Source organism: Setaria italica, chromosome III (genome assembly GCF_000263155.2).
Source record: "Setaria italica strain Yugu1 chromosome III, Setaria_italica_v2.0, whole genome shotgun sequence".
NCBI lineage: Eukaryota > Viridiplantae > Streptophyta > Magnoliopsida > Poales > Poaceae > Setaria > Setaria italica.
The window spans coordinates 8,752,817-8,821,579 of NC_028452.1; the positions used below are offsets into that span (position 1 = coordinate 8,752,817).

The 68,763-nt window shown below is 48.5% G+C and overlaps 7 protein-coding genes across 8 annotated transcripts; 3 read left to right on the top strand and 4 right to left on the bottom strand.

The window, feature by feature from the left end:
* Positions 1–2,303: 2,303 nt before the first annotated feature.
* LOC101783198 (mitochondrial adenine nucleotide transporter ADNT1) lies at positions 2,304–7,104 on the top strand. Its single transcript, XM_004961010.4, has 8 exons — positions 2,304–2,674; positions 3,988–4,036; positions 4,592–4,755; positions 4,942–4,979; positions 5,853–5,965; positions 6,045–6,158; positions 6,242–6,580; positions 6,696–7,104. Exons 1-8 carry the CDS (start codon positions 2,508–2,510, stop codon positions 6,777–6,779), a joined length of 1,068 nt encoding a protein of 355 aa, XP_004961067.1. The 5' UTR covers positions 2,304–2,507; the 3' UTR covers positions 6,780–7,104.
* Positions 7,105–7,400: 296 nt separating this feature from the next.
* LOC101774845 lies at positions 7,401–10,266 on the bottom strand. The gene is made up of 2 exons (XM_004963498.3): positions 7,761–10,266; positions 7,401–7,669 (listed from the first exon to the last, which is right to left on the bottom strand). The coding sequence occupies exons 1-2, from the start codon at positions 10,042–10,044 to the stop codon at positions 7,491–7,493; spliced, it is 2,463 nt and encodes an 820-aa protein (XP_004963555.3). The 5' UTR covers positions 10,045–10,266; the 3' UTR covers positions 7,401–7,490.
* A 5,615-nt stretch (positions 10,267–15,881) lies between these two features.
* LOC101783602 lies at positions 15,882–20,217 on the top strand. Of its 2 annotated transcripts, XR_002676939.1 has the most exons (3): positions 15,882–16,035; positions 17,314–19,671; positions 20,020–20,217. XR_002676939.1 is itself a non-coding variant. In XM_004961012.3 (2 exons), exon 2 carries the CDS (start codon positions 17,551–17,553, stop codon positions 19,603–19,605), a length of 2,055 nt encoding a protein of 684 aa, XP_004961069.1. In that variant the 5' UTR covers positions 15,884–16,035; positions 17,311–17,550; the 3' UTR covers positions 19,606–19,805. The 2 variants fall into 2 exon arrangements, 1 of the variants encoding a protein (XP_004961069.1); XM_004961012.3 differs by lacking the exon at positions 20,020–20,217 and having other exon boundaries at positions 15,884–16,035; positions 17,311–19,805.
* A 2,945-nt stretch (positions 20,218–23,162) lies between these two features.
* LOC101784676 (calcium-dependent protein kinase 15) lies at positions 23,163–26,834 on the top strand. The gene is made up of 8 exons (XM_004961014.4): positions 23,163–24,080; positions 24,437–24,580; positions 24,680–24,832; positions 25,033–25,148; positions 25,248–25,415; positions 25,663–25,790; positions 25,883–25,982; positions 26,355–26,834. The coding sequence occupies exons 1-8, from the start codon at positions 23,336–23,338 to the stop codon at positions 26,439–26,441; spliced, it is 1,641 nt and encodes a 546-aa protein (XP_004961071.1). The 5' UTR covers positions 23,163–23,335; the 3' UTR covers positions 26,442–26,834.
* Positions 26,835–27,178: 344 nt separating this feature from the next.
* On the bottom strand, positions 27,179–30,054 carry LOC101784282 (probable protein ABIL4). Its single transcript, XM_004961013.4, has 9 exons — positions 29,692–30,054; positions 29,438–29,520; positions 28,706–28,856; positions 28,522–28,621; positions 28,342–28,425; positions 28,157–28,229; positions 28,006–28,040; positions 27,747–27,835; positions 27,179–27,626 (listed from the first exon to the last, which is right to left on the bottom strand). The coding sequence occupies exons 1-9, from the start codon at positions 29,812–29,814 to the stop codon at positions 27,471–27,473; spliced, it is 894 nt and encodes a 297-aa protein (XP_004961070.1). The 5' UTR covers positions 29,815–30,054; the 3' UTR covers positions 27,179–27,470.
* An 810-nt stretch (positions 30,055–30,864) lies between these two features.
* LOC101775653 (S-type anion channel SLAH2) lies at positions 30,865–32,627 on the bottom strand. Its single transcript, XM_004963499.2, has one exon. The coding sequence runs from the start codon at positions 32,625–32,627 to the stop codon at positions 30,999–31,001; it is 1,629 nt and encodes a 542-aa protein (XP_004963556.1). The 3' UTR covers positions 30,865–30,998.
* A 13,048-nt stretch (positions 32,628–45,675) lies between these two features.
* Positions 45,676–47,849, bottom strand: LOC101785069 (S-type anion channel SLAH2). The gene is made up of 2 exons (XM_004961015.3): positions 46,346–47,849; positions 45,676–46,239 (listed from the first exon to the last, which is right to left on the bottom strand). The coding sequence occupies exons 1-2, from the start codon at positions 47,768–47,770 to the stop codon at positions 45,826–45,828; spliced, it is 1,839 nt and encodes a 612-aa protein (XP_004961072.1). The 5' UTR covers positions 47,771–47,849; the 3' UTR covers positions 45,676–45,825.
* Between the last annotated feature and the right edge of the window lie 20,914 nt (positions 47,850–68,763).

Consider the following 68,763-nt stretch of genomic DNA (forward strand, 5'->3'; position numbering starts at 1 on the left):
TTATTTTGGAGCAGCATGGCAGCATCCATAAGTTTTCAAAAAAAATAAGAAGAAATAATGCCAGCATCCATATACACACGACAAGCCTGGATGCTGTAATGTAGCCTTACTTTCAAACAGAAAACAAGTGGCTAGGTTGCTGCCTTGCTGGTGACTAGCGAGTGTTCTGACGAGAGTACAAGGCATTTGGTTTCGTCCTGATGCTTCGTCGTTCAGGCCCAAACTTTCAATCCTCAGGCAATGGAATGGACGGATGGACCACGGCCGGACCTTTGCTCGGTCTCGGTCATCACGTGAGCCTTATGTTGCAGAGTCAAAAGTGGCTACGGCGGCAGGCGGCGGAGAACAAGACCGGCCGAAGAGGTACGTGATCGGAGAACAAGCTGATTGCTGCAGCCGCCGCCGCTGCTTTTTGAGTGGATCCCAAAGTGCTCTTGGGCCAACTAGCAGTACTGTGATAAGCCCATCGAACCTTTACTGTGGTATAAGCCCGTCGAACCCACCAACAAAATCGATGCGTTCTTTGTTTTCCCCATGGGCTGTCTCAGCCCACTATATCACGAAAAGTGCAGGTTACTATCGTTGGTGGGCATATCCGTTCCCTTATCCGCAGCCCAAAATATACGGTCCCCGCCGCTGCCACTTGCTTCCCGGCCTTGTGGCCTTTTTCTGGCCTTCTGGAGAAGGCGGAAAGCGACGGCCCTCGATCCCCCTCCTACTACTCCGGCCGCCACGCCCCACGACGCTGGCCAAGTGGCCAGCGACCGACCGGCCACTTCACCATCCCCGGAAGAAAGAGAACCCTGCGCGTTGCGTTGCGTCGCGTCACATGCCAGCACCCCCTCCCTCTCCCTCCCGTCCACGAATATCACAGCCACCACCGCGACGTCGACCATTTTCCCGCTCGGCGGCGAGAGGAGGAGCACTCCCGTCCCGATTTTTCGTGATCCAGGACGCGTCCCGCGTCCATGTTTTTTCCCGGGGGCGCGCGGGCCCCGCGGCGTTTATTTGGAACGCCGCTGCCTGCGCGCGTGTCTGGCTGCAGTTGCGCTTCAGAGCGTGGGCGTTGTGGTCCATGCAAAGATTGTTGAACGGCAAGCGTGACCGTGATCAGTGAACGCAAAGAGCTTGGCCCAACCGGGCGAGAAAGGCCAAATTCCAGTCCGCATCTATCTACTGCCTCCGATCAAAGTCCAAATTCCGGAAAGAGATGCATCGATTTAGCTTTTCCCAGCTGCCATAATTGCGCATAATTTGGCGACTCAACAACAGAAACCTCTGCAGCAGCAGCAGCAACAAAAAAAAGTATATGAGGTTGGTAATGATGGTATATATCAGCCCAAAAATGTCTGGAACGAAACTGGAAAAAAGAAGGTCACGAGAAGCAATTTTCAGCAGCTTGGTTGCACGTAATTTCTAGGACGGAACCAAAGCATTTGAAGAAGGAACACTCGTTCAAAGTTAGGTTTCGTACGTTTCCCAGTACACTGGTGTAGACGTGCAGTGTTGCGTGGTCGAAGGCAACAGGAGTGTGTGTGTGTGTCCACGGCGCGAGACATGATGCCCACCAACCATCTGGGCACCAAACTCCCCGAGTCTTACGAACCAAGCAATGCTCTGTCTCTTATAACCCCACAAAAAAGTAAGGCGAAAAGAACAACTTGTAGTACTCCCTCTAAATTGTAGGTCTACAATTTAGATATCACAAAACTTAAGTGCAAATCACAATTCGCAATGCTAGGTCTGGTAAACAAACAGAAAACGCTTGGATCTGACATGCACAGATATCCAACACCTAAGACACAAACATTTTTTTCGTAATTCTTTACAAAATCCAGTTACATTTTTCATATGCTTCCAGTAACGTGAAGAGGGCCGCCATTGATGGGAAGAGCCCAGCAGGCCGGGCGGGAGCACGCCGTCGCGGACGGATCTAGGTTTCCGTTAAGCTCCTGACGCACTAATCCACTGCTCACGGCCCACTGACCTGTGGGTCCCCCTCGTCCATCCCAATGATGATCCCCGCGGCCAGATGAGCACGGACGGTGAGTTCTTTCCGTCCGCGACCCCCCACAGTTTGCCGAGCCGCGTAAATGCTCCACGCACTCACCCCACCCCGGTCCTGTATCCCTGCCAGGTGGTCCCCATCTCACCAACATTCCTTCGATGGCCCTACACGCACGAACAGTCTAGGCCTCACCCGCGTGCACGTAGCATTTCCGCCCCAAAGCGGGGAGGGCTAATCGCGGCTCCAACCAGACGGCCAACAGCTTAATACCCATCGCCTATTCTGTTCATCGGCCCCCTCACGCCCCTCACTGCACACGCACGCACCCTCGCTCCACACCCCCCCCCCCTCCACCGCCGCCGCCGCCGCCGCCGCCAAAACCCCAGCCCGTGCCGAGCCCGTCTCGGCCACCACCTCCTCCCCACCCTCCTCCTCGGCAGCGCGGCGAGCTGCGGGCGATCCGGGCGGTGAGGGGGGCGCGCGCGGGGCGGGGGCAGAGATGGCATCGGAGGACGTGGTGGGGAAGAGCAGGGGCGACACGGCCGTCACCACCATCGTCAACCTGGCGGAGGAGGCCAAGCTCGCGCGCGAGGGGGTCAAGGGGCCCGGCCACCAGGTCCTCACCATCTGCAAGTCGCTCGTCGCCGGCGGCGTCGCGGGGGGAGTGTGAGTTCCCTCAATTCCTCCTCCGCTCTTCCTCGCACCACTTCCCTGTTCCCTCTCGTCGTCGTCTCGGGGTTGGATTTGTCCTCATGCGTGCCATTCAGTCGGTCTAGGTGCCTCCATGATTGGATTCTGTTGTCTAAGATTTTGTTGTTATTAGATCAGTGTTTGATCCGTGTAGGGTGTCGAGTGGCAAGGTTTAGGGAATTTAGGATTTCCGTGCTGCTTGCCTACGAGATGTGTGCGTGATTGGCGTGGCATGCGTTATTGTTGGTGCCGCACGTGTGATCTGTGTTGGATTCGCGCGGGGCTTAAACCCTACACGCGAGCCACTCAGATCTCGTTTCCTTGACTCGTCACTTGTTCTGATTCACTGAGATACCACGCGGGGAAACGCATTTTCCGTCAGTATCATGCCACGGAGTAGACTGGTTCTCCAGATTTTAATTTTCACTTTTTTATGTGCTATTTTTCCCTACGATCTAATCCATTTGCTGATGGATCATTTTGGTTAATTAGTCAAATATTTAATTGCCCAGACAAATTCTATTGTTAAAAAAATTCAGATGCATATTTGTCAATTTGCCGTAGTTGGTGTACAACCAAATATTGGCTTGTTTAACCTTAAATTCAGTGCTTGTCACTTCCTTTTCATTGTTATTAAATTCTTAGTGATGCATCTAGTGTTATACATTAAGTTTGCCCAACTGGAGTCGTTATTTTTATTGAATATTTGTTAAACTTGTCTTCTAGATATAGTGATGTGTCTGTTTGGTTTGGTCAGTAGCCTGCAAATCCATCTGGAAAGGAATGATTCGCCTACATCAAAATTTTCCAGTTGATGTCTGTATCCTGTTACTTTTCATTTCTTTTGGAATTAGTTTTGATGCATTCAGCATTTTAAGTATTTTGGTTCTTCATATTGTCATCTGGTCACCTGTCGGTTATTGTTATCATCTACATCTGAACCCCTTAAGGCCTACTAGTGCTTACTTTTATGTGATATATGTTTGGTTGGTAGAAGACTATACCGACTTGATCTTGTCTTCCTTTGTTAGGAATAGTTAAATTATTGTGTTATAGTCAGCTGATGTCAGAGCTTAAACTGTTTTGCTATGTTATTATTTGTCTAGGTCATTAACACTGCATACTCAAAACGCACATGTAAACTAAGAATATCTTAAGGATATATTGATGAATTAATCCTTTGCATATGTTGTGCTACATTTTGGATTTTTCATGAAACAGACTATTTGCCTGCTTCTATTGATGGCATCTATGTGTGCTCTAAGTTACTTTATTTACATTTTACGCAGGTCACGTACTGCTGTTGCTCCGCTCGAACGATTGAAAATCTTGCTCCAGGTGAATTTCTTCTGTAAACTTAATTGTTAGTGTCATGAATGCTAAATAATGCGGTCAATTGGTTTTCCTATGTTATTTTTACTGTCTCAAAATCAATCGTATACTGCGCCGGGTTATAAGCCTGCTTTGTACGTTTGGAGTTGAAGGAGCTAAAAACTTGGGTTATAAGGAAGTTGCGTAAATGGGTTGTCCATGAAATAGTTTCCTGGTTAATGTGGTAACAGCATTTTAGATTTGTTAATACTAGAATAAATGGAGACAAGATGCAAACTGAATCTCTGCCATGCAATTTATCTATTTTGCTCTGTCGGTTGCAATGCAAGACCCTGTTTTAATTTTATTGTAACACAAGGGCATTAGCTTTGGTTGCACATAAATTGCTACTGTTGTGAAAGCTGAAGCATTGTGATTTGTTAGATGCAATGTTAAGTTACAAATATTGCACCTGTTGCTCAATCCTAGTTCAACAGTTGATAAAGTTAACACCGTTTTTATGCAATTTGCATGGAAATTATGTCCACTTTACATGGATTTGACCTCTCACTTAACTTGCAGGTTCAAAATCCACACAGTATCAAGTACAACGGTACAATTCAAGGTCTCAAGTATATATGGAGAACCGAGGGCCTCCGTGGACTTTTCAAGGGCAATGGTACCAATTGTGCAAGGATCGTTCCAAACTCTGCTGTGAAGTTTTTTAGCTACGAGCAGGCATCAAAGTATGTATCCTTTTTGCAGTTACTCTTAAGTTGTCATGTTCTGGTGCCAATTACGTACTGTTTGTAATTTTCAGACTGATCACTGTTCTGTCCTGAAATTGGCTACTAGATTTCTCTTTTTACTCACCATTCATATGTATCAAAGTAGTAATTGAATGCTGTTGCCTTCCTCTATTTGTTTTACAGGGGAATTTTGTGGGCTTATCGTCAGCGGACCGGGGATGGTATGCTTTTGTGCTATTATCTTAATGCTCAAAAAAAGTTTTCCTGCATACTCATTTATCCACTACAGTTCTATTGGCTTTCCTGTATTGTGGAACAAGTTGAAAGGAATCTCAACTTTGTAAAAAATTTGCTAATGCATATCTCATAGGTTCTTTCAGTTTTTTACCCTGAGAACAAGTACTGTCATTAAAGTCTCCTTTTCCTTTTAATTTTTTATACCCAAATATTTTGCTAGAATTGATGATAATAGCCTAGGAATCTTATTTTTCAAATATATGCATTTTGTTAGTTTTGGTCAGCAGTCAGCTCCCAGTTTTTGATATTCCCATTTCATAGAAGCTTGGTTTGCCAAGCCCTACTTTTAGTCACTGTTCGTGCCAGTTTTAAATGTCTTGCAAGCATCTAGAAAATTTCTCCTTTAAGTTGTACCCTTCAATGTGCCTTTTATGTGTTGCCCAACTGGTGTCACCCTTGATGGCTTAAGGCTGAAAACATTATGTAGCTTATATTTACTCACCAACTTTAGCCTGAAGATGTGTCACACCATCATGCTCTTTCTTGAGCGACTTGTCATATAGGTAACTAACATTCAGTTAGCTTAACATTTTCCAGTATTGCATATATAGTGTGGAAACAGGTAAAAAGTAGCATGTCTTTTGTGAGTCTTGGTAGTTTGCTCTGTCTACATCCTCTATGCATCCATGAGGTGCCCAAAACATGGCATTGAATGTTCAGTTCTGTGAGATGGTGATACCATTTGCTGCTCCCTGAGACACAGTATGCTTGCTCTTTGTGATGTTTTAGCGTTTAGAGATTACACACAGTTCAAAAGTTTCTGCTCAGATTCTGAATCCAACATTTATTTGTTGCAGAGGATGCTCAGCTTAGTCCACTCTTGCGCCTTGGAGCTGGAGCCTGTGCTGGTATCATAGCCATGTCTGCTACTTACCCGATGGATATGGTTAGGGGTAGGATCACCGTTCAGGTATTGTATGGTTTTTAGTGGTACTTTGAACTTGTATTCTTCATTTGCTATTTTTCTGATTCTGACCTCACATCTGCAGACAGACAAGTCTCCCTACCAGTACCGTGGTATGTTCCATGCACTGGGCACAGTCTACCGTGAGGAAGGCTTCCGTGCTTTATATAGAGGGTGGCTTCCATCTGTAATCGGAGTTGTAAGTTCCTTGTAACTATTAGTCTCTCCAGTTATGCATTCGTCGCTTAGTGCTAACCACTTTATGCTCTGTGATCGTCATAGGTTCCTTACGTTGGCCTCAACTTTGCTGTTTATGAGTCTCTCAAGGACTGGCTGCTCCAGACAAATCCTTTTGGGCTTGCAAATGGTAACGAGCTGCATGTAGTTACAAGGCTTGGGTGTGGAGCTGTGGCTGGAACTATTGGCCAGACTGTTGCGTACCCTCTTGATGTCATCAGGAGAAGAATGCAGATGGTCGGTTGGAGCCATGCTGATTCTATTGTTACTGGACAAGGCAAAGAAGCACTCCAGTACAATGGTATGATCGATGCATTCAGGAAAACTGTTCGTCATGAAGGCGTCGGTGCTCTGTACAAGGGTCTTGTGCCAAATTCAGTGAAGGTAAATATTTCAAATGGACATTTCAATTTTTTAAGCTTTCATATTTTGCATGGTGTTTCAAAAAACATTGAGTACTTCTGTTTCTAATATTCTGTCCTTGTCTGAACATCTTCAGGTGGTGCCCTCGATTGCCATTGCATTTGTCACTTACGAGGTTGTGAAGGATGTGCTAGGAGTAGAGATGAGGATATCAGACTGAGGGATTGGAGTAGTGCTGGTGGGCGTTATCGACTGCTATTTTTGTAGGTGTTGGGAGTTCTGTTTTTGTAGGCAGGGCAGGTAGAAGGATATGACTGCGGCTCTATTCAGCATCAGGGCCTCTTAGCCCATGTTGATATATCCTGCTACTGGCTTCCGGTCCTAAAATTGTTGCTGGATCGTGGAAAATTAATAAGTTGGCTGTAAAGCGTTAAAGCATTTGCCTAACTCATAAAAAGTCTATTCCTTGTTGATGTATGGAGATTGAACTTAAAAGCGGTATTGCTTGCTGCTAATAGTTGATTCTAATGATTTTTCTTTGCCTCTGTTGCGTTTCTTGCGGTTGCTGATGATAGCGTCACAATTCATGTTTTTGTTTTTTCTGCTGACAGCGTTCAGTGTTTTTTCTGCTGACAGCGTTCAGTGTTCTTTTCTGCTGACAGCGTTCAGTGTTCTCTAATCGGTAGGCCTATGCATGAGTTTCTTTGCCTGCTCGCTGTAGTCTGTTACTGTGCGCTTACTCGTCTATTCGTCTGCTTAATATCTGTACGTGATCTAAGAAATGCTGCAATAAACGTTAGTTTTTGAACTTCTATTCAGAGTTTCAAACATGTGTTGGGTCTGTGAGGTATGGTTATCATAGATAGAATCAATGGTCTAATAATGGACAAAATTGTCATCGACATACAACAGCGCTCATCCTGAGCATTGCTTAGGCTAGTTCGGAGTCTGAAAGGTGCCCCCCGCCTGAAGCGGCCACGGACACGAGCCGCCGTCTGGCCGGAACCACGGCAGAATTGAGATGGCCGTCGGACTTGATCCTCTGCGTCCGCCTGATGACCTGCGGCGGCTGCCTAACCACACCCATCGACTTGGACTTCTGCGGCGGCCCTGCACCATCATTCTCACATATATCATCATCATCGTACGTGGAGGTGAAGCTCTCACTCAGCGAAAGGAGCAACATGGACAGAAAGCTTGCCTGCTAGCCTGGCGGTGATCCTGCGATCTAGCTTCCTCGGCGACGCCTTCCTGCTGCCGCTCCGGTCCGACAGCGACCGCACCGTGCCGCGGCTGGACACGGACAGCGCCTCCGGGTCCGACAGCACCGCGCCGAGGCTGCCGCCGCTCTCGTCCCCGCACAGCGAGTTGCAGTCGCTGCTGGAGTCGGAAGCCTTGTCCCTGGCGATGTGCAGGATGGCCGCCCTGGTCCTCTCCTTCTCCACGACCCTGTACGCGAACATCTGGAACGGCACGTCGGAGACGCGCGGCGCCGCGCTCCCGGCCTGCCACGCCGGGAACCTCCTCAGCAGGCTCGCCTCCACCTCGAGGTAGTCCACCGGTGGCAAGGGCGGCGGCGCGTCGGGCTGGTCCGCCGGTGCGGGGTTCAGGACCAGGAACCGCTTCACGTAGCGGAGGACGCGGCAGATGGACGCGAACGCCGGGCGCTGCGCCGGGTCGCCGTGCCAGCACCGCTTGGTGAGGCTGGTCAGGTACTTGGGCGCCTGGAACGGGAACAGCGGCCGCTCGCCGGCGCGGATGTTCTTGCTCATGTGCTCGCCCTGCAGGTGGTTGTCCTCGAACGGGATCTTGCCGGTCAGGAGCTCGAAGCAGACCATGGCGAAGCTGTACACGTCCGCCTTCTCGCTGCACCTGGCCGCCTCCTGCTCCAGCACCTCCGGCGCGTACCAGATGCAGGGGTTGGCGGCGGCGCTGGCGTTATTGGCGTTCGCGTTCGCCGATGCCCTCGGGCTCGGCCTTGGGCTGGCCGCGGCAACGACGGACTGCCCGAACCCGGTGACCTTGACGTGCAGGTGCGCGTCGGCGTGCCGCGCCTTGACGAGCACGTTGGTCGGGTTGAGGTCCCCGTGGTAGATCTTCTTGGAGTGCAGGTACTCCATGCCGCGCGCGATCTGCAGCATGGCGTCGACGACGACGACGAGCGGGAGCGGCACCCGTCGTTTGGCGCTGTTCACCTCCTTGACGTGGGAGGCCAGGTCCTTGGTCATGAGCTCGTCCATGAGGAGGAAGAATTCCCTCTTGTCCTCGTCGTGGAAGCAGTACCGGCAGTGCGCCACGTTGGGGTGCGACACCAGTGTGAGCAGCGGGACCTCGGCGCCCACGGCGTCGGCGTCGGCGCCGACGAAGTGCTTCACCGCGAAGGCCTCCCCCATCCACTGCACCTCCTTGAGGTTGCCCGCAAGGCGCCTTCGCACGTGGAAGTCGCCATGCAGGAGCAGGGACGCCGGGTGCACCTTCCCCCGCGGCGCCGTCAGGAGGTCGGCGAGCCGGTGCTCGTTCCGCGTCAGCGTTTCCGTCGACGCCGGGTCCTTCCGTTCCTCGAGGAGCTGGGACAGGAGCCACCTGTCCTCCTTCCACGCCGTGTCCATCCTGGCGGCGAGCTCGCGGGTGGCCAGATACCGCCCGCCGAGCCTCTGCCGGAACAGCCTGGGGTCGAGCATGTCCCTGTCGTAGTCCTTGGCGAACAGCAGCCGCCTCCGGGCGAGCTCGTCGGGGTCGGACCCGGTCACCTCCGAGACGGCCTCGACGGCCTCGATCACGACGGCGACGCTCCAGAGCAGGCTGTGCAGGTGCTGCTCGACGCAGTCGGCGCCGTGCGTGGCCCCGGCGGCGCGCGCCCACCAGCTGTCGCGCGGCTCCAGGCTGTGGCGGACGTAGCCCTCGGCGTCGCGGACGGCACGGTGGAGCTCACGTAGGGGCCCCTCCAGGGGCCTCCACTTCGCCGCGCGCTCGCGGAAGCGGAGGTGGGCGCGCACCTCGGCGGCGACGGACGCGAAGGCGAGCGCGCAAGCGTCGGCGAGGAGGCGGCACTGGCGCGGGTTGATGCGGAGGTCGTCGGCGAAGGACATAAGCGCGGTGACGCCGCCGAGGGCCTCGCCCACCTGGCGGAGCTGCTCCATGGGTCCGGATCGGCGATCCTCAATTGGTGCGCATCCTTTGGGCCTCTCCCGCGGTTTCGGCGCCTGGAGGGAGAGGAGGGAATGGGAGGATGGTTTGCTAAGAATGGACGCGCACCTTCTGCTCCCTTGCAGCTCTCCTCCAAGCGTGCCTCCGCCTCCGCTCGTCGGGCCCCGTCCACTGCTCCACGACACCGCATCGCTTGCCATCATCGCCATTGGCGGGGCACATCGGCCGCTAAAGAAGTGTGCGCGCGCGTACCGCACATATCGCCCATTGGCATTGCAAGGCCGAAATAGGATGATTCTGGGCCACCGAGGCCCGAGAGCCCACGAAACTGCCCGCATGCATGATTCACACGCGCGTCCTCCTCCTCGGCTCCTCCCAGGGCTGCCGGTTCCGTACTCGAATTCTCCCCCCCACTCGCGAACTGGAAACGTCGACGGCGATCGCTATTCGCTAGCTGCCGCGCGCTAAAAGCGTACGTGTGACCCGGCGCCAACTGCCGCCGCTTTGATCAGCGCCGGCCGGTGGCGGCTGGATCTGACGACGGCATCAAGGTACGTACGTAATGCCCCTCCAAATCTTCATCGATGCATCGATAAGGCTTTAGTTCTTTTGATTCCTTAAACTTTATTTGATATTAATGGATTGAAGTGGAATGGGAGGGATTGGAGAGAAAATTAGTTGATTTTAAATTTAATCTCCTTCATTCCCTTCCAATTTTCTTCTATTCAAACATGCTCTTGGGGATTTAGGGTTAAAACTTGAAACCATACTGCATGCTGGTCAGCCACGCGCACGTGGCCGTCTACGCCACTATGGTTCTAGTAGTGCAGTGCAATACAGTCAATGATTGTAGTTTTTTTTTTAATCTATGATTGCGGTTTATCTCCATGACCTGACTAGGTGCAGCAGTGCAATCCAACTTGGGATGGAGGGGCCTCCTTCCACCAGCCAGTTAAGCTTTATAACTTTAAAGCTCGTTAAGCCCAACTAAAAAATCAACATTTTAACATATTAATTTCAACATTTCATAAAAGATAGATCAACATCGGCCCATAGTAGATTCAACATTTTTCATAGCATGGTTCAACATTTTGAGAAAAAAATTCATATTCAACATTTTTGACCATTTGTTTCAACATATTCAAACAATAGATTCAACATTTTTTTTGGAACAACCACTAACATTTTGAAGAAGATTTTCTTCAACTTCTTCGGTGCCGGGCGGGAATGGAGCGGAAGGAAGCGGCGTATGGGCGAGCCGCGGCGGCGCACGGGAGCAGCGCGGTGGCGGGGAGGGCGAGCCGGGGCGGCGCAGGGGAGCAGCGCGGGGGCGGCGAGGGCGAGCCGGGGCGGCGCACCGGAGAAGCGCGGGGCGCGAGGAGGACCGGCCGCGGCGGCGCAGGGGAGCAGGGTAGGGGCGGTGAGGTCGAGCCGGGGCGGCGCAGGGGAGCAGGGCCGGGGCGGCCAGGACCAGCCGCGGTGGCGCAGTCGAGCAGTGTCGGGGTGGCGAGGGCCGGCCGCATCGGCGCGCGGCAGCGCAGGCGAGCAGCTCGGCCGGGCGCAGGGGAGGGGTGCCGCGGCGGCGCACGCACTGGGAGGAGGCGGCAGCAAGGTGGTAGGGTTGAAGAAAGGATGGATGCGTGATCCGACGGATGAGGTTGCAGGCACTAATCCCAAACACCGAAAGCTATGTAGGCTTTCCGTGGGATGGAAGGCCGAAGGAGATAAACTTATAAATGGGCCTTGGCCCATGAAATTCCTTCTTCCTTAGACTACACAACGACGTCTTTGATGCTTTGGAATTTTTATTTCGAGGAGCAGACGCCATACCTGACCAACAACAAACTCAATATTTCTTTTCCCATTCTGCTTGGCGGTAGGAGAAATTATTTCTGACAGGTTCATGATCGCTGCATTTTTCTCTTTCCGGACTGAAACCATACCGCACTCCCGGTGATTTCAGGCCATGGAGATTATATGAGAGAATAAAATCATCATGACTGTTAGGATTTGTGCAGTGCAGTGAGTGAGCATCTTCAGCTCTCAAATTGGAGGGTATATCAATATATGCATACCGCCGTGCTGGAAACCGATCGAAATCCCCCCAAAACATCAACCCTTTCGTTGTTCGTCCTCGTTCTTGTACCCATTTGATCTGCTACAACCCACATAGCGCTGAATTGCCATACAGCTTTATGCTGTTTGAGATTCTCATCTCTAATCCTGTCATATCGCAGTACGAAAACCGGAATATGGCGAGCCATGGAGTAGAGTAGGCGTTCCACAATCACACCATTCACACGCTCCCAGTGGGCACGCTTGAGGCGGAAACTGAAACAGCAAGGTGGGATTTGGACTACCTCGTCGCTATTTGACAACCCTGCACTTTCTGTGATCTGTATTGAACCAGGTTCAGTAAAATATCTGTGCCTTTCAAACAAACCTACTTTGCCATAGATGCGACACTGCATTTGTTTGACTGGAATACGCACCTGCAGATGTCCAGATCAGTGCACAAGTTCAGTCCGTCCTTCGCTTCTCCTGCGATTGCTTTATTTTTTTATGCCGGTAATCACACATCAATCCGCTCACGGGTTCCTCCGCAACTCATGAGCTTGTCCGTTCTAAATTCCCATGTCAACTTGAGCAAGGGAAAGAGTGGCATATATACATCTGTTGCCTTTTCCCTCTCTCCAAAGCATGCTAAAGGCTCTTAAAGTAACAAAGCCCGCCTGTACGTCTTAGTGATCATTGCATACTAAATAAATAAAATTTAATTTTGCAGGATCACAGATAACATAATCTCAAAGAGTCCATCCTTACAACGGCATAAACAGAATGAGTGTATGATCGCTGATGACAAGGTCATCTGTCCACCCATTTCTTGATGTGTGCAGATCAAGTGCCCCCACAGCATCCAACAAGGCAGAAATTAAAGGAACACACAGTGGCTCCATGATGAAGCAAAAGGCCGTTGCAAAATGCTACGCGATGCATGCATCAAATCAGAGAGGAAAGGGGCTAGGCCTCCAGGCCACCACTCGACCACACATGCAGGGCACAAGTGCTGGAGATATCGCTTGCCTTTCTATCCCGAGAGAAGATCGCGCTGACAGGGACCCTCAGTGCCCTCCCCATCCGTCAAGTCTGTGTCGCCTTTGATGAACACGGGAAAAGATCTCGGGCGCTTTGGCATCATGCATCGCCCTGGTCACAAAGGCGATGATCGCGGCGATTAGACTCGTCAAACCCCGTCGTTTTCCATGTAAACCAAGCGCATTGTTATCTTATTAGGATTTAGGACTATTTCGTTGGTATTATATTTGTATATATCTTGCACCCATTGATGGATGTGACCGGCTCAGGACTCACGTCAGCGGTGAGATCATCACCGCGCTGTTCCATTCCGTCCATATAAGTGTGGTATTATAGTGCTTCCTTTTCACTTGCCACACAAGGCCATCTTGGCACCTTGTGCATGTGCTCTCACTATTTACTGTTCTTCCATGACAATTCTTTGGCTCTGGTCTAATGTGAGGTTAAGTTAGTTCCCAAAGTCCAAACACATAATTGTCGCATTGGTATTACTAGCCCTTTTTTTTTGCCCTGAAATAATTACACCTCTCTAGCCTTTACTAAAAGAATGTTAAGAGAGCTAAGATGTCTGAAATTACTCCTTTGTATATACTGTATTTTTCAGGTGTTAGCAGGTAGCATGTGGGTTGGCATGCCATGGCAGAGAAGGCGACAAGTGGCATGGCAGATCAGCAGGAAAAGCAAAGCATCAACTGGCGAGAGAGAAGAAAAAAAAGGCACCGTCGCCTACGCGGAAAGATCAAAGATTCCTGGGCATCAACTAACATGACAGCAACATAAAAAATATAGAGAGAGATGGAAGGCCCATCGATTCAACGAATACCGGTGGTTATGCTGTTATGCATATGCCCGCAAGACATATAGATCTCATTGGCCCTGTTTTAGTTACTGATAAAACCACAGGCTTAAGAAGCAAGTGATGGAATTTGTCGATAAGCGAGGCTGGAACTAGAAGCAAATTTGCCGTCATCGAGCTGCGTCGTCCATAATCCTTGCAGTTGCAGGTCTACATCATCCTCTCGTGCTTATTTTCGAGCCAGCAAGTAAAGTAGTTGTCAGCAGTGACAATGGTGCAATGAGCAAACAGCTAGCCAAAGTTTGTATTAGCAAGGCCCACTGGCCCAGTAGAGTGTGAGACAACAAAAGGGAGTTATTTGAGGCAGCACTGAGAAATTCTACTGGCTTTGCAGTGCGTGTCAACAAAGAAGAGATATATGCATGTTTGAGAGGGAAAAAAGGGCGAAGAACAAAGAAGGCATCAGGAAAGGATATGCTCCCTGGAGTCCCTCAGGTTCCGTCCTCCCTCTCCACGTTTCAGTTCTGCATGGTGCCAAAATGGCTCGTTTGATGTGGACGTGCCAAATAATCAGAGATCAATGTCCTAACACAAGTAGAAAGAAAAAACTGCAGTAGCCGCTGGACTGGAAGATGTGGGGGTTGCTTCAGTTTGGTGCCATCCATATATATTTCCTAATAAATCTTGCATGCATGGCCAAAGAAAGGGGCCTGCTGCTAAATTTGGTACTGCGCCTTTTTCCAGTGGACGGAGGACAATGAGTGTTCCTGCAAGCCAAATAATGCAGACAACACACACACTTGGCCACTGGAACATGGGAAGGACACACACACAAATGCTAGCTAGTAGCTACTCTCCTACAACGCACAGCGCGGCAGCTAGGTGCCTAGGTGGCTGTTGAGATGGAGTGATCTTGTGCAGCGAGACAGGGGATAGCATTAGCATATAGTAGCTACCATATGATAGCGTAGGTAGCATTATTGAGCTGGCTGGATGGATGGATGGATGGATGGGCTGGAGATAGAGAGATTCTCCATTGCCGGTTGCCGCAGGCCCGCAAGCTTTGCTTTGCTCCTCCTCCTGACCTCTCCTCCGGCCCCTCCTTATCTGCCTATCTGATGGCTGATGCCGGCCAAAAGGGGGGGCTAATGTAACCGGCCGCCTCCGTCTTGTCATCGATCAGCAGGAGCACGGAATTTGTTCGGTCAGGCTAGCAGCGGGGATCCAAAAAGGGCGGCCACGGGCAGCTCGCTAAGCTCCGCCATTCAGCTGCCCATTGCCCTGGTCAAACCATACCTAAATGCACTTTCTGTCTTTTCTTATGTTTTTTTTCTTGCTTCTTTCGAAATGGGAGCGAACATATTACAAATCATCATGAGATGAGATGGAATTTTGATTTGGACGCTGCTGTTGTGTCCAATCTATGAGAAGGATTATGTAATAATTTATATTTAAATTAAAAACTTTACAAAACCAGTGTACAAGTATACTACTGTGAAACTTGGAAGGCGTGCCTTTTCAGCTGAAGCCAGCAGGCGCGCGCGTTTCCTCCCACCTCCCTCGCCCAGCTCGGCAAAGGTCACCAACCAAAGGGAAAAGGAGGCACGAGCGGCGGGCCCCGCCGGCGCGCGCACCAGCACCACGGGCGGTGGCGAACCGCTGCCGCCGGCGTCGGCGTGGCGTGTCCGGCATGCATGCGGCACCCCAGCGCCGTGCCCCGTGACACGGACACGCGGGCCCCGCAACAGTATTGGCCTGGGACGTGGGCCCCGAGGCGGCGGCGTCGGTTAAACGTTACCGTCACCCACCGACCCCCCCTCCCAAGGGCGCAAGCGTTGCGTACGTATCGCTTCGCTCAATTGGCGCCGCGTACATAGTAAAAACACGAAAATTAACACAGGTGACAAAATCTAGCTTCCTACAAAGATCAGCAAAATTTTACTACAGTATACAGAGTACTTACTGGGTTTAACGAGTAAAAATTTTACCCCAGTATTACCACTAGATTCGCTGTTTAAAATTTTAGTACACGAGAAATATCAGTGGAAGTCAATGGACAGAGAGGACGAGAGGGAGGGGGACCAAGAGCCGGACCGAAACAAGATGCATCGTCTTTTCTCCGCGCCGCGGCCGCGGGGACGGTGGCTGGCTCGCTGCCTCGCCCTGGCGTGGCTGCAGGCGGGTGGCTGCAGCCATTTGCCGCGGGCGGCGGGGCGCGGCGCGGCGCCACCCCACCACGTCCCCCCCACCCCACGCTTTATTATAAGCTGCCCCTCCCCTCTCGTCCTCGGTTTTTCCCTGCGCACACCAAACCATCCCCCCATCTCCTCGCTCTATCTCTCATCCCCCCGCCTGCCGCGCCCGCGCGCAGCCGCCGCATCCCTCCGACTCCGACCTCCTCACGGGCTCGCCGCCTCCCCCGCCTCCGCCGCCGCAGGTGAGCGCCTCGCCTCCAGGCTCCTCCGTTATCCCGTGCTGTTTGGTGCGTCCGTCTCTGTTCTATCTCTCGTTGGATTCGGTGCTGGATCGATAGAGGGAAGCGTAGCGTAGGAGATCTTAGCCTTCGTTGGTATGGGTATGGCAATGGATTACCACCGGCCGGGGTATCCGCGGAGCGGAGCGGCGGCCTGCGAGCCTCCCTTCCGTTCCGTCCCGATGCTGTCCGAAATGCTATTACCGCGTATTCGCTGAAACTCCCGGCGCCAATTCCTTCCTTGACGGGAGAAACGAGAGTTTCTCAGTGTCCTATATATTTTATTTATCCTGTTTGATATAGATAGAGATCTAATCTGTTTCCGTGGCTCGATAGCCAGTGCTCCGCTTCAACGGAGGTTCTGATTCAGGGCGGATCTGTAGACACTGCTGTCTTGCTATGTGTTTCCAAGTAAACGAGGATTTGTGTTTCTCTACATCCTAGTGCTACACGAGGTCCTCTGCGCTGATTAGTTTAATTTGGAAACAGAGTTTGAGTTGAATTTGGTTTCCCTTTTTTTAATATAAAAATATGAAAGATGAACTACTTTTTTTTGTCCTTGTTGATTTGTGTGGAAATTTCACTTGCCGTGCAAATACTTTAGCGTTGATACATTATTTTTAGGAACAACAGAGAGGAAAATACACAAAGGTAAAAGATGTGTCCTTGGGCTATCTGTTCTTGTCGGACAAGTGTTTATTACTCGTACTACTCTGATACAATTTTCTGCAAACGACAGGCGAGAAAGTGGCTATGTAAATAAACACGCACGCACCTGCACTGCAAGTCTGCAAGTTGTATGGTGCGATCTGCATAGTACCTGCTACATGCATTAGGCTGTAGTTGTCCATCTATGCAGTTCTGTACTGTTGTTTCGTATGGTCATAGTTGCCATCATTTTTTTTACCCTTTTTCCTTTTGGTGCCTAGTGGTCACCTTTGTGGACCTTTCTGGACATCGTATAAACATATTTGAGTTGAAGAATTCAGAGTTATGGCTATAACCGTTGTGTCAAATTTTTGTACTTCCAACCACACAAGTCATGCGGAATTTGTTCAGCGAGCTGTATTGAAACTCTTGTCTAAAACATTGAACCTCTATTTCTCTCTAAACTATATGGACTTGTGGTGCTAGTATTCACTGTTTGACCATTAGAATGTGTGATTTATCTAGCACTGGTATCACTTCATATTCTAGTATTGTCCCCTTTTCTAATCTACTGTTGCATTTATGTACCAGCAGGTCTGTTGGCCTTTCTAGAAACTGAAGCTCAGCTCAAAACTTCATCATTCTCCTCTCAGTCTTGAAAGTGGCGAAAAATGGATCGTGATGATGTAGCCGGCTTTGTTAGTGGAGGTTGCAAAAATTTCTGCCGAGACTTCTAAGTTCTAACCCAGTAGATGACTATAGAGTTTTGATTTCCGGAAGTCAGGCAGCGGGTTCTTTTCATTTCATATTTGGTTATGTTTCTTGATTGGAATGGACAGGGCCTCCCCAAACCTTGGATCTGGTGGTAATATTAACTCCTTGAACAATCTTTGTCACTGGAGCACAGTTCAGCTAGCAGCTGAATACAAAGATACTGCCACTGGCACGCTTGTGTATTCCAACTTCTCTAAGGACAATCCAAGAGCACTGAAAAGGAAGTGGATTGATATGGCTGGAGTTGAAGGTCCTGAAAATCCACTGCCCACCCTTGGTTTGGGCCGTTCACCAAGTTCCTCTGAAAATAGCAAGGGTAGCTCCCCCACAGCTTGCATAATGTCTCCATCTTCAGTGAAAGAGACTGATGAGGAGTCATCAATGGATCTTGGTCTAAATTTCGATCTTTGTCTTGGTCATGATGTGGTACATCATCACAAGAAACCACATGCTGGTGCTGAAAACATTCCATCAGCAAGTGCTCCAAAATTGGATCTTCAGTTAAGTTTGTCCACATGTTCTCCTGAATCAGCTGTGACCAATGCAAGTACTGCATCATTAGATGTTCATGATGGCTTAGAGACAGTGGTGCCTAATTCGGTGACAGATACTATCGGGAGAAAATCAGAACCCTCTAGTTGGGTTTTTGGGCATTACATGGCTTCATCATCATATGCTTCTGAAGCAACCTACAGCTTTTCTTTGGCAAAGATACCCCAAAAGGTTGATGATGCTGTGCCTTCCCCAGATGTCTCATCAGCCATTACAGTGAGTGTGAAAAGCCCAGCTGCCTGTACTTCCGGGGCAACTAACCCCCTAAAACGCAACACAAATACTAAATGCTGTCAGTTCCCAGGATGTGAAAAGGGAGCAAGAGGAGCCTCTGGGTATTGTATAGCCCATGGTGGTGGGAGGCGATGCCAAAAACCTGGTTGTCAGAAGGGAGCTGAGGGAAGGACCATCTATTGCAAAGCTCATGGTGGTGGTAGGAGATGCCAGTACCTTGGTTGCACAAAGAGTGCTGAAGGTCGCACTGACCACTGCATAGCTCATGGTGGTGGTCGCCGTTGTAGTCAGGAAGGCTGTTCACGTGCCGCACGTGGAAAGTCTGGCTTGTGCATCAAGCATGGAGGTGGCAAGAGGTGCCAGAGGGAGAACTGCAAGAGAAGTGCAGAAGGATATACAGGCCTTTGCATCTCACATGGTGGTGGAAGGCGTTGTCAGTTTCCGGATTGTACAAAGGGTGCCCAGGGAAGCACAAAGTTCTGCAAGGCGCATGGTGGAGGGAAGCGCTGCACATTCCCAGGTTGTGCCAAGGGAGCTGAAGGTAGCACTTCTTTCTGCAAGGGGCACGGTGGAGGTAAGCGCTGCTCCTACCAGGGTGGTGGTGTATGTCCGAAGAGTGTCCATGGTGGGACGCAGTACTGTGTTGCTCACGGTGGTGGGAAGAGGTGCTCAGTTTCAGGATGTACCAAGAGTGCTAGAGGTAGGACGGAATACTGTGTGCGCCATGGTGGTGGTAAGAGATGCAAGTTTGAGGGTTGTGCAAAAAGTGCGCAAGGGAGCACTGATTTCTGCAAGGCACATGGAGGAGGCAAGCGCTGCTCGTGGGGCCAGGAGGGGTCAAGCTTCGGTGTTGGTGGGCCGCCGTGTGATAAGTTTGCTCGCAGCAAGATTGGTCTGTGTGCAGCTCACAGCGCTTTGATTGAGGACCATTGTGTCCATGGTGGTGGCTCATTGGATCCTGCAATCAAACAGTTTACAACTGATGCCAAATCTGATGAGATGAATGTGACTGCAACAAAAGGCGATGTGGACATGGCGAACAGTGACAATGAAGCCGTCATGGTATGGAGCGACCATGGCATTCCTACGGACCCCGGTACAACCCCGTTTCCAGAGGGCAGGGTCCACGGCAGTGGTCTGTTAGCTCTACTCTCCGGAAGAAGTCATGCATGCGCCAGCAGCTCTGAGAATGACGCCTCAACTTCTCTTCCATGCGCTCCTGGATGTGATGCGAGGGAGGCACAATTTTCATCGAGGACCGCCTCCTGTGTTCCGTTTGGTGGCAAGGCGAGGGTAATACCGTTGCCTCACGTTTACCGAGATTGATGTCAGGATGCTCACATAAGCGGCTATCCCATGTAGCAGAAATAAGGGGTAGCCAACTTGTATTGTGAAGGGGCTGTTTGGCTATCGGGTGTTAAAATTTAACACCCGTCACATCGGATGTTTGGATGCTAATTAGGAGTATTAAATATAGACTAATTACAAAATTAATTGCATAGATGGAGTGTAATTTGCGAGACGAATCTATTAAGCCTAATTAATCCATGATTTGACAATGTGGTGCTACAGTAACCATTTGCTAATGATGGATTAATTAGGCTTAATAGATTCGTCTCGCGAATTAGCACAGGGTTCTGCAATTAGTTTATAATTAGCTCATGTTTAGTTCTCCTAATTAGCATCCGAACATCCGATGTGACACTGTTAAAGTTTAGCACCTCGTATCCAAACACCCCCGAACTATGTTGGGTTATTGTAATTAGTGTTGTTGTGGTGTCTCTGTGTAGTGCGTCCACATTGTGTACTGTCCCAGACTGCTGTTAGCAGGAATTGGCTTTTTCAATTTTCATTGTGATGAAGTGTTTTTCTTGTAGTTGGTGTCACAAACTTTGCAAGTTTTGGTGTCAAAGTGAAAGCAGAAAAAAGTTCAGTCAACCTGGTTTAGTAGTCTGAACTCTGAAGTTGTCGTGCTTTTGCTGCGACTGCCACTGTGTTGGATTTAAGAGGCCTAATCAACTAAGGATGGTCAATCGATTGATCGCGAAGCCATGCCCAGGCGTCACTCGTTGACACAAAAGGTCGTTGCCTATAGTGGTTTCAGAGCAACATTCCGTGGATCGCAAATCCTGGGACGCCAGCTTGAGCATTGCCTGAGCTTTGTTGTGGGCGGAGTGTGCACTGATGACTGAACGATGCTGCTAGTAAACAGGCCTGCTAGTAAACAGCGGGGAACAGAGGAACCAAAAAATCCATGCTTGAAAACCAGCCGGCTCTACAGATGAAGCAGCTGAACGCCTGAACCGCTGGTGCCCGCTGCTGCGAGGCTGCGATCTGCATGGCTCATGGCTGCATTCCGAGCCGCGCGAGGCGCCCGTCCGGAGCATTCCAATCCAGCCAGGCGCCCGTTGCAAGTTGCCCGGGATCCCGTCCCGTCACGGGCATCTCGCGCGGCCGTCTCCACGTCCACGGTCCGAGGGGAGGTGACCCGGCTCGCAATGCAAAACGGATTGCATGGAGGGGAGGGAAGCCAAGCAGAGACTTTTGTCTAGTACTCCCCTCCTGCAACTTGTTTGACATATATAGCTTTGACGGACCGCACGGTTTCCCTGGGGGAAAAGGCCCATCAATCCCCCCCGTAAGATGTGCGTGTCCCTCGCTGTCCGCGGCCGGATCGCGACAGCGACGACGCGCTCGGCCGGCCGTGTTACAGATCAGCGGAAGCCGACGATGACACGACGCATCGCCGGTTCGACGCCGTCTCGTCTCGCCGCCGCGGGTGTTCAGTCCGAGTGCATAGATCAAAGCCTATTCATGGAGGCACTGACAAAGAACAATGGAGAAACAGCGGCTAGTGAGACCCGACAGGGTCACAGGGCAGGGCACGCTCTCCCCATACTTGCTCTGTCTCGCTGAGTCGCTGGGATAATAACAGACTGAATCGGCGGTGCGGAACTGCCGCGGCCCACTGCACGGCAGCGCTGGTGAATGGCTGAATGGCGAGGCGTGTGTTTGTCTGACATGTGCACCTGAAGTAGCAATGCATCCTACGGCAGATCCGCCGACCAATAATAGGCTCGGCGGGGGCCGTCCGGAGGAAGGTCGTCGTTGGCCATCACATCAGTGAGGACGGACAGAATGAGGACGGTGCAGTTTTGACAACGCCAAGCAGCGGGTTGTCAGGTTCTGTCGAGATCGTTCCTCGGTAGGCGAACCTTCGTCCCCCCCGGGTGGCGCCTAATGCAGCGCGCATTCTCGAGTATCATCATCGGTCCGTATATAAAAGCAAGATGGACCTAGTTTGGTCTGGTCAGGATGATTGTGGTGCCGTGCGAGGTGTCTCCTCCAGACTGGCTAGGAAGGACGAACGAGCGGGTTGTGAATGCTCCGGCTCGGCGCAGCAGCGGCGTTGATGGGCAAGTGACGGTAGGAAGGTTCAGCGAGGCCCGATCGAGCCATCTTAGAATGGTCACTCCTGAGATATCAATTTTAGAATAGCATCTACATATTTAGCATCGGAGAGAAGTTTTACCCAACACATTTGCTATTTTTACTGACGTGCCAAGTCACATCCGCGCGTCAGGATGGATTAAGCATGGCAGATGACCATAATACCCCTGCATTCCTCAGGCGGATGTGTCAGGGTGGATTAAGCATAGCAAATGATCATAATACCCCTGCATTCCTCAGGCTAGCCATCTGGCATGTGGGACTCGGACGTCATGGTCATCTTCAACCTCCCGGGGCTCCTCTCTTCAAGTCCTCCTGACGGCGACGCCACCACGGACCTCACAGCCGACGAGCAGTAGAGCCTCAGCTTCAGCTCCTCCTCACGCTCCCGCTCCACCTCCACGGTCTCCACCGCCACCGCCTCTTGCTCCACCTCCTCCTCAGGTCCGCTCCACCTCCCGCTCCCGCCATGTTCCACAACCCTCTCCTCCTCCGCTGCCTCCACGCAAATAATCCCGTGCCTTGGGTCCGTCACCCTCTTTGACATCCGCTTCCTGCGGCAGCTCGACGCGGGGGACATCGGCAGCGTCTACCTCGCCGAGGTCAAGGTGAAGGAGAAGCCAATCGGCGGAACCAGTGTGGTCGTGCTAGTGGCCGCGAAGGTGATGGACCGGAAGGAGCCGGAGGGGCGAAACAAGGAGGGCCGCACGCGCACGGAGCGCGAGATCCTCGAGACCGTGGACCACCTGTTCTTGCCACGGCTCTACGGCGTCGCCGAGGGGGGATCGCTGGTCCTGCCTCCTCAACGAGTTTTGCCCAGGCAGGGACCTCCACATCCCACACGCGGCGGAGGACTTGAAGGGAGGAGTCGCGGGAGGTTGAAGATGACCCTGACGTCTAGGTCCCACACGCCCGTGGTAGGAGAAAGGAAAACAGATGGCTAACCCAAGGAATGCAGGGGTATTATGGTCATTTGCCGTGCTCAATCCACCCTGACGTGCGGATGTAGCTTGATACGTCAGCAAAAATGGCAAATACGTTGGTAAAATTTATCTTCGGTGATAAATATGTAGGTACCATTCTAACACATTAAGACACATTAAGGAGCGCCCATTATAAGGATGGATAAATAATTAAATATTCCGGCCCCGGCCGGTGAGCAGCGTCCAATGACTGCAACCCACCCAGACGTCAACGCCCTCCTCCCTGCTCCCACCCAGAAGCCGCGATGCAGCTGCCTCCTGTCACAACTACCCCTACTAGTCATCAGTCTCGCCTCCCAATTCCCATCCCAGTCACCCCCACGTTATCCAAACCACCCGCTCCGCCGCTGACACCCCCCGCCCCACCGCGCCGTGTCGGGTGTCCACACCCGGTGGTGGCGCCACAAGCCCGCGGTTTGGACGGGACGGCACGGCCGCCGACCCGTGCGTCTCGCCCGTCTCCACGCGCAAACCCCTGACCAAACGCCAGCGCCCCCGAGCAAAAGGCGAGGGGGGCCATCTCCATGTCATGCTCGCCGCCTCCTCACCCTCTTCCCCGCTCCCTCCCCCGCCGCCGCCCTGCCTCACTCCACTGAGCGCACGGCCGCGCCCGATCGGTCGCCATGGGAGGCCGCGCTTCCCGCCACCGGGGCCAATCGCACGACCAGGCGCCCAACACCTCGCAGCCGCCGCCTCCGCCGCCCAAGCAGCAGCAGCCTAACCGCCCCAAGCCCAAGCAGCACCGGCCGCAGCCCCCGCCGCCGCAACAGGCGCCGCAGCCCCACGCTCCCGCTCCCGCGCGGCAGCGGCAGCAGCAGCAGCACACGGACGCCGCGGCAGCAGCCGCCGCCGCCGGGGTGGGCCGCGTGCTGGGGCGCCCCATGGAGGACGTCCGCGCGGCCTACACCTTCGGCCGGGAGCTGGGGCGGGGCCAGTTCGGGGTCACCTACCTCGCCACCCACAAGCCCACGGGGCGCCGCTACGCCTGCAAGTCCATCGCGGCGCGGAAGCTCGCGCACCGGGACGACGTCGACGACGTGCGCCGCGAGGTGCAGATCATGCACCACCTCACGGGCCATCGCAACATCGTCGAGCTCCGGGGCGCCTACGAGGACCGCCACTCGGTCAACCTCGTCATGGAGCTCTGCGAGGGAGGGGAGCTCTTCGACAGGATCATCGCCAGGGGGCACTACTCGGAGCGCGCCGCGGCGGCGCTGTGCAGGGAGATCGTCTCCGTCGTGCACAGCTGCCACTCCATGGGGGTCATGCACAGGGACCTCAAGCCCGAGAACTTTCTCTTCCTCAACAAGAGGGAGGACTCGCCGCTCAAGGCTACAGACTTTGGCCTATCCGTATTCTTCAAGCCCGGTGAGTAAGCCACCGCCAATCTCATCATTCATAGGCTTCGATACTTTTGGCAGGGATGCCCATCAATTTGAGATGGCCATTTTCCACAGTACGATTCTGTTTCAATTCAGAAGATGCTCGTGTGATAATTGCATCAATTGCAAGACCGATTAGGGAGGAAAACTTTGCAAATGTTATGCTAGTGGTGTTACAGAGTGTTGTGAAAGTTTGCTAGGCGCTTTTGTTATTGTTGGACAGCACACAGCAGGAGGGAAATGCCTCGTGTTGTGTTTAGCTAGAGGATAGTATTTCAGCTGATGGTGTGAAGTGCGATCAAGCTCAACTCAAACTGAAAACTGGTGATATTTGTGATGCAGGTGAGCAGTTCAGGGATCTTGTTGGGAGTGCGTATTATGTCGCCCCAGAGGTGCTGAAACGGCGATATGGAGCTGAAGCAGACATATGGAGTGCCGGAGTTATCCTTTACATCCTGCTATCTGGCGTTCCTCCTTTCTGGGCTGGTACATTTTGCTGCCTCTTGTATCAATCAGCCAGACTTTGATGCCAGTATCCTTCCTAACACTCGGAAGCTTTGTCTTCCTCCCCCCCGCTTTTACTAGAGAACGAAGATGGCATATTTGATGCTGTTTTGCAAGGCCATATTGATTTCGCGACTGATCCCTGGCCTTCAATATCAAATAGTGCAAAAGACTTGGTCAAGAAAATGCTACGGCAAGACCCAAAGGAGCGGCTTACTGCTGCTGAAATTTTGAGTAAGTCTATTGTCAAACTGGCCCCTCTCATACATTGGCAATCTTGGTTGTATAGATTGGTATGCTTGTGTTCACGATGACTAGTGCACTGCCAATTTTTCCTTCATCTGTTGAAGCTGTTTATGCTGTCTTTGCAAACTGAACCTTCATTCTTGCATTGTTTGCATATATTGTCTCAATCTAATACATTAAGCACACAGACCATCCATGGATTAGAGAGGATGGAGAAGCCCCGGACAAACCGCTTGATATCACAGTAATTGGTAGAATGAAGCAGTTCAGGGCAATGAACAAGCTTAAGAAGGTTGCCTTGAAGGTAAATGGGTCTTCTGAATTTGAATAATTGCTTCTCTCTTTCTTAGCCCTCCAGTCCTCAAATCATGATACATCTTGGCATTGCTCCTGTTATAATCAGGTTGTTGCAGAGAACCTGTCAGAGGAAGAGATTGTGGGATTAAAAGAAATGTTTAAATCCCTTGATACTGACAACAGTGGGACTATTACCCTGGAGGAATTAAGAACTGGTTTACCAAAGCTAGGCACCAAAATCTCTGAATCAGAAATAAGACAGCTGATGGAGGCGGTACGTTCTTTTCTTGTAGACCCATAGCATTGAATCTTAAAAACGTCAGTAGTGCACAAAAAGGTTGTACTAGATGCGCTTATATCTGAAAAGGAAAGAGATGAAAGATACCATACTAAATTTAGTCAGTATGGCGACTTGTATGAAATTGAACCTTCCACATTTCTGCTAGAAGTAGTCTGATAGATCCAGTGCTTTCCCCTTCACCTCCTTTATTGTTAATTTGTTATCCTCTGTTCCTGAACAGGCTGATGTCGATGGAAATGGTACCATTGATTATGTTGAATTCATATCAGCAACAATGCACATGAATAGACTAGAGAAGGAGGATCACATATATAAGGCGTTCGAGTATTTTGATAAGGATCACAGTGGGTAATTTCACTTCTAACTTTACTTCTGGTTACTTATCTACCAAGTCTGACCTTTTATATTAATTGGCTTGCTGCTTGCACATTCCTGTCCAGGCACATAACAGTTGATGAGTTGGAGGAAGCTCTGAAGAAGTATGATATGGGTGATGAGGCAACAATTAAAGAAATTATTGCTGAAGTGGATACAGATCATGTGAGTAACTCCAAAGAAATGCCCAAAATAATCTCACTTGTTGTTTCCACTCCAATCATATGATACATTGTCATTGTTTCAAAGATGTTGGATAATTGATCTTGGAGTCTTTAAAGGAGGTTTTATTAAAGAAACAGTAGTATTTTTATGGAATAAAGTAACAAAATAAATAAGCCATTGACAGCACCTTAAGTCCTAGACAGTGATCAGGAATCATTATCTTTTCTTTTTGATGAATCACATTTTGTTTTTGAGAGGAAATCAACAATAACCACATGAGCAAGGGTGAAGTGAACTAGTCGCTCTGTCCGCAGGTTAAATTCGCATGAATTCCTTAATTTGCTTGCTGATGCTATTCTTCTGCTACCTTAGGATGGGAGAATCGACTACCAAGAGTTTGTTGCCATGATGAAGAATAACAGCCCCGAGATTGTTCCAAATCGACGGCGCATGTTTTAATGCTCTCCTACATTTGATGTGAAAACGGCTTCTCAGAAATTTTCCACGGTCTTTGTAACTGTTGAGGAGACCATTTCCTACTCGGAAGTGGAAGCTAGTCAGGTGTCTATGCTGATATTCCATGCTTGGACAGGGGATGGCTCTCCACTCGTGTGCCCTTCGATATGGATGGTTGGTGGTCCTTTCTGGTGCCTCCTTGTTCTACCATCTCATTTTACAATTTTGCCATGTATCGATCCATAATGAGGTGTGCCTTCTGGTCAAAGTTTCATGCCCCTGGAACTTTTATATGTAAGAAAAGGGCTAGTAAAACAGTTTCAAATGATCATATCAGGCAAAAGTAATGAAATGCCATCTCATCTTGTGGTTTTTACCACTTGATCATTCGTGTGAGGACCTGACCTGTTACATTTGGCATGAACATAGCTCGACTTCTGAATTTCCATCTCGTACAGTGCACTGTACTGCAATCGAGATGTGCTTTATTTACAGATTGTTTAGCTCAACGTCTGGACACTTTAGATTTTGAGTGGCCAAATCCGTTGCTGTAGGAGCAGTTCGAAAGGTACGGAGCTGATAAAAAAATCGGTAAGGTGGTGATGCTCCCTTATAGTACAGGACGCCAACTGTTAGAATGTTCAGTAGGTGCAAAATTGAGAGGCTCTGAGCACTTATGATGCTTTCTCCAATCAACACATGAGCAACGCCTCTTACAACTGCTCTTCCAGAAAAGAAAAAAAACTCTGAAAGCTATTTCCGAGATGCTTTTATTTAGATGCTAAAAGCCGAAGCTTCGAGCAAGCAGAATTACACGGCGAGCATGGTGCATGCTGATATGAAATCATTACATTTCGGTCATCAGCAAGATGACAATAACAACAATTACGAAATGAGAAATGACTACAGATACTCAGCTCTAAACCAACAGCAGACTGAACGCAGACGCCACGGGTCAGATGTACAATATCAAGCTTCTCTTCCAGCATGAAATTTACAGTGATACCTGCCCCCCAATCAAATGCGAGCTCATCAGCGAACTGCTATCTTTTTCATCTTCGCTGATTTGTGCTTGATGAAGAGAGCCGCTAGCATGCTTTTAGTGCCAACAGGAGCCTTTTGGATTGCACGCCCTTTAGGGTTGTCGAAAGAATGAAATGTTGAAAATTCCTTTACACCAGATTGGTTCTGAAAATAAAGACATGGTCTGTTAAATATACATTTGTGTCATAAAGAGACAAAATCTGAAGTGCGACACCTTTGTAACAAGAAAGAAGAAGATACAGGTTATGTCATATTCTAATTTACCTTAGTGCCAACCTTTTGCATAGCGTCAGAACTGGTGCTCCGGTTAAACTGCAGAGGTCTGCGCATAGGAGAAGCAGACCGCTCCTTACCTGAAATATCAGATATTCATATAGAAAATTCAATCTCCACAAAAAAATAAATCAGAAAACGACTTTGGAGTTAATAAATACACCGAATTAATTGTAAATCACATTTGTGTCCCCATTTCCTCTAGAAAATAAAATTGCGGTATGCTTATTACACAGAAGGTTTAAATCACCTGATGCAGGTTTTGATGATGCTGTGTCCACTAGGCTGCACAAAAGCAGATGCCAGCTAATTTAGATCAGAAGTACATAACCCCCACACGCATTAACAAACAAACAATAAGCCATTTGCACAAAGCTGAACAAAACTGGAAGAAGTCTTACGCAAATGTAGGTTTATGTGCTGCATTTGCTGTGGTGCTGTTCTCTGAAGCCAGATGCCAGGAAAGGGTCTTTGCTGCACCGACAAATAAAAAAAATAAAACTTTTAGTTTAATATATGGTGCCTACTGCCTAGCATAAGCCTTAAAACTGCAACATGAGCAAAGAGAATAAATAAGAAGGCCCACCTGAGGGATAAGGTCTAGGTTTTGATTCCTGATCAGTGTCTGCTGGCAGGTGAGCATGAGCCGGGGATCTCTTATGACCAGTAGCTAACTTGGCATATAAAAATGGGGAATCAAAATTCAGCTCCTTTTCTTTTGTAACTTCCAAACAGTGTGTAAGATCTTAGTTTTACATTCACTTACATGGTAGGATATAGTGCTTGTGGTGTTTTATGTTTGTCCCCATCATTTGCTGCTGCCTGAGGCCTTCTTTGTCTGTGTAGACTTGGCATGTGAAGACTTGCTACACATTTGAAAATAGGTCAATATTTTAACTGTCATGGTTTCACCAGCATATACTGCAAGTATAACAGATAAGTGGTATTACCTGGTTCAGACGTGCAACTTTCAGTTCGAAAGTTGACACCTCAGAAGCTTGCTGTTCGAAAAGGTCTGTCAATTTGTAGGCAACAGTACCCAGATGATCAACCGCATTGACAACAGCTCGTACAGCATAATCTTTCAAGTTGTCCAGCACCCTGATGTAAATTAACAGTTTCAATTGTCATAATATGGTCAATGAATCTGAATGTACAATTGAAAATGTGCCATGTTGAAATAAGAGTACACTGCAAGTTTGAGTTCAGTAAACTATCCACTCATTAAAAAAAGAAGAAAGTGCACATCCTATGTTTCTGAAATTTATTCTGCACTGACAAATATGAGAGGGCCCCTTTCTCTGAATTTCAATGAACTGACAAAATTCAGACTAGAAACAGTACACAGACAGTTGTCAGATAATTCCAAAATTCCAGATATTACCAAAAGTCTTTATTCTAGTCAAGCCAATTCACACCTGCTGGTGTCCTTGCCTTAGGTTGGCTCGGCCCTCCTATACCTATCATACCTAGTTGGGCAGTTGCTACTCCCACATGTGCATTCCAACGCTTCAATTGAATTCAGTCCCAATGCGAAATGACAAAATAGAGCTAGATGCATGCAAGATGCAATCGTACGAGGAAATGAGAAACCATGACCGCTGCAGCAAGACAGGAGCTACTGTTTGTGGCAATAAAAGATGCGGAGAGCTTGTAAATGCAGGAGAAGGACTGTGACTCACATCTGCTTCTGCTCGCTGTGGAGGTAGGACTTCTCGCAGTACTCGGAGGCGGAGTAGAGCTGCGGCCGGAGGTTCTTGAGCTCCTGCGCGCAGAAATCAGCACGGTCAAGAACTAGTACCAAGCAGAAACCCAGGCTGCAAAAACCAGCCGGATCTCCCGAGAAACGAAGCAAAGAAATGGCTTCACAAGGAAATAAAAAGATCATTTTTGGGGGGAGCATGTGGGATCTGGAAATGCAGGGTTCCCGGAGCACCTGCAGGGCCTTGATGAAGCTCTTGCTGCGCTCCATGGACGCCTCGTCGACGGTGGTGGGGCCCGCCCCCGCGACCCCGCCCCAGCCGCCGCCCGCCGCCGGGCCGTGGCGCAGCGCCTGCATTCCCCACTTCCCTTGGCTCCGGCGGGCGGGCGGGCGGGCGGAGAGGGAATAGGACGAAGCGAAGAGGGGAAGTCAAGCAAGCGCTCCACTGTAGAGAGTGGAGTGAAGGGGAAGCGATGCCTCGCCAAGACGCCAACCGGAGGCAGCTCAGCGCAGCTTATTCTACTGCCCACCACCACCACCGCTTGGTTCTTGATTCCTAGCGCGTGCGCGTGTCTCTGTTGGTGGTGGTCCGCGGAGGAGGATGGAGGAGGAGGGGCCTCGGGGGAGAGCGACCGCAGCGGTGGGTTGATGGCGACGGATGCTGGCCTGCTGGGGGGCCGCCGCCGGTTAATCCATCTTGCTGCTTGGTGTCTGGTTTGGTTTGGTGTTTAGCTGATGGAGGTTGCGATTTGGCAGGGGAATCATTGCCCACTCATCGCGCCCCCGCCATCGCACTGCACGGCCGTGGATCTTGCTGTCCTAAACTAAACGCCATTTCATCACCGTTTTCACGAGGACTCTGGGAGATCTTTATTTGATCCCTGGTCTGGAATGCTCGGTGTAAAATAAAAATCGCCTTTCTGTTAAGGATCTGAGTAGTGTGTGAATGCTCGCCGAAATAGTTTCTGCGGGTCTCGACTCAGTTATGGTGAGTACGTGAGTGAGTGAGGCCGGCGCCATGTACCTTCAGATCCTGGGGTCTGGCCGAGAAAGTGAGGATGAGTATAAAGATGTCCGAGCTGTGCAGCGGACGAGCGGTGGGTGCCGTTCATCAATGCTTGTCGGCTCGATCGGGGTTCCGTTCGGTTGCCATTCATGGATAATCGATGCAGCATCAATCATGCTACTACTCCAAGCGAGTGATTTCTGAATGATTACGACAGAAAATACTCGATTGATTTTCCTTTTTATCTTCTCGCTCGTGATCTATGGAGCTTGGGTATTTTATACATGATAAATATAGCACTAAATTGTCGTCTTGCTGTTGAGACAAGGTGTGACGATCTTGTAACAGGGAAATGGGTATGATCTTGTAAAGCAGATGGCTGGGGGTGGTGAGGAGAAAAAATGAAGTCATGAAAAAGAATTTCTATTAGGCCTAACCTAATTGGGCTGGATTATTACGTCTGGGCCAGTTTTGTGGATCACCAACAAAAGGCCCAAATACTGCACAGGTGGTAAATTAATCGGGGTGGATCGATCTACGGCTCTGCCCTGCCCCGGCCGTCGTACCGCATCGGTGTGGGTGGCTCGCTGACGCTGCTCGTCTCCGAGCCGCCGTGCCGGGAGACGAGCTCCCTGAGGTCGGCGCTGGAGGTACGCAGGCGCGCGAGGATCTTGCCGAACTTGGCCTTGGGCCGCCGCCTGATGGCGATGGACACGTCGTTCGGGAACAGGTCGCTGCGCACGAACGCGTGGTACATGGTCGCCGCCAGCACGCCCGAAACCGTCACCGACGCGACGCCGGCGAGCGCCACCGCCATCGCCCGCGTCAGCGCGTTGGTCACCTCGGACGCGAAGACCGCCGTCGCGATGGCCACGCTCGTCACCGGGAACGTGTACGCCCACCACGCCAGCGAGAAGCGCACCCCCCGGAAGAACTTGACGCGCGCCGCCAGCGACAGGTAGAGGAAGAGCGAGATGTAGTAGGCGACCTTGGCGCCGTGGCCGAACTCGCCGCAGATCCTGGCCCAGGCCACGGACGCCACGCTCGGCGTGGCGATGAAGAGGAAGAACACAGGGTGGAGTTCCTTGGGGAGCGGCACGTTGGTGGGGAGCCGCTGGTACAGCGTCACGAACAGCACCAGGTAGTGCACGAGCCCCACGGCGAAGAAGAAGATGGCGGCCTCGCGGAGCCCCATCCGGGCGCCGAGCAGCGCGCCGACGAAGTTGCCGACGACGGCGAGGTGGCTCGTCGGGTTCGCCACCCTGGATAGCCGCCACTCGCCGCCGGACATCCACTGCCCGTACACCTTGAGGTCAAGGGCGAGGAGCGGCGCCATCAGCGCGTACCAAACCACGTGGTGGATCGTCCGCACCGGCTCCGGCAGGCCCTTGACGAGGAAGAGGCAGGCGATCCACGGCGCGAAGAAGAAGTTGACGCGGATGGGGTGGTAGAACTCGCGCCGGACGGCCTCGAAATAGAAGACAACCTTGAGCAGGTAGGTGGCGGAGACGAGCGCCATGAGGGCGACGGAGAACCACCAGAAGGCGTCGTTCACGTCCGGGTTGACGTGGAGGAACGCCGTGGAGGGCTCCAGCTCCAGCGTCTTCCACAGCATCGCCTGGCTGCTCACGCCCATGCACATCCCGAACGCGCTGATCGGGAACCGGAGCAGGAACGGCCACGTCTCGTCCTCGGGAAGCACCGGCACCTCCGTCGGCCGGAGCGTCTCGAGCTCGGGCCCTTCGAGGGCGGCGAAGTACCGGTCGGCTGTGGGGACCTCGTCGTCGTCGGTGTCGTCCTCGGAGACCTTGGACTCGGCGGGCTCGTCGTCGGCCGGGTGACGCGACCCCCCTCGGAGGCTGGAGAGCTGCCGCTCGAGGCGCCCGGCGAAGGTCTTGAAGTGGTCGAACCGCCGGTCCCGCGTGCTGTCGCTGCGCGCCAGCGTGCCCTGCTGCTGCTGGTGCTGCAGCGGCGGCTCCTCGCTCCTGATCGTGAGCGTCGGCTGCGGGTGGTACCGCGCCTGCTTCGCCTCCTCGGAGACATTATTGCCGTCGCCGTCGCCGTCGCTGTAGACGTACGCGCTGTGCTGCGCGAGGTGCAGCCCCGACGGCGTCTCTACCTCCGGCACGTGAACGTGATCACCGTGCGAAACGCTGGCCGCCATGGGATCGATGCTACAGAGAAGCTGGAAGCTTGTGCTGCTGCTTGTGGTGAACGAAGCCTGGGTTCAGCTCGCAGGCAGGCTCAGAGCGCTTGCTCCTCCTCCAGTCTACCTAGCACGCTCAAGCTTGTCCATGGAGAATTGGAGGAGACCATGACGAAGGTGGCTATATATACTGTATACATATAATGCCACGTAGGCATTGGATGGACTGCTTCTAGTTCTGGCATGATATTCCTGGAACACGCGCTGGTGACAGGTAGAGCTAGGGGTGCGGTAGAAAAGAGTTGACAGAAAGGGAAGATAGGCGCCTGTGAGAACAAGAGAGCAGTCAAAATAGTTCAGGGCACGCAGCCACCTCAAAATGGAAAACTATACAGAGGTTCAGTGCAGCCTCTGCTGTCGTGCCGGTAATTCACTCGCGATCATCGATAGATGCACGGGGCTTTAGTTTCTGCTGTCGTGCCGGTAATTCACTCGCGATCATCGATAGATGCACGGGGCTTTAGTTTTCTGCGATTGACCAACGGCGACATGCTTAACTTTCTTACTATTTCACCATGTTCTTGTCCCCCGGCCGTTACTTTATTGTCTCAGCTGGACGCCGTTTTCCTTTTTCACATGACGAGTTGCACGGTTGGCTACTTAACTGTGTCATAGTAGATAGCTACACTCTTTTTTACTCCATGGACAATTGGACACTGGATTCTTTTAGACAAAAGGAAAAGGTCCCTGGCAGTATTTGCGTCATGGTGGGATATGCATGCAGTCTCCTAATAAATGTTTCTTTATAACTAATCATAGGGATATGCCAATATCATTTTCACCGTTATTGGAAGAGTTGCTTTTACAATCTCCTAATAATATCATCCCAATCCAACCATCGTATTGGAAGAGTCACAACTCCTCCTTTATTCAGGGAAAGTTGGGGTGAATTATTGGGTTGTCCTAATAATTATTGGAAAAAGGGAAAGGAAAAAGGATACTGAGCACTATTTTCTTATTAACTCTCCCAATATGGTAGCTTTTCAAGATAAGAAAACTTTTAATATGGATCTAGATGCATATATGTCTAAATACGTAGCAAAATCTATGTATTTGGAAAAGCCAAAACGAATAGTAATTTTGGACGTGTTCACAGGCACCGGCTGTAGCATTAAGGGAAATAATAAAACATACATTGTTTGAAAATATTTAATGAGCGTGAAGTCTCCTAATAAATCTATCCTTTTTTAAAAAAGATGGTTACATGACCACGACTTCCCGGTAGTAGCATCAGTCCAGTTATAGAAAATACATACACGATAGTACTTCCTGAAACACCATATAATTTAGATGTGCCTGATGTGCGCATATTGATCACCCTCTTTGTAATGCTCCAATACTAATTAAATAAGAGTGTTGTGCGAAGTTATTTTTCATGGTAACTTCGTTCTAACTCATATCAATGTTCGTTATATATGTCTATCCACGACATTCAATTCGTTTCTTGTTTACGTTGTTGTTCATATTATTCCACCCACATAATTGGAAGGGTGGGAAATGGAAATTTTCATTTGAAAAGCATACGTGACGATGCAAGACTGATGCTTTGGGTTAATTTTTTGTTATGTCACGATAGATGTGAGTAGTTTAGGAGGTATATATGTGCGCATCTTTTATTAGTTAGAAGAAGGTATTGGGGCACTTCCGTAGTTTGAGCTCATTTTTCAATGAAGGCAAATGTAGGTAATTAGAAGGTGTTGAGATGATATAGTTCTCTTTTTAATGGCAAAGTGGGTAGTTGTATACTTTTTAATGGCAAAGGTATGTAATGTATAAATAGGTTAGATCCAATGGTTCTTGTTGTCGATGACCAGAGTCTGCTAAATCGATGGACGGTTTTTTTGTGTGTGCATTTTCTAAAATTTTAGGATTTAATTTATCTCTTTTTAGCATGTCTAATATGAGGATTAAGTGCGAACTGTAGATTAGCTGGTAAGGTTCCTTATGGTGAAACTTGTCCATCCAGGTTCGAGTCCTAGATTCATCACGGATGCTCATATTTTTCTCTATTGTTTCAGTGGTAGGCAACGTGCATGTCGACAGCGAGGCCAGCTCAGTTTGGAGGTGCTCATAGGGGTAGGGTTTGTATGCGTATGTTTATAGAAGTGAGTGTGTCCTTGTAGTTACATAGCAAAATTTAATTTATAGATTAAAAAACTAAAACGAGATGGTGGACAAATTGTTCGCGCTGTGACAGTTTGACGGGGGATACATGGAGGGTCGGAGGCTGCTTCTTACACACACGTTTCGCGCGTGTTCATAGCAATTAGTAACCTTTGTTAATGACGTGAAACTCCTGTAAAAAAATGATATAGAAAGGCAGTCGCAATTGCCAAAGCAATTTCCAATTTGTCGGGGTCGGGGTTTCAGTTTAGTGACGATGCGTACGTTTGATTGCTTGGCTGCATGGATCATGGACCGTCAAATTTGCGCGCTGCGCCCAGATAAAGATACTGATAGCGAGGATGAGCAAAGTCGTGTGAAGCTGTGCCACAAATGAGCCGCACATAACCGACAGCTCATTCCTCCCGTCGGATGGCTGCTAGAGATACTGCTTGAGCTATTTTCTGTTTGTCTAACTATCTAATTTTGATTTATACAACACGCAACTATTACCTGTGCTTAATGGGTTAGCCTCCGGGCTCAGGTCCAAGACTCAGCATAGTCGTATCATATTCTCTAGATTTATTTTAAAAATTAATAGAGTAAGCGACGTGACCACCAATCGTGTGGGACGCACCTATACCAATCGTGTGGGACGCACCTATAGTTATATGCCGTCCCAATCTCTCAAAGATAAGACGTATGTATTTCGTATTTATGAATGTGCGAGCATATAATTATCTTAATAAAAAAATATCCACTGGGTTGCCTTCGAGGTTCAGATCCTGCTTAGCTTTCCTGACTCTAGCTCCTCCTTGGTTCTTCAATGGATTCATCCAACATTGATTTGCATCTGGGGCTCAACTTCTCTGTGAAGGTACGATCTATGCTTGGTGCTCGGATCAAACCTCTCTCCACAGATGGTGCCTCAAGGTTCTAGCTTTTGGCTTCTTTTCCTCGGTCACGATTGAAGCTAACTGAGGAAAATGTGGGATTTCTTCTCCAATCGGTTCTTGAAGGATCAGCTCCTCTTTTTGCTGCAGAGGAGATTGATGATTGGGTTTTTAAATTCAGTGTTTCCTCTAAAGAAGTTGGGCTGCTTGTTTATAAAATTGGGATTTTTCCAGTGTGCCAATTTTAAAGTGATCTTCAACCTATGCAATGATCGGGGCCTTCAGTTTGCAAAAAAAAGTGATTGCAGAGGCTCAAGGCACTCATTTTCTCTGGAATCATGTTGAATACAGAAGGTCAAGAAAATCTACATTGGCTCGAGCTTCTCATCCAGGATATAATTCCTTAACGGGAGCAAACTCTATCCCAATCACGCAATCTAGTATGGCTAATCGGCAATCCCCATATCATCAAGCGCACCAGAAATCAGTGTTCAATCATCTTGGTCTGCATTTTGCTTTGAATTTTTCTGGTTCTGCGAAGAACACGGATGATTCAAACTTTTCAGGTACTGATATTGACTTGAGCCTCAATTTAGGGCTTAATACTGGCGTGGCTTTAAGAAGGGAGGTAAATGTACAACATTCAATTTTGGCGCAGGATTCAAATGAAAGAGCTGCTACGTCGATGGGCCGTATGCACTGCACCCGCTGTTTATCCAATTCTCACTCCCAAGCCAGATGTACTAGGCCAATCCGATGTGGGCTTTGCTTTCGGTTGGACCATATTGCAACATACTGCCAGTTCCTGCCTTGATTTTTGGGTCTCTCCCAAGACAGAGCGTTCTCCTCCGCTATACAGCCGCTAGACTGGAACGGTCTTAGCGTGGACAAATGGTTCTTTAGCAAGCCTTCTATGACTGATGGGACCGGATTTGGTGGAGCCCTTGTTTTCGCCAGCTTGCAAGACTTGAGTCGCTCAATCTTGGGTGCCACTTCCTCTGTGCTTGTGATTACCATTGCTTGGAAATGTTTCTTCCCCTCCGCAGTCACTGGGGATGGCGCTCCACCTTCCTTGCTAACCTCGGCGTCACCGCCGCCGCTCTGCTCACCCATTGACCCCTCCTGCCTAGGCGGTGAGGCTCCTCGAGGTTCTCCTGTTTCTCTTGCTCCAAGCCGCATTGCTCCTCGCCTCTCCCTGCATTGCATCTCAAAAATCCCCAACGCTATAGTAAACCCGCTGCAAGAATCGAGCCCCTGCCCTGATTCGATCATGGCCTACAAGTTCGTGGATCCCTCTCCCTTCATGCCAAGAGGTTGTCATCATCAGATGGTGAGCTACAAGAAGCTGATGACCAGAGTTGTTCTTGGAGGACGTGTAGACGTAACTGTGATGCCATTGCCACCATCGAGCCTCTGCCGGATCAGCAGGTATCCTTCCAATCGTTCAGAGAACTTCTTGATGATTTTTTCGGAATCGCCGTAGAGTGGGGTTCCATTCAATACAACCACGCCCCTATGGACAAGCTTATGTGCGGTTTAATTTTATCCATGATAGAGACTTCCTGATCAGTGGTAGTCCCCATGAATATGGCAATTACAGAATTTCTTTTGCTGAATACAACAGAGGCTAGAATAATAAGACTATTACTATGAACTGTGAAGTTTGACTCATGTTGTTAGGATACAACATTGATTTCTGGTCTAGGGCATATATAGAAAAAATAGTTTATGAATTTGGGAGACTTTTAGTCTGGGAAGAAGATCCTAATAATCTGGTACGAATTGTGGTTAAAGCTAGAGTGGTTGATTTATCTGAAATCCCATGGTTTATTGTATGCTCTGAAGGAGAAGATTTCAAAGGAGATTCATGGACTGCTCTATGTGAAATTCTACAGTACAGAATGCTAGGAGGAGGTCCTGGGGATGAAGACCAGCCCCCTGATGATGTTGATCCTAATTTATTTGATTTCTTTGGCTATGGCAACCTAGCAATGCAGCGCCTGCAAGTGCTGAGATTAACAATAATCAGAATGCTAATGATGGGCCTGCACCTCAATGGGGTATTTGGCCAGATGGGCTTGAAGCTCAAGCAGATGCACCTTTCATTGGGGCTCATGTGAATCCAGAAGGGCCAGCTGCACAAATTGACCCAATTCCTCAACCTGACCCGTTCCTATTAACCCTAGGGCTAATGATTTCTTAGAAGTTAATGATCTGGTACAGAATGAGAATGCTCTAGACTTTGATCTCAATATGGTAGTAGAAGAGGACCTTGGGGGTATTTAAGATCTCATTTAGGTAGCAGAGAACTTAGAAGCTGAAATCCGTTTTGAACCAGTATAGATTATTGATAGAACTGATTTTTAAGACAGTTCTATGGACAATGGACCAATTCAAAACTTGGGTGCAGAAGCAATGCAGGTAGAAGTTTTCATCCCTCAAGCTAATGGCCAGCCACTACATTTTATTCAAGAAGATATTAATGAAAATGATCTCAGGGGAGGGGGGAACGTTAATGATGCTATGCATTAGGAAAATGAGAACAACAATATGCAATTAGGCTTTGTTGAAATTCTAGAGCCAAGTCAGGATTCTATCTTTGCTGCAATGGCTGCTTCAAAGCAACAAGGGTCTTTTCAGTCAAATCCTAAAGCAATAAGGCAATGGACCATACATTTTTCACTAGGCATGTCCTCTCAGCAAATGGACATCCCCCTTCTATGGTCTGACTTTTTCACTGCACAACTCATGAACCCCCTAAGCTTTATATGAGCAAATAATTTCCTTACATCTTCAGTTTTGCAATATCTCTAGTCAGATCAAAGTTCAATACCTTTCAGTCTGCCAGACAAATGCCCATATTCAAAAGCATCTGACTGGTCAGTTGTGCACATGAATAAAAAGGGTGTTGAAGCTAAATGTAAGAAAATTATTTTTGAGGGCACATCTTTTGATAGCATTGCTAGTTCATCTAAAGATCCACCTGCTACCCCTACCAATCAAAAAGCTGCTACTCCTCCAGACCAAGCTACTGACAATGTAGGTAAGGGATCTCTCCTGGAACACCTGTGGAATCTATATTACAAAAGGTTTCATCATCCCCTGGACCTTGGTCCAAAACTTTGTTAGAACAAGCTGGTCAAATCAAGAAGCCTTCAAAAGATATTATGAAAAAAGCCATCTCTGATGAGGATCTCAGGAGAAGCAGGAGGTATCAAAATTATAATCAAGACTTCAAAGCTTCAGGATATAAGAACAAAAACTGCATTGGTTGTTCAATGGACCCTCCTACTATATCTCATTCAGTAATTAGAAATCTTGGAGAATCCTTCTGTAAAGTGGACCCTTCCAAATTGACCTTTGTTGCTTTAAGTAAGAAGAAGGCGGTAGCTCCCCTGGTGGTAAGAAGCTAGCCAAGAAGAAATCTGACACTAGCGATGATGATGCTGATGTCTCAAAGATTACCAAGAAGAAGCCCAAGAAGCAGTAGAAGTGGGCCTGCTGAAAGGGCTTCTCTTTTGTCCATCTGAAGCAGCTTCATAATGAACATTTTTTGTTCATTATCTTTTGGTTATGTTGGGTCTGTAATGTTATATTGGAACTATCCTAGATACTCTTTTCTAGTACCATTATGTTCTAGCATGAGTGATACTCACTTGATGCTTTGGTTCTTTTGGTTAATCCTATTTAAATATGAGTACCCATCATGTTAAAAGAACTCGGAAACTTATGTGTTGGAATATCAGGGGTATGAACTCTGATAAAAAGTGGAATTCTGTTAGAGACAAAATTATTAAAAGTCAATGTGACATCCTCTGTTTGCAAGAAACTAAAAGAGAACTTATGTACTCTATGTTCATTAGAAATTTCTACCCCTCTTCTTTTGACAAAGTTGAATTCTTGCCATCTCAAAGAACTTCTGGTGGAGCGGCAATTATATGGAAATCTGCCCTCTTCGAGGGTCAACTAGTGTTCAGGAATGATTTTGCTGTTGTTGTTGAATTCACTTCAAAAATTAATGGTTCTGATTGGGTTCTCACTAATGTTTATGGTCCTTGTTCATCAGAAGGAAAGAGAGTCTTCATGCAGTGGTTCAAACATATCCAAATACCTGATGATATTGATTGGCTGGTTCTAGGTGTTTCAATTTAATGAGAGACCCAACCAATAGAAATAAGCCTAGGGGAGATTATAATAAAATGTTCATGTTCAATGAAACCATTAGTGCTCTTGATCTAGTTGAAATCCCTCTTCAGTCCAAACAATTTACTTGGTCCATTAAACGAAAATCTCCTTTGTTAGAGCATCTGGACTGGTTATTCACGTCTAACTCATGGACCTTAACTTATCAGAATACTACGGCCTATTCTCTAGTAATGGAAACCTCTAACCACACCCCATGTTTTGTAAGTATTGGTACAGACATACCAAAGAGAAATATTTTTTTGTTTGAAAACTATTGGATGGATCATGATCAGTTAATGGATATTGTAATATATGGGTGGTTCATACCTGTTCATTGTTCAGATAAGGCAAATGCCATCACTGCAAAGTTCAAGAACCTGAGAAGAGTTTTAAGGGCATGGCAAGCACAACTATTTAACCTCAAGACAAACATCTCAAATGTTAAATTGATTGTTTCTTTCCTGGAATTGATTGATTCTTTCCTGGAATTGATTAAGGAATATAGGGACTTATCTCTGGTTGAGTGGAATTTCAAGGCAGCCTTAGAGGATAAGTTACTATCTCTTCTGCACCAGCAGAAAATATATTGGAAACAAAGAGGGGCTATCAAATGGGTAAAATTTAGTGATGAATGAATAAAATTTTTCCATTCCAATGACACTATTAAACATAGAAGGAATTTCATCACAAACCTAGAAGACACCAATGGCAATCCCCAATCAAATCATCAGACTAAAGAATCAATCCTATGGGAAGCATATAAGGAAAGGCTGGGCACTTCAGATTCACATCTCATGGTTTTTGACTTAGAGCAGCTTCTTCAAATATCTGATAACTTACAGTGCTTAGAGGAACCATTCAGTCATGAGGAGATAGACTCAGTAATTCAAAATCTGCCTAACGACAAATCTCCTGGACCTAATAGTTTTAATACCAACTTCATTAGGAGATGTTGGGCATTCATTAAAAAAAGACTTTTAAGGTCTTTGTGAAGCTTTTCATTCGAAAAACACATGTCTTAGCAGCATTAATAGTTCCTACATCACTTTAGTACCAAAAATAGATAGGGTTTCTAAAGTGTCAGATTTCAAGCCAATCTCCCTTCTGAATAACTCCATGAAGCTTCTAACAAAGCTCCTAGCTAACAGATTACAGAAGGTCATCATAGATATTATCCACAAAAATCAATATGGTTTTATCAAAATAAGGACCATTTAATACTGTTTAGCATGGGCTTTTGAATTTTTACATTTATGTCACAAATCAAAAAAAGAAAATTGTGATTCTAAAACTAGACTTTGAAAAAGCCTTTGATAGGGTTGAACATGAAGCAATGTTGAATATCATGAAATATAAAGGTTTTGGAATAATATGGCTGGGTTGGATGCAGAACATTTTTAATTTAGGCACTTCCTCTATTGTTGGGGGGAAATATTAACAATCTCCTAATGCCGCTTAAAATAACAGTCATGAAGGCCCAGGCCCACCTACGGTAATTACGATTACCGCCGATCCAGTAGAGGCAGAGAACATCCCACTCCATCTCGCCCGACCCAGGGCCCCGGGGTCGGACAATCCCGACCCCTCGATGACGGGACTCCACCTCGCCCGACCGTGGTCCCAGGGTCAGGAGCGCCCGACCCCTCACCGCAAGGCTCCTCTTCGCCCGACCCCGGGCGTAGGGGGTCGGACTCATCCAGGCCCACGAGACAAGTGTCCACCTCGGGCGCAGACCGACGGACGAGGGCGCGGATCTTGTGGGCCCCCCAGCGGTCTCGCCATAAATGCATCGCGGCTCTGGCACGCAGAAAGGCGCCCGCGCCCCTTGACGTGACCCGCCACAAGTACCCGAGCGGAACACTGTAGCCACGACCGCACAGACTACAATGGCCACAGATCCCCCTGATTCGCTGCAGGGCACTCATGGCTTGCGCCGCCCGGAGCAGGAGGAAGTCGCGACCGTCCTCGCGCCCCACGCATCCGGCGACAGGGACGCGACGTCCGCCTTCCGCAGGCCGTTAGCAGATGGCGGGATCTGCCGCCTCCCCCAACGGACACAGGTGCCATGACGAAACACCATCATCACGCCTGGCAGCAACAGCCGTCGAGGAGACCATCGACGGGACGCGACGGCGGCCGCCCTCCTCCGGCAGACGTGCTGGCAGGAGCCGAAGGCCGGCGAGGGCGCCGGTGTCCTGGGGACTTGGTCCCTCTCCTTGTGTTGTATTCTACCTAGCTTTGTTTATCTCTTTTACTTCTCCTGACAGCCGGTCTCACCTGTAACCTCGGTGGCCTCCTTGCGCTATAAAAGGAGAACCGGGGGCCTGAGACAGGGGGGCCTTCCAAGCCAACAGAACACACTCACACCCACTTAGAGCATCAGTGCACACCCAAGAGGTCTGGGATCAGCTCCCTCTCTCGCACTCCTGTAACCCCAACTACAGAACCCCGCGTGGGCAACACGAGCAGCTCCCGATACTGGACGTAGGGCGTTCCTTTGCCCGAACCAGTCTAAACCCCATGTCTCTCACGCCACCATCCGAAGCCTTACGCGCATAAAAGAAATTTACTAGTCTAAGTCTTGACCCGCTAATATTGACAACGACATCTATTTTGCTAAATGGAGTCCAAAGAAAAAGTTTCATTGCAGAAGAAGAGTGAGACAAGAAGATCCCCTCTATCCTCTCCTCTTTGTTCTGGCAGCTGACCTATTGCATTCTCTGTCGAATGATGCCAAGAGACAGGGACTTTTACAACTGCCAATTTTCCATTCTCCCGTATGCAGATGACACACTCATCGTAATGGAAGGTTGCCCCTCTTAGCTACAAATCTGTAAGGATATTCTTCAGTCATTTGCCCTTTCCACAGGCCTCAAAGTTAATTACTCTAAGTACATGATGGTGCCAATCAATGTTATAGATGAAAGGTTGCAAACCTTATCTCAGCTCTTTGGCTGTGCAATGGGAAATCTGTCATTCACTTATTTGGGCCTACCACTATGTCTCACAAAGCAAAGAGTGGAAGAATTTCTTACAATGGTGTCTAGATGTGAAAGGAGACTAGTCAGTACCTCTTCTTTTCTATCTCAAGCAGGGCGTCTTCAATTAACCAACTCAGTTTTCACTGCACTGCCCATGTTTCATACGTGTACTTTCATCCTCCATAAATCAATGTATAAACAAGTTGACAAGTACAGGAAATATTGCCTTTGGAGAGGTTTGGAGAGGCCCAGACATCAATAACAGATCACCCCATAAAGCAGTCTGAGAGATGGTTTGCCTACCAAAGAAAGAAGGGGGTTTGGGTGTCCGGAATATCAAAATCTAGAATGAAGCTTTGGTACTGAAATTCTTGCATAAGTTCTTTAATAGAGCAGACATTTTTTGGTTCCACCTGATGTGGGAGAAATACTACTCTAATGGTAAGTTACCAAACCAAGTCAAGAAAGGTTCTTCTGGTGGAAGGATCTGTTAAAGTTACTGGACAAATTCAAAGGTCTTGCAGTGGTATTCATTAATGATGGTCAAACATGTTCACTCTGGAATGATCTATGGAAACAACGAGTACATGCCCAGGCATATCCTCATCTCTTAACCTTCACCAAAAAGCAACACATTTCGATTCAAAAAGCTCAGAAAATAGTGGATATACAACATTTGTTCCATTTACCTCTATCAGCTCAAGCTCTTGAGCAACTGATTCATCTTGCCGCCAGTTTGAAGGGTCTAGCGTTAAACAATGATCCAGATCTATGGACATATATATGGGGTAACTCCTTTTTCTCATCATCAAAAGTCTACCGTCATCTTGCTGGACATAGACAGGTTCACCGAGTTTTCCAATGGCTATGGAAATCACGTTGTCAGAATAAGTATAAGGTCTTCTTCTGGTTGGTGCTTAAAGATAGGCTCAGCACAAGAAACATGCTTAAAAGGAAGAACATGTTCCTCCCTTCATATGATTGTGTTCTATGTCAACATGAAGGTGAGGAAACCTTATTTCATCTTCTACTTGGGTGCTCTTTTGCACAAGAATGCTGGATGCATCTTGGCCTGTTCCAAACCTTTTTGATGAGCCATTTGCACAAGAACACAGCTACAAGTTCAGTTCTTTATGGAAATTATCGTTATTATAAGTTGGAGCATTTAGATGGCCAGAAATGATTGGATCTTCAAAGAGATCTCTCCTTCAGTGCAAGCATGTTTGATTCATTTTAGATTAGTTTTTACTCAGATTATTCTTAAAGTAAAAGAGGACTGAAAATCTCAAATATCTTCAATGGATAGAGCAGACATCGTAATCTTTTTTATCTTCTTTCTTTCATTCTTTGTTTCTTAATTTTGATATGTAAGTTTACAACTTTTCTTTAATATATAATATAATGAGTAGGGGAGCTCCCCCTCCTATTTCTAAAAAAATCCACTGGTGTTGTTCAAACATTGTATAGCAAATAGCAATCAAAGAGTGAGAGCCTGGGGGTACAAATCGTATTGGGCTGGACTCAGTACTGATTGGGCGAGTTTGCGTGGTACACATAGGGATGGCAATGGCCCCAATTCCCGATCCCTGGTGGGGATTTCATCCATTAGGGGATGCAAATAGGATATTTTTAGTCGCCACGAGGAGCTTAATGGGCATATTTCCATCCCCATCAGGGGAAGCGGGGGCAGAACGTTCTCCTGGTCCCCGCCCCCATTCCCCGCCAGGGATCCCGAGTATACTCGGCCGGCCCAAGCCCACCAAAACATACATACTCGGCCGGCCCAAGCCCACCAAAATATACATACTCGGCCGGCCCCCAAACGGCCAAACCCTAGCTTCTCCTAACTCCCAAACTCCCAGTCCGCTGCCACTTCTTCTCCCGACTCACGACTCTTCTTCTCCTGGCGACCCTAACCGCCTCCCTCCTTGCCGCGTTCCTGCGCGCTGTGCTCCCGGCTCCCACCCACAGCCCTAAGCGGCCGAGCGTGGCACTCCCTTCCACGCACACCAACAGATAAGAACAGAAAAAGGTCAAAGAGTTGGTGAGTGGTGGATGATTGACGTGGTCATGAACTCATGATGCTAAGCGCCGGAGATTAGTTCCATTTCCTAGCCTCTCGTGTCTCTTGTTTGATTTTTTTCCTCTCTGTGTATTTTCTCTCTTGTATTTCTTTGGATTTAATGAGATGAGAATGTTTCTCGGCCGTGAGAAGGTGAATAATCTTTGTTGCTCTATGTGTTGCTGATCTGATCGTCGTCAATGTTCGTCAATGTTTCTTGGCCATCGCTTTAACTCTTTGCGTGAATGACATTTTTTAATGGCCTGTTGCAGGCGGCGATGGCAATTTACCTCATATGGTGATTTTTCGCTGGATAGTTTGTGGGAACGGGGACCCCGCTGAGAATCATTCCTCGCGCGGGGACGGGGATGGGAGGAAAATACAATCCCTCCCCCCCCCCCACCACCCCAAGCAGTGACAGAGATGGGGATGGGGATGGGGAGCAGTTCCCCAACGGGGAATTTTCCATTGCCATCTAGGTACACACAGCAAAAGGCACACATGTACATTTTATTTGGGAGCCCACAACCTAGTCAACTTAGCTTTTGAAAGTGTTACGATCCAACAAGACGACCAGCTCAAAACTTCAGCCCAACTGGCCTCTAAGTTAGTTTCCGAGGAGTTTCAGACATTCAGGTAATTGTTTCTTTAAGAAGAAGGGTTTCAGATGAAAGCTAAGGTTGGTTTCTTACAAGATGATGAAAGAAAGGGTCACAAGCTATTCTCATAAACGCAAGTAAACATAAAACATAGGTAAAAGCCAAATTTACAAGGAACTCAATTGAACTAGTGTCATTCCCGTGATTGCATCCTTGTCATGGCAATCGCTCGAAGGACACATATCTATACCCGCCAGCCGGCTAGTGCTACATATGAAAATCAAAACCAAAGAACTACAAATCCACGCGGCCAATTTCCCCATCCATGGCCGCCTACGGCTGCGCCCCGCCGCGGCCGCGCACCATCGGTGAGGGCGACTCGCTGGTGGTGTCGGAGCCGCCGTGCCTGGAGACGGCGAAGACGAGCTCCTTGACGTCGGTGCCGGAGGAGCGTAGGTGCGCGAGGATCTTGCTGAACTTGGCCTTGGGCCGCTGCGTGATGGCGATGGACACGTCGTTGGGGAACAGGTCCCTGCGCACGAACGCGTGGTACATGGTGGCCACCAGCACGCCGGTGACCGTCACGGACGCGATCCCGGAGAGCCCGACCGCCAGCGCCCGGGTGAGCACGGTGGTCACCGCCGACGCGTAAAGCGTCGTCGCGATGGCGGCGCTCGTCATCGGGAACGTGTACGCCCACCACGCCAACGAGAACCGGACCCCCCTGAAGAAGTTGATCCGCACCACCTGGATATACGTGCGTCAGCATTCATCGTTCGTCACGCAATTTTTATAAAATTTACAAGAAACGCGCCCGTGTCAGCAACGTAACACTGGGCGCACGGACACGTACCAGTGACATGTAGAGGAAGAGCGAGATGAAGTAGGCGATCTTGGCGCCGTAGTTGAACTCGCCGCAGAGCCTGGCCCAGGCCATGGACGCCACGCTGGGCGCCGCCACGAAGAGGAAGAACGCCGGGTGGAGATCCTTGGGGAGCTGCACGTTGGTGGGGAGCCGCTGGTACAGCGTCACGAACAGCACCATGTAGTGCGCCAGCCCGACGGCGAAGAAGAAGATGGGGGCCTCGCGGAGCCCCATCCGGGCGCCGAGCAGAGCGCCGACGAAGTTGCCGACGACGGCGAGGTGGCTCGTCGGGTTCGCCACCTTGGACAGCCGCCGGTCGCCGCCGGACATCCACTGGCCGTAGATCTTGAGGTCCAGGCAGAAGATGGGCGCCATGAGCACGTACCAGACGACGTGGTGGATCGTCCACACCGGCCGCGGCAGGCCCTTGACGAGGAAGAGGCAGGCGATCCATGGCGCGAAGAAGAAGTTGACGCGGATGGGGTGGTAGAACTCGCGCCGGACGGCCTCGAAGTAGAAGACGACCTTGAGCAGGTAGATGGCGGAGACGACGCCCATGAGCGCGACGGAGACCAACCAGAGCGCGTGGTTCACGTCGGGGCTCACGCGGAGGAACGCCGTGGCAGGCTCCGACTGCAGCGTCTTCCACAGCATCGCCTGGCTGCTGACGCCCAGGCACATCCCGAACGCGCTGATCGGGAACCGCAGCAGGAACGGCCACGTCTCGTCTTCGGGCAGCGCCGACACCTCCGTCGGCCGGAGCGTCTCGAGCTCGGGCCCCTCGAGGGCGGCGAAGTAGCGGTCGGCGGTGGGGACCTCGTCGTCGTCGGTCTCCTCCTCGGAGATCTTTGATTCGGCGGGCTCGATCTCCGCCGGGTCTTGCGGCAGCCCGCGGAAGTTGGAGAGCTGGCGCTCCAGGCGGCCGGAGAAGGTCTTGAACTGGTCGAAGCGGCGGTCCCGCGTGCTGTCGCTGCGCGACACGGTGCGCAGGCGCTGCAGCGGCGGCTCCTCCGTCCGGATGGTCAGCGCCGGCTGCGAGTTGTGCCGCGCCTGGTTCAGCAGCTGCGGCGGCGCCTCCGCGTGGTGGCGCGCGTCGAGCGCCGCCTCGGTCACCGCCGGCGCCGGCGCCACCCGCGCGTCGTCGCTGCGGACGGACGCGCACGCGGCGAGGTGCAGCCCCGACGGCGACGCCGGCACGCTGAGCGAGACGGAGAACGGTGCCTCCGCCTCCGGCGCGCGAGCGCGATCACCGCGCGCCGCCGCCGCGGGAGGAATGGCCTCGTGGCCGGCGCCACCGTCGACGACGAAGCCGGCGAGCACCGACGGCACCGGGACCCGGATCGGCTCCGGCGACGGGCGCCCCCTGGCGCCGTCCACCCCCGCCGCCATCTGGACGCTCTCGCTGGTCGCCATGGCAGCTCAGGATCGCTCGCGGGTGGCTGCTAGTGCTGCTAGCTAGGACTGCTGCCTCCTGCATATACCAAACAGGGAGCAGCGCGTGAGTGTGCAGCTCAGGTCGCGGCTCCGTCCCCGAATATATAGACGGCGATGCCACAGTAGGAAGGCATCGGGGAGGATAAACAAGAGGAACGAAGATGCTCGCTTGCAACTGTAGGTGCGTGCAAGTGGAGCAGTGTGCGGCGCCGGCGAGTCCGTGACGCGGACGTCGGAGCAGGCACGTGGCCACATCCGGAAGGTTCGGCGCACGTATCCCAAAACATCTTTTCTTTTCCTCTTCTTTTCTTTATTATTGTTTTTTATCCGTGGGGAAAAATTCATGTGTGTGTTTTTTTAGGACTAAATAAACATATACGTACTCAAATATAAAATATGTAGTAGGTGGGACCACTACGGTCAGCGTCCGTGCTTTAGAGAAAAATTGTGCATCTCGTATACCAAAGAAAGAGGAAAAAAATCCTCTGGCATTGTTGGTACGAAGTTCCTTTGATATTTTTCTAGGCCATATGTTTCGCGTTTCCGTGTTGATTCTTGGGAGAGGGCATTCAGGTGCCGATGCTCTCTGACCCTGCAGGCCGATGCGTGCGAAATGCAATCGGGCGGAGAAGGACGGGACGCGACCGCCGCGATCCGGGGGTCCAATGGAAAATGCAGGCAGGGTTTTGACCTGCGCCGCCGCCGTGATGATGGTCTTAAGCTGCCGGCGAAAAAGCCCCCCGGGTGGGGGGAGGCTGCGCTGCCGCTGCGCATGTAACCCTTGTTGACCTGCCTGACTGACCCCCGTGTGGCGTGGGGTTGCCGTGGTGACGAACGGGGTGGCAGAGCGGGTCGTATCTGGACCGTCGGCGAAGGGGTCATTCGCACGGACTCGTGTAGGCAGAAACCCGGCTGTGTTGACTACCTTTTTTTTTAATCTTTGTTCCGATTGATGCTAGTTTAGTACAACACGATTGGGGCCAAGTCACATTCGGCACTTCTGCGATGGTGGCTTACGATATTTGAATTCATATATTGGGTTTACTAAATACTACTACTCCCTTTTAATCAGAAATAATGCATGGCATGTGCGGTCGTCTATTTTTGAGGGGATGCATGTTCATGAAAGGGACGTTTGTTAGCGAAAGGTTTGCAAATTCACATAAGGGCATCTATTTATGAAAGGTTGCGTTTTCGTAGGAGGAATATATACCTATTCGTGAAAATGTTGCCTACTCGTGATGCGACATCTGTCAGTCGAAAGGATATATATATCGCTTGAAAAACTATAAAAGAAAATATCTAATTACTTGTTTTAGATATATATATTTGTGCGATCCATCTTTTCGGGGATATACATTTGCACGCGTCTTTCTGTAACTTATTGTTGATTCTTTTGTGTTCTAGTACATCGCGTTTATGATCATATTTTTTGCATTTTTCCCCAAATTCGTCCTGTAAATTAAAGCATCTATGAAGATTAGCATCAGCAAATGTATAGTTATTTTTTTTCTTATTTTTCACAAAACCAAAATTTCTATTTTTCTTAGCAAATCCAAATATCTCATCATCAACGCATATTGCTATTCATAGTCATACTAGCAGAAGTAGCTGTCCATAAAACTACTCATACCCAGTAGGAACGTGTGCTAGCAGCTTCCTTCAGTTTACTGTACACCCTCATTTTCCTTTTCCCCCCCTTATAGGACGTGTTGGAAGGGTTTGAAGATCGACCAAGCTTACAAGTTCTGACCAGCGCTTAATCAAATTATATGCCTGCTTTGTGTATCAAAGTTATACAAAAACATATTTGATTCTCTCAATCTTGTACCATATATCAATTTTGCAGCATTTGATTTATAATATTGTAAGATAAAATAAACTATACTTTTCAATGGCTTTTATTAAAAAATGCTAATATACCACGACTCCACGAGATTAGCTAGCACGCATGCATGCATCTTCCCTGCATAACACCATCAACCGATCTAAGGCAAACCTAATCTAGGTACTACGTACGTAGGCACGTAGCATGTCCCTAACCCGGCCAGAGAGTTGTGATGATTACACAAGATACAAAAAACCAGTTGAATAACTAGCAAGCTGTTACTGTCTGCAACAGTAAAAGAGAGAAGCGTAAAGAAAAGAAAGCCGTGGACGATCGCAATCGCCATTGACTACTACTACTGTCCTGTGTCATCGACGTCAACACACACAAGGAGCAAAGACAGACAGCCGTGCTGGAAGAAGCAACGGATCGGAAAGACTGAATATGGTCGTCCTTATTTCCTTAATGCATGCATGGTTGACGCTAGTAGTAATAAGCATAGTTATACCTTGGTATGGGATCACTCAATAAGAAGACGGCAGCAGGTGGCAGGGAGATGAAGAAGCCAGCAGCGTGGAGTGGCACAAGCTCTCGGAGCACTCTGCTGCAGCCGGCTCCTGCCTGTGCTTCATCCATGGAGGGAGGGGTCCGTTTATATAGGCGCCGGTAGTGCAGCTGTGCAAGGAACAGGTAGGCGACGCGTTGGATCGGTGGAAAGGCTGTGAGATGCGAGGCTTGGATTTTGGAAGACGGGGAGAAGGATTAGAATCCCAACTGTAGAGGAGACGAGAGCAGAACAAGAGTGCCGGACCCATGGGGCCAGAGAACTAGCCTTTTCAGCGATACGATTGACCATCAGCTCAAGGAAGCAAAAGCTTAATTAGCTGACCAACACCTCATTAATCGTAACCACGTTCCGGTCTCGTTTCCCATGCTTTTGTTCCCCCGTTGTCCCAGCCGGTTGGCCCTCCTTCCTCCGTGGCTCCGCCCTTTGGTGACCCTGTCCCTACCCGCCCGTGATGCACCATGCTGCCGGCATAACCCATTATTATTATTAGTTATCTAACCCTAGCCATCGCTAGCCACTGAAAGTATGGCACGGTACACACACCACCCATTGTCACATATATGCGGTTGACGATGCCTTTCGCCATGTCCACCGACCATTGAACTAACCTCCTTCCAATATACGGAGTATTCTATATATAATCAAGGGAGAAAATCCCATCCCAAACCAAACTACCACCCTAAGTCCCTAACTTGGCCGCTGGCTGCCAAAGACATCTTCTTAGAGCAGTGTGGGAATGTCGAGAGCAATAGCTAGTTCCGACGACGACCACCGCAATTGTCTTCTTGGAGCGATGCAATAGCATGGACAGGGTACCTCTGACTTTGCTACACTACCGGCGCGGTCACCATGTAAAATGAAGGGGATAGTACTACTCCGTCCAATCACATATAAGTCACGAATATTTTCCAAGTGTGGAATTTCGATGTATGGAAATGATACAAGTATATTTGTTTCAAATCAAAATGTAGTTTCATAAATGTATATTTTTAATGTGTTCTATAAACATGTTGCAACAAAAAGTACTAGTTAACGTTGTGTTTTGAAGACTATGTTAATATAAAGAACAACACTTATTTGTGACAAGAGGGAATGTTTAAACAAATATTTGGATAGTTTTTTCTAACAAATTAAAGAGCCTAGTGAGCACCTTGTGTCAGTGAAAATTGTTTAGGCAGGCGCCATTTTTAAAGTTGTCAAGACAGGCGTCATTCAAAGTTGCTCAAGCAGTACAAATTGATGCATCAGTTTAGAGTCTTCAATTTGTGTACTCCTATCCATCGATCATCTATAGTAGTAGTATATTTTACAGCAGGCATACTTGTTACACTTGTCTTGGTCCAGAAGTCAAGGCTTACATGCATGCACAGACAGAGAGATTCCAAGCATAATTCCCTGGTTATTAAAGATAACCACGGCGCTTTCTGGCATTGGCAGAGGATAAAAAAATCAGCTGTACTGACTCGTACGGCAGTGGATCTCATCTGATTGTTGTTTAACTGTTGTTGAAGCACCAAAGCAGTACTCCAGTTCATCTCAGCTCGCTATGCTAATCAAATCACCTGATGGAAAGGCTAAAAGCCTAAAACGAGACCAATCGATTATATATTATTGTTGCTTTAGTCAACGCACAAGACAAGTGTTGTCGATCTTCTTTATATTTTCCTTTGTCACTAGTAAACAAAAACAAAGGACGTGTTCATACTACTGGCACTCTGGCAGTGTGGCAGCATATGGGGTACAATACTTATCAGACAATAGCAGTTGCAGCCAGCTAAGATTTGACTTTTAGGTGTGTAGCTAATATTCTCTTGTGATACACTTCCGTCTCAAGAGTAGAATAGATACAAATATTGATTACATGCAGCTAGGTTAGGTCGCTAAACTTTAATTGGCTAAAACTAGCCAATTATTCTTATTTGATGCATTGCTAGTCTAAAAATGTTACATTTACCATTAGTGGAAGAGATCAAAAACAGAAGAAAGGGGTAGGTGGGTGGGAGGGGCAGGTATTTAGCAACCTATTAACTGTTTTTAGTCTAAATTAGGCCACATCAATTATTTACTCCACATATTAGCCACCTGATTGGATGAGTTAATTAGGACAGCTAGCTATAACAATATAAACAAATAGAGAAGAACGGAATTAATTACATGACATGTGCTTGCGTCTGGCATTCTTTCTAGAAACGTTAATGGAAGTTGCTAGAGTGTTAACAGCGACCATGCAACCCGAGCAAACAACATATATAGCACTGGACAAACCGGCAACCCCAGTACACAACACACGTAACACCACCCAACAAAGGAACAAACAAAGCTACCAACACATGATGAACACTTGGATCGGAGTCGGAGAGAGCAGCTCTCTACCCATGTGCATATATATCGTCGTGACACTGTACATCCGTGTGTGACATAACCAAGATCTCGGTGGATACGCACTCATCCAACGAAATGTCAATGCATGCATCAAGATGTGTATAGCCAGGCCAGCTGACAACTTAATTTAATCACAACAGCCAAACGATTAATTCACACGCACGCGTACCGCCACTGCCCGCAAGAAAGAAATTCAAGTGTGAAAATAATAAATAAAAATGGATACGGACAAAAAAGAATGTGCAAGTCGCCGTCGTCAAACGGATCGATCAAAGTCCAAGCAAAAGCAAAGCGTAAGGCGCAAGTTCGACGCTGATCGAGAATGCTTGCGTCCGGTTGGTCGGTTGGCCCGAATTTTTCGGTTCCTCGCCGTCGCCGGCCGCTAGATCTCAAAGCGCGCCGTGACGGTTTGACGGCGGCGGCTGCTTCGATCTTCAATTCTTCCACGGTCGCGTGCTCAACAGGTGTGAAAATACCTAGGTACAGGATGCGTGCATGGGTCAAGAAAGGTACCGGGTGCTTGCTAGGCTGCTAGCTTTCTTCTTTTCCCTGCTACAACTATATATATTTATATTATTAGTATACGTATATAGTTTGATTGTACATAGGCATGCATATAAGAATTTAATAATCTTGTATGTTAGTAAGAGATCAGGTCATCCGAGGATTGTTCAAAAAAATAAATTAAACTCATAGAAGAAGGGGTAATAACGTATCTCATCATGTGCTTTGCTTACTAGGCATGTTGTAAGCACCATGTGCTATACATACGTACTCATTCATAGCCATATACCATGCATTGAAGGAAAACAATTTTTTTAGTATTATATAATGCTAGTCCGGTAGTCCCGTTGACGTAGCATGTCATTACTCCAGTAAGTAGATCTTCTTGGTATGTGCAGATCACTGTGGAGTATTTTAGGGCAGAGGCTGACGTGGGTGCATGTGCAGTGTCATCGGCCCAACATGACACAGCAGTGCCGAATTGAAGCTTGTTCTTTTTTAACCGACTGCTAGCATAATGCAGTTGCAGATTGAAGGGAGATTACTTACGTCCGTACATGGACGCAGTACGTTAGGTCGGTGTGGTCACCAGCGTTAATGGGCACAGGTCAACTCTTAATCACTGCTCCCTCAATCTCAAATTACTCTTCATTTTATCTTTTTTAAAAATTAACTTATGTATCTAACATAAATATAGATATAAATATATATCTAGATGCATATAAAAAAAGTATGCATCCCAGATTATATTCCAGTCTTCATCGAGAGGCTCGAAGAACGTTCAGTTAAATAGCACGCACACGCAGTGCTGGGATGCTGGATAGACTTCAAAGTAAATTTTGGGGTTGAATAATGCACAAATTTTCTCTGGCCGATCGATATCCCTCCCTTGCACGCACTTCAAAATTGAACGGAATCTCTGAAGCCGTCTAATTTGCATCGTCGTCGTCTGTGGAAAGCTTGTCTCATTGTCCAATAACAATGTGGATTCTGAGCTCGATCGTATGCGCGGATTTGCCCAAACTTCCAACCGTTCCACCTCGGTTAGTTCTAGAACGAATAGAGCCCCTGGCTGAGTGGCTGTGCCAGTGTGCTAGTAATGATGTCTCCAGTAGTCCATTTGGTTTCTTACGGCGATACATTTGCATTGCATGGACGCTAAAACTGTTCAGAAGTCCACGTGCATTCAGTGTGCTTGACTGCTTGTGCATGCTAAATCGAGCCTAACTGGGACTTGTGCATTTGGCTCTACTGTCCTACCAGCTCACTAATTCTAATCGTCAAGGCAGGAACATTCATATACAAATTCTACTGCATGCAGGCATGACCTGTCGACTGTAGTATAGCTCTCAGGACAATCAAGTACTACGCACCCACGGTGTTGGATTGACTTCAAAGTAAACCAAAAGGTCAATGCAGAAACTTTCTACTGCTGAGGACGATCCCTTGCAAGCACATCAGAATTGAATGGAATGAATCTGAGGCCGTCTTTGCATTGCACTGGCACCTTCGTCTGCGCAAGTTTGTCTTGTCCAACAATATATGTGTGGATTCTGAGCTCTCGTGTACTATACCAGTGTGGGGATTTCAAGACGGATACCTACCGTCTGTACCTATTTTCCCGAACTTTCCAAGGCCGTGAATGTCTACGTCGATGTGTCAATGAAAGATCAATTTGTCGAATGAACGTGTGTGCCGGCCGGTCGCTGATGACCCTTGACGTCGATCGTCGTCTGGGACTCTGCCAGCCTAACCAGTGGCGCACGTTCGGGGAGCAAGTCGAAAGGTGCATAGTAGCCTGACGATAGCATGCCATGACTGACTGGAGCTAGCAGTAGCGCTCCGACGGATTACATGCACGCGCGCATTTCTGGGTCGTCCCACCATCGTTGTCGTTCGTGGCTAGGAAGCTTCATCCTGCATGCGGTCATGCAGACCAGACCAGTATAGCATTGCAAAAGCAGAATCAATGCATGCTTTTGGTCGTGCATAGATCGATAAAGCACAGAGCATCAGTCAAAAAGTGTGCGCGGTATACCTGCCTGCGAGGCTGGGACCGATCGATCAGCAGGGGTATTCGGCATGTAGTATGCACGTGCCCAGTGAAATGCATATATCATGCCCAGTGAAATGCATATATGCACATATATAATACGGTACTCCCCCGAAAAGAATACAATTCTAGTTTTTATCAATCAAATAATTTTAAATTTGATCAGATTTATAAAAAATATAAAAGGACTTATAATATGAAATTAGTATCACTATATTTGTTAGTGAAATTTACTATCATTATATACCTATTTTGTGTTATAAAAATTGATACCCTTCTTACAAACTTGGTAAAACTTAGGTTAATTTGACTTAGGAAAAAATTAAAATTAATTTCTTTTCAGGACGAAAGGAGTAAGTAGGCAGTAGCTAGCTACCCGGTAGCTTATTCATTTTAGTTTCCAGCTAGCCATGCCAGGACAGTGTATGTTTACTGTGCCTTATCAAACATGGATTGGTATAGAAATTTTCAGTTAAATAGTTAGAGAAAGTTGACTTAGGGCAAAACCTAAAAGATGATTTTACAATGGTTGCGAAAAATGAAAGTGCAATCTACTCCCTCCGTCCCAAATTACTATTCGTTTTGATTTTTCTAGGTACATAACTTTTATTATATCTAGATATAATATATATCTAAGTGCATAGCAAAAGTTATGTATCTAGAAATATCAAAACGAATAGTAATTTAGGACGAAAGGAGTATTAATTATTCTGGCTTCTCGTAGCCTCCTAGGGCCATTTGCGACGAAAGAAAGAGAGCTCCGAATGGGATGCATGTATATGGCCGCCGCCGATCGACCATTCAATTCGCTTGCTCGTCGCTGGTGCGCGATATGCATGGTCGACGACACGTGCACTTGTTTTTTCTCGTGCCTTTAATTCCCTTTTCCCGATCGAGCATGCATTTTTCCCCGCCCATGAACCTCATCACGTCCATACGCCTTATGTCTATTCTCTGGCGCTCACCTTTGAATTTTTAACCAAATGTCGTGTCACAGTGTAGGTAAAGATAGCATACACGTTCGTCCGTTCCATCCATCGCAGAAATTAAAGCTTCTTCACGATGCGGCGAGTAGACTTCAGTTCCAGTGCACACTCTAAAAGGTGATGAATGGTGTGTTGTGGAACGGAAGTTTGCTCAAAATTAAAGTCACCTTTACTTGATATATGCATCATGGTCATCAGAATATCAGATCGCTTGCATCACCAAGTGGATTATATTAGTGCTGCCGGTGACGATCGAGAGCATGGAGAAATGGGAACATGCATGGATTTCTCTTTCGTAGCCCCTATTTTTTCGTTCGGCGTCGTCCAAACTAAGGTAAGCAGACGTTGATAGCCTGGCTAGCGAACATCGTCAGCCGAGCCAAGGCTGGAACAACCCGTACGCCGACGGCGGCATTCGATCGCATTGCACCCTACTACCCCAGCTACGTACTGGGACGACCAGCACGTTGATCTCGCGGCCGATCCATCCATGGGCAGACCAGCCATGCCATGCACCATCGTCAAGTCTTGCCCGTGCCACTGCCGCCGCCGGCACCCGCGCCAGCAGTGTCGTCCAACGGGGCGGCGACGAACGCAGAGCTCGCGCTTGCATTTTCCGCGGGACACGCACACAGCACACGTCCACAGAACGGTCGAACACGCACGAGTCAACTGCTCGACAGGTCGATGGCCCGGCCCGCGCGCGCGCCGGGCGATTTGACTAGCAACGACCGGACCGCGCGCCCAGGGCCACGGCGAGGAATTCCCCGGCCGCGACAATATCGACGATCGCGCACGCACGCGGGTCGCGAACTTTCGCCGTCTCTCTCAGAGCCCCCGCGCCCGCCCGGCCCTCGAATTTCCACGCACCGTCTCGTCGCCGCCGCCGTACAGGTGCCCCCGGCCCGGCCCCGCGCTTTATTACATTCTCCGCGTCTAGGCGCGAGGCGGCCGACCCGCGCGCGGCGGAAGAAAGTAACGGCGACTGCCTCTGCCTGGACGTTTTCAAGGGCTAGGAAAAGATGGCGGGCCGGGCGCCGGTCGCTGCGTGCATCCTGGGGGCACGGACTTCTGCTTGGCGCTCTTGCGTCCGCGCCGCGCGTGCAGCCAAGGAAGACCGGGCCTGAGGCCGCGAGATGCTGAGCATGGTAGTACCTGTTGATTTTTATTCAGTACTAATATGAGCATTAAGTAGCACTTCTAACAGCTAGTTCCCCAGAAGCCTCCTGTGACCCCTTTTAATATCGGTTGGGAGCTCCACCTGGTACTAAAAGTCATCCATTAGTACCGGGTGGAGGCTCCACCCTGTACTAATGTGCCTGATAGCCTTTAGTACCGGGTGAAGTCTCTCCACCCAATACCAAAAGGTCACAAGTACCAATGTACGCCATCTTATCCGCTCCCCCGACCCCTCCCCCACGCGTCGTCCCTTTCTCTCTCTTATCCGCTCCCCCTCCCGCTCCCTCTCCAGCCCCCCTCCTTCTCTCTCCCTCTTATCCGCTCCCCCTCCCTCTCCCGCCGCCGCCCCCTCCTTGTCTCTCCGTCTTACCCGCTCCCCCTCCCTATCCCACCCTCGGCCCCTCCTTCTCCCTCTCCCACCCCTGCCCCCTCCCCTCCCCCTCCCTATCCCCTTTCTCCTCTACTCTCAACTCCCCCCGGCAATGGCGGCCGGCCCCTCCCTCCCGGTGACGGCCGCCGCCTCTCTCACTCCCTCCCTCCCTCCACTTCTCACTCTCGAGGCTGGCCAGCACCTCCTCTGCCTCCCCTCCACTCGCCCCTCACCGTCAGTGAGGAGCAGCGGCGGGACGAGGTGAGGCAGCGACGCGCAAGGGGAGGTCCGGCAGCACGAGTAGGGGGAGGGGCATCAACGTCGGGCGCGGCTGCGGGCGACGGCGAAGCAAGGGCCAAGCACGACGGGAGGCAAGGGTGCGGCTCGGGCAAGGGCGGTGGCAGGAGGCAAGGGCAATGGCGGTGTCGGTGTTTTATACCCGGCAACCTACCGAGGGGTGTCCCGAGGTAGTAGATTGGTTGGTGGGGGATCGTCGGACCTGGAACTCGAAGGTAAAAGTAAGGATACAAGACACAGATTTATACAAGTTCGGACCGCCAGAGTAGTGTAATACCCTACGTCCTATTTGGGGTGTTGTATCTTGCATCCTGCGCTTGGGTGTTGTTTGATATTGAGAATTTGGTCCTCTGTTGTGGTTCTATGAGGTCTTGACCTACCGATCTAGGGACCCATGCCTCCTTTATATACTCCAGGGGGTGGGATTACTAGTCGGTAACAAGGAGGAGTCCTAGTAGGATTACATGGTATGAGTCCTAGTAGGAGTTCGTCTTCTTCTTCATTGCAGGTACTGGGGATCTATCCCCGACAAGTGGGGAGGCAAGTGGTGACGGGGGCAAGGGCAGCGGCTCGGCCAAGCACGGCAAGAGGCAAGGGTGCGGCTCGGGCAAGGGCGGCGGCGGGGAGGCAAGTGGCAACAGGGGCAAGGGCGGCGGCAGGAGGCAAGGGTGCGACTCGGGCAAAGGCGGCAGCGGGAGGCAAGTGGCGACGGGGGCAAGGGCGGCAGCCGGCGGGGTGCGGCCGAGCGGGGTGGGATTTTTTTTATTTTTTAATACTCATTTAGTATAGGTTATTTGATCCGGTAAGATCCTCTTTGGTACCGAACTAGCAATACCGGTTGCACAACCGGTACTAAGGAAGATTAGGAACCGGTCCTGAAGACCCTTTCCCAGCGGTGAGGTTCTACACCGTACGGCGATGCAGGTCTAGTGGTCGTGGCTATTTCGTTGTCAGCAAGCTTCCCGGAAGTAGCTATCCAGCCCTTCGAATCTCGCGGTCCATTGTGGGTCTTTCGTTTGGTTCGCGTCCTTGTTCCCTTGCAAGAAATCTGGTGATGGGACAACAGACTGCAAATCCTGTCTGAGAGAAATGGTCATTCCGGAGATATTATTATCTGGCAATTAATGTAGCTGTTTACCCTGTGTGCTGCATGCGCGTAAGGGAATGTTCATGTCTAATGCCCCGTAAGTACTACGGGCACGTAATAATAATGGGAGCACAGTGGCCATTTTGCGTTTGTGCACAGCAGACCGTCTATTAGGTTAATGTCAACGCTTTGTATCATGCTGCTATGTCCAATATTGACATATCACTGGCGAGACAATTTGTGGTCTATGTGGTTGTGTCGTGCTGGGCCCAAATACAAACTATATCTCTATAAAGGTAGAGTTTCTTTTTCTATATTCTTTAACTAAAAGCTACATTACAACAAATCTTAAATGCTACTCAATCAATATACAATGATTCGTCAACCCGTGCTCTGGCATGGCTAGTAAGTTTGAGAAATATAAGTATTAGAAATTGAGAAAAAAGTATTAGGGTCCATAACTATTAATCAAATTCTCTATCTTACTCTTTCATTCTAATACAACACTTATATAGATATCTACTTATCTATGTGAAACACTTTAAGTAGTATTTCTATATTTTTTTTATAGTGTCATAGGTAGGTAATTTAATCAAAGGTTAGTGGGTTTTTTTGCTTACTTGTATAATTTAGGAGGTTACTAAGACTATTTCAATAATTGGTGTATTTTTTTATAATGATGTTGACATATATCCATAATGTAGATGTTAATTTAGAGGGTTACTTTAGATTATTTTTTATAGTGGCAGAGGTGGATAATTTAGATGAAGATTATAGGATTACTCTATGTATTTTGTAATAACATGTATGTAATTTAGGTATATAGTAGATTCATGGAGTTTCTTTGGACAGTTTTCTATGGATAATTTTTTTAGAAAAAAGTAATAGATTCAATGGTTATGATGATTAAAGTATAACAGATTGATGGCAGTGTATATTTTTTCCTTACGCATGTCACGAGGATTAGTAGGATGGAGGCTCTAAAAGAACCTCTAGTAAAATTAGTAGAATGACACCCAGCTCGATGAAAAACTGGAGACACACATATCTCCGACGTGTTTTGATTCTGATGGAAAAGAAGACAGCTCCATGGGTGGTCCAACTGACTCGTTGGTTACCATTCACAGGTTTCGTTCAAAAAGAAAAATCTAACCATTCAAAAGGAGAGCATTCGCAAATGGACTGCGACTGCGAGGAGGATTGGGACATGCGACGTGGTCCGGCCCAACAGAGGCCGACTGCTCGAGCCGGAGCTGGGGGCCCGTGAAAAGCCAGCGGCAGCCCGGCACACTTGTTTTTCCTGTGGTCGCCAATGGGAGGGAGGAGAAACGACTGCACTGCAGCAGCGTACGGGCGCGATTACGTGTCACCGACGAACCTGCAGTTATCGCCTTCTACAAATTTACCACACGTCCTTACGATTGGAGCACCGCATGCACCTATAAACCTATGTATATTCTTATTTGGCCCACAAGGTCCAGCTTTACGGGAGAGAAGAAAAAAATCTTGCATGTATTCATGCATGCGAGCGAGGATAAGTTTGATGATACCATTCACATGCAATGCAGTTTCGAGGTTTTAAAAAAATCATAACCCATAAACCGAGCATCTAAATTAAATTCTAATTGCACCATTAATCTTATTGCAACGAGATCTTCGAAATAAGACCGGACTCGACTATGTTTGGATGAAATTTATTTATGGATATTTTTATGGAGGTGAAATATTTTTATGATATGTATATCTGAAACAAATTATACAAAGTTACAAAACAAGACAACTATACACATCGAATAAATTATATGAATACATAGAACAGAACAATAATGTATAGATCTGGATCAATTTGTACAAATTTATGGAACAAAAAATTGTACCTCCGGAATAAATGATATGAACTCATTCCGAAACCAATCATCTAGAACAAATTATACAGATTCAATGAACAAAATTTTATATACTGGGAATAAATTGGACAACTTTATAGAACAAATATTTATACATGCAAACTAAATTATACAAGAACATGAACAAATATATTATGGATACGGGATAAGTAAAAGGAGAAAAAAAAAAGAAAATAAATAGTATTCACCATAGTTTTAAGGGTATACGTTTTTGTTATGTGAGTTTATCTAATATGTTCGATGAGTTTGTATAATATATTCGATGCATATGATTGTTTTGTTCCACGGGTTTGTATAATTTGTTCCACGTGTATATGTCTCATAGAAAATATTCAACCTTGATTAAAAAATCTAAATAAAAAAGTTCGTCCAAATATAGTCAAGTGGGATCTTATTCTGAAGCTTTTATTGTCAGAAATCCAATGGTGCAATTGAAATTTAATTTTGATACTCGGTGTAAGATTTATAGTTTTTCCAATTTTCAAACGGTTTTGCATGCGGGATGACATGAGCAGTTTTATCTCTCTTTCATGCATGCACTAGCTTTTCCCGCGGAGCATACATGATATATAGTATCGCTGAGCAGGGTACGGCAATGACTCGGGATCCCGGATCCCCCAACACAGGCATCGGTTTTCCTTCCACGAATCGGCACATCTCCCGACCACCGGCGCGCGAGCGCGAGGACGAGGACGAGGAGCACCGAGCACGTGAGGCACAGCCCGGGCGGGCGGCGGCGTCTTGGGCAAGACCAGGGATGCTGGACGTCTTCCTCATTTTTTAATCTAAAATTGAATTTTAGATCTGAAATTTGTACTGATTATTTGAGCATCAAGATGATTTCAAATGAAAAAAGTTTTAACAATAAAGTTGTAGATCTCGTTGAGATATACAATTTTAGTATAAAGTTTATCTCCATCCAAATTTATATAAATTAGTTATAATTTTTTAAAAATGTGCTGCCCAATTTCAAAAGGGGCAGGCCATTCTTATTTTACACGCACGCCCCCGGCCAGGCCAGCCAATCCACTTCTCACTTGACAGCGTAATGCGCTACTGATCGCACGTACCACAAACCCTGCTGCTGGGTGCTGGAATTCTTCGATCTACATGTATTATCTCGTCACATGCGCGCGCGGTGCTGCTGCTTCTGCACCGACAAGCGATCGAGCCAGAGGGATCCGATCACGAGGGTACGTACGGTGTGGTGGTTTGCTTATTCATTCCGGCCCGATCCTGCCCCTTGGCCACTTGAGATTATTACGCGCTAAGAAGCTTGACCCGGCTGCGTCAACGAAGAAGAAAGGCCAGCTAGATCAGAGCCGAGTGCGTGGCTGCGTCCATGGCCCCGCGGCGGCCCCAACCTAGGACGTAGGCGTGGTGGTTTAGCCGAGGACCACCCTAACCCGGCTAACCGTCGTCGATCCTTGCATGGATGGATCCTCCTCAAGTTAATTTTGTAGCTTATCCCGGCAAGGGGGCAAGTTGCAACTGCGCGACACTGTTTGGGGAATGAATGGCAGCCACCGGTCGAATGCTTTTCGAGCTTTCGTTGTTGTCCTTGGCTAGCCAATGCAATCACATGCACCCAGGCGCGCGGGCCCCCCAGCAGAAACCATGTGCACGGTGCACCACCGACGTATACGTATCAGCAGGCAGCAGCCATCAACTTGCATTGCAGGGCCATCGCCGCAGAGATCGAGGATCGATCCAGCATGCTGTGGGCCGGCATAATTAAACAAAGCTGGTTAACTTTGTTTCTTTCTCCTGATAATTAGGCTACACACTCTTATAATAGTAGAACAAAAATTAACCAGCTCCCTGCTGCTACTAGCTGATTGGGTGGTCACGTTGTCGGCCGAATTCCCTCCTCCTCCTAGTGGAAGTACTAACAATGTCACTCATTGATGATTAATTTGCCATAATATAAACAAGGGTGACGAACATTATTTTATGCTGGGGTGCCATATGTTCCCCAATGGGAAGTGGCCCAGACTGGCTTTCCCATGGAGAGCGACACGCACGTACCTTCCGAGGGCGGCACAACTTGCAACGAGTCTACTCTAGAGACAGAAGGGGAAAAAAAGAGAGGCCGGCCTAACACCACACAATGATCGATCACAATCAGTGCGAATTGAATTGAAGGAGATATGATGGTGATCGAGCAGTACCAAGCTAGTTTCAGTGCACAATTTCATAGTACAGTTATCAAAATTGAGAACTTAATAACTGTGCATGTTAGGTTTCATGGGGATAAAACTCTCCTCTCATATAATAAAACCCATCCCTCATCTTTCCTCATAACTACCTTGCCAAGTTAGCAAACATTGGTAGAGAAACGACTTTTGATCCTTGGACAAAAATCTCGAAACGAATTGGACCCGAGACTAAAAAGGCATTAGTCCCAGGTCTAAATTTTGTAATCCCTCAGAGCCTTTTTAGTCCGGTTGGTGGTTCCAACCGAGATAAAAGTGGAACTTTTAACCCCGGTTGGAGCCATCAACCGGGACTAGATGAATTAGACTTGGTTGGTGGCTTCAACTGGGACAAAAAGGACCCCTTTTAGTCCCGCTTGGAGCCACCAACCAGGACTAAATCCACTGACAGCCTTTAATTCTCTCCGACTCTATCTCTCTCCCTTATCCTTATCTCGATCTGCTCCTCCTCCTCCTTCCTCTGCTCCCTCCCTCCCTCCTCCCTCTAGCTCCTCCCTGGCCTCCTCCTCCCTTTACTCCCTCCTCACCACGGCCCAGTGAGGTGCGGCGCGGGCGGGCGAGCCGCCGTCGCGAGCGGCCCGGCGCGGCACAGGCCGCTCGGCGAGGCCGCCACCGTGGTGCGGCGCAGGCGGCCTGGCGCGACGTGGAGTAGCCAGGCGAGCCGCGGGCGGGTGAGATTGACGAGCTGTGAATGATTATTTGTTTGGGAATGATTTGTTCGTTTGTGATTTTTGCTGGTGAATCCACCACATGTTGTGAATCAAATTGAACTCATGTGTTGTGAATAAGATCTTGTACGAATTAATTGGTTGTGTGTTCTTACTTGTGTGATGGTCATTGTGAGATGAGCATGTTTGTTACTCTTTATTTGATTGTCTCTGTGGTGGAGTTGGAGCTCAAGGAGGTGGTACGGTGGTCGAGACGGAGCTGCAGGGGTGGCGGGATGAGCAGGCAGGAGGGGGGGCAGCCTGCTTTTTTATTTTTTTTAACCATTTTAGTCCCGTTTGGATTTTCAAAATATATAAGCCTATCCAACCGGGACTAATGCCCGTTTTTCCACCGGTAAAAACTGATGAAGTGGTATAGAATTTAATGTCATGAAACTCCTATGAAATCTTCCATTGAGACCGACCTCGACCTCGAGAATCAACCGTCACCAAATTAAAGAAACCTATCTTTTCATACGACACTGGCTATGATGCTGGTCCGCCTTGTCATACATAGGATCTAATCGGATTCTCGTCATATCCTCCCCATTCCTTCAACAAGGTGGCCAAATAAAGGGCCTTTTGCGTTGTGGGCTTGTGGCCGATCGAATAGGACGCCCACTATACCTATATATACTAGTAGCAGCTATAGCTAGTTTCGTTCATGCATGGATTGCCCGGCGGATCGTGCCGCAACTGATGGCTGGCCGTGGTGTACATTAACCTAGCAGCTGCTAATTCGCTCCGGCCGTCAGTTGCCTTTAGATTGTCGCCGCTGCTTTTTCGTTACCAGTTTATCTTTGAGCGTTGAAAGGAGGAAGGTAAGGTCCACACACTAAAAGGTAGGAAAAATTAAACGACTAGTGGTACTAGTTCCTTTTGTGCCAAACTGCCATCTTACTGTTGCTTCTGACCTAATTCTTGGTGCATGCATGTTTCATAGCATGCATAGCTCTCCTGACAGTTTTGTATGAGTGGCCAACGGTTTTATTGCCTTTTATTATCATTTTTTCCTCAAGTGACCGACAGTTTTTTCTAGTATAATTTGCGTTGTTTTCCAATATATAGTTTTAGCACATCATCAATAATGTAATTCCCAACAAATAAACTCATTCCCAACAGCTGCGGTACTAGTTATCTAAATTAAATATGCTAATTAAAAACTGTTGTCCACATGTTAAAAAACTGTTAGATAATGTTAGAAGTCTTGTAGTGTAAGTATATGTTTCTTGCTAATAATAGCTAGCTACCATTATTTGATTTCTCAACAACAAAATAATAGAGAATGTACCAATCCATAGAATATTCATAACCTAACAACTGGTCCACTAACAAACTTGTTGGAGATACTAGATGCTTGATACATAATTGCATAGTAGTCATATAGTATGGTTGACATATGGTACACGAGATCACCTCAGCGTACATATGATAAATATAGAACAGATAGCAAGCGCGCCGTAGGCTGCAGGAGATGGTGGTACAGTACATAGATGGCTAGTATATGGGCATTTGGCTACCTAGCTTAGGTGTGGAGTAGAGAATATCTTTGTGCAAATCTGGATGATGGAGCAAGCAGCAGTAGGGCACGCGCCCGCTACACATGCTGACATGCCGTAGCAGTAGCACGGCAGCCCACAAGATGGTGGGGGGCGGCGAGAATATTCCAGCACGCATAATATGCAGAATTGCAGATGGATCATGGATGCGGAGGCCAGAGCCCACAAGGACAAGGCTAGGCCATGCCAATGCAATTAAAGCCGTCCACGCAGCAAGATCTTGTGGGAACTACTTCTACCATGCATGTACGTTCCTAGTCCTACGTGTACCACGTGGAGTGCCACCGGGTCTACCATCCTTACTGACAGGTGGGTCCATGTTACAGCCGGCCATGTATAGAGGAGGGCCCCACCAGCACCAGGGCACACCAGGCCAGCAGCGGCGCCAGTAGACGCGAACTGGTCATCGACACGTCAGGCTACGGACATTCCGGCCGTACGTCACGAAGAGAATTGACGGACCAAGATCCAGACCGCCCGTCTCAAAAAGTTGTTTGTCAGCTGCCGTGCAACTGTCCATGTAAATAAGGGCAGGCGAAGAGACATGAATCCAGTGCCGTCACATCAGGCTCCGTTTCTGACACGAACACCCATGGGATCAATCCAAGCACCGGCCTATCGATCCTCATCGCAACTTGCAAGAAGTGTGAACCCGACCTCACCTTACATATATTTTAACTTCGTAAAAACTTTTGTACTACAAAAACATGGTCAATTTATCCCATCAACTTTTTGACAACTTGCTAGCTAGTTTGCATGTTCCTCCGTGCATTGCATCCACGCATGATGCCTTCATGTGTTCAGTTCATCTACCAGAAAGATTAGAGCACGGCATTTATATATGGATGCTTGCACGATTGCACCCAACCAAAAGTTGATCGGTCACAGCACACTGCACACATGCAGGTGGTCAGAGTAGTGCACAAGAGAGGAGGAGCTAGCTGCTGAATGCTGAAGAGCCTTTCTCCCCAAGCAAAGAGCTACTACTAGCTAGCATGCACTAGCTAGCAGAAAAGTCCAAGCGGGTCGCTAGCAGCTGCAAGTAAAGAATATTTGTGCAGCACGTCCATTCGTCCAAGGTGCCAATCGAAAGCAACACGTCGAGAAAGCTTTGAGTAGAAAACAAAACGGTGATGGCCGAAAAGCTAGCATGGGATCGAGAGAGAGAGAGACAGTGACACGAAAAATAAAGCTTTGCACCAATGGGCACGGCGAGGCGATGACTTGGTTGTTAATTAACCCAACAAAACATTTGCATCTCATACTACAGTAAACATTTGCACTATTTTATAGTACGTACATGCTCGTAGTGCGTGCACCTTTCTCACAAACTTTTTCACTTTCACATCAACCTCCCGAGTTGGAGTTTGTTTGTGACTTGTCAGAAAGCTAGGCTGCACGGAGAGGACGACAACTTTGCCACGTTGGAGGCACCAATAGTCGCGGCCCCAATAATCACTTGCCCCTTGGTTAAGAATATGTTATGTTTTGCATGCTTGGACCGCTTGGTAAAAGAATTACTATTGCCACACACACACTACCAGCCACTCACGTTTGATGTCGCTGTTTCTAAAGATTCCCACAATGGCAGCAGCTGAAATCTGACCATGAGTGTTGAGTGTTCCACTGAGCTAGCTAGTTGGCCTTTTCAGTCCAGGGAGTTGGATCCAACCGTGCGTTTAGTTTACCCTTTTTACGTGCTTGCCTTTTGCCTTTAGCACGTTCGCTAACTTTTATCAGCTTTAATTTTTCGAGTCTAACTTCAACCTTTTTTTTCCTAAGTATCATATCAGGTGGGCGAATGGTTTTCGCACCGTCCTTCTCCACAACACAGCTTGTAAATTTTCACCTCAGCTCGGATTACTTCTTTCTCCTAAATTTTCACCTCAGCTCGGCTTGCTTCTTCTTTTTAACATACATACAATCAGTACGGTAGCTCTCCTGATTCGTTGTAAAGAAATTCTACCTCTGCAACACTTTTCATGAACTACCTATTCCTTTCTCATAGACCACGTAAATTTATATAATGTTATAAAAGGATATTGCATAATGTTGTAATCGGGAGAGTAGTTAAGGTACCAATCAGACACATGACGGTGATGTCTCATTGTTTGATAGGTACAAAACACAACAAAATTTCAAAAGCCAATAATGACAGATGTGTACTGACTGACTCATTGTCGACGCATATATCCAACGGGGACGACGTTAAGTCTTGTTGGAAATGAATCGGAGACGCGACGTACTGCTTTTGTTAGAATAGAATATGTACAGAGAATATAACAATCAGTACGCGGCTGGCAATGCTTTCGGACGGACACTATGGGGGTGTTTGGGAAACACCTGTTAAAGTTTAACACATGTCACATCGGATGTTTGGATGCTAATTCGGAGCAGTAAACATAAGCTAATTACAAAACTAATTGCACAGCCGGAGTATAATTCGCGAGACGAATCTATTAAGCCTAATTAGTCCATGATTTGACAATGTGGTGCTACAGTAACCATTTGCTAATGATGGATTAATTAGGCTTAATAGATTCGTCTCGCGAATTAGCACAAGGTTCTGCAATTAGTTTTATAATTAGCTTATGTTTAGTCCTCCTAATTAGCATCCAAACATCCGATGTGACACTGTTAAAGTTTAGCACCTCGTATCCAAACAGCCCCTATATAAGGGCGCCATTTTTTTTTAAAAAAAAACGCGCTTGACCTAACATGGCCACCAATCAGGTTGCCCCATTGGGCCACTATAGCTCGATCTGGTCCAGTCACTGCTCACACAATACCTGTTCTGATTCGTACGGATCGCTGCTAAAAAAAACATTGCTAAGGGAACTGCTGTGAAATTACTATGAAATGCAGGGTCACTGTCCTTTTCCCTTTGGAATGCTCGCTGTCGCTGGCAGCCCAGCTCGTGGCGGCCAGGCCACCTTTATCCGAGGCAGAACCACATGCATGAATCTTCCTCTGCTTTTGATTTGCTTTTGCTCGATTATAAGAGATCGAAACCGATGTGTGCCGAAGGCAACATGTACACGGACAGGCCAGGCGGTGGTGTTGGAGTGGCCGATCGGTTGGAGTGGGAGCTAGCAGCGACCGAGCCAGTACAAAAAACCTGCCAAGTGCGACGCGGGCACGTCAGCCCCCACGAACACGGCGCCGACCAAGACCCGGCCGTGCCCTTCACGGCCTGGGGGACGGCGCGCGATGCTCCTCTGCAAATCTCAGAATGTGTAGCTGGGTACCACTTCACCTACCAAGAAAAGAAGGGACAAATAATAGTAAGCATGCCATGTGTGATCGATATGGGATAGATGGAGAGAAAT

Coding starts and splice junctions, on each gene's coding strand:
- LOC101783198 (XM_004961010.4), top strand. CDS start 2,508: ATGGCATCGGAGGACGTGGTGGGGAAGAGCAGGGGCGACACGGCCGTC. Junction 2,675..3,987: donor GGCGGCGTCGCGGGGGGAGT/GTGAGTTCCCTC, acceptor CATTTTACGCAG/GTCACGTACTGCTGTTGCTC. Junction 6,581..6,695: donor TTGTGCCAAATTCAGTGAAG/GTAAATATTTCA, acceptor GAACATCTTCAG/GTGGTGCCCTCGATTGCCAT.
- LOC101774845 (XM_004963498.3), bottom strand. CDS start 10,044: ATGCGGGCAGTTTCGTGGGCTCTCGGGCCTCGGTGGCCCAGAATCATC. Junction 7,670..7,760: donor GATCACCGCCAGGCTAGCAG/GCAAGCTTTCTG, acceptor ATGATGGTGCAG/GGCCGCCGCAGAAGTCCAAG.
- LOC101783602 (XM_004961012.3), top strand. CDS start 17,551: ATGGACAGGGCCTCCCCAAACCTTGGATCTGGTGGTAATATTAACTCC.
- LOC101784676 (XM_004961014.4), top strand. CDS start 23,336: ATGGGAGGCCGCGCTTCCCGCCACCGGGGCCAATCGCACGACCAGGCG. Junction 24,581..24,679: donor CGTTCCTCCTTTCTGGGCTG/GTACATTTTGCT, acceptor CGCTTTTACTAG/AGAACGAAGATGGCATATTT. Junction 25,416..25,662: donor TAAGACAGCTGATGGAGGCG/GTACGTTCTTTT, acceptor GTTCCTGAACAG/GCTGATGTCGATGGAAATGG.
- LOC101784282 (XM_004961013.4), bottom strand. CDS start 29,814: ATGCAGGCGCTGCGCCACGGCCCGGCGGCGGGCGGCGGCTGGGGCGGG. Junction 28,041..28,156: donor GCACATAAACCTACATTTGC/GTAAGACTTCTT, acceptor GCTTTTGTGCAG/CCTAGTGGACACAGCATCAT. Junction 27,836..28,005: donor ATCATCAAAACCTGCATCAG/GTGATTTAAACC, acceptor CTGATATTTCAG/GTAAGGAGCGGTCTGCTTCT.
- LOC101775653 (XM_004963499.2), bottom strand. CDS start 32,627: ATGGCGGCCAGCGTTTCGCACGGTGATCACGTTCACGTGCCGGAGGTA.
- LOC101785069 (XM_004961015.3), bottom strand. CDS start 47,770: ATGGCGACCAGCGAGAGCGTCCAGATGGCGGCGGGGGTGGACGGCGCC. Junction 46,240..46,345: donor TCTTCCTCTACATGTCACTG/GTACGTGTCCGT, acceptor ACGTATATCCAG/GTGGTGCGGATCAACTTCTT.